Below are 72,089 nucleotides of genomic sequence, written 5' to 3' on the forward strand. Positions count from 1 at the left end.
TCAAAACGGCCCCCTATGAGCAAACACTTGGCGACAGTGGGAAGGAAAAACTCACTTTTACAGGAAGAAACCTCCGAACCAGGCTCAGGGAGGGGCAGTCATCTGCCCGCAGTCGGTTGGGGCTGAGGGAGAGAGACAGGACAAAAGACACACTCTGGAAGAGAGCCAGAGATTAATAATAACAAATGATTAAGTGCAGAGTGGTGTATAAGCAAAGGAAAAAGAGGTGAATGAAAAGAAACAGTGCATCATGGAACCCCCTGAGCAGCCTAGGCCTATAGGCACTAAGAGATGGTTCAGGGTCACCTGATCCAGCCATAACTATAAGCTTGATCAAAAAGGAAATTTTTATGCCTAATCTTAAAAACAGAGAGGGTGTCTGTCTCTCCCAAATACAAACTGGGAGCTGGTTCCACAGAAGAGGGGCCTGAAAGCTGAAGGCTCTGCCTCCCATTCTACTCTTAAGTATCCTAGGAACCACAAGTAAGCCAGCAGTCTGATGAGCGAAGTGCTCTGGTATGGTACTATAATGTCTTTAAGATGGGTCTGATCATTCAAGACCTTCTATGTGAGATGAAGAATTTTGAATTCTATTCTAGGTTTGACAGGGGAGCCAATGAAGAGAAGCCAATATGGGAGAAATCTGGCTCTCTCTTTCTAGTCCCCGTCAGTACTCTAGCTGCAGCATTTTGGATCAGCTGAAGACTTTTCATAATAAGAATTACAATAGTCCAGCCTAGAAGTAATGACTACGTTAATTAGTTTTTCAGCATCACTCTGACACAGGATATTTCTAATTTTAGAAATATTGCACAAAAAAAAGCAGTGCTACAAATTGGTTTAATATGTGCATTGAAGGACATATCCTGCTCAAAAATGACTCCAAGATTTCCACAGTGTTACTGGAGGCCAAGGTAATGCCATCCAGAGTAAGTATCTGGGTAGACACCATGTTTCTAAGATTTGGGGGCTGAGCACAAAATCTTCAGTTTTATCTGAATTTAGAAGCAAGAAATTAGAGGTCATCCAGGTCTTTAGGACATTCCTGAAGTTTACCTAACTGATGTGTGTCATCTGGCTTCATGAATAAACAAAGCTGGCTATCATCTACATAACAATGAAAATTGATGCAATGCTTTCTAATAATACTACCTAATGGAAACATGTATAATGTAAATAAAATAGCACAGGACCCTGAGGAACTCTTACTGTGTGAAGACTCCCTATTTACAAGATCAAATTGGAGTCTATTAGATAAATATGTTTCAAATCACTGCAGCCCAGTACCTTCAATACCTATGGCATGCTTTAATCTCTGTAATAAAATGTTATGGTCAGCATTATCAAAAGCTGCACTGAGGTCCAACAGGACAAGCACAGAGATGAATCTGCTGTCAGAGGCCCTGAGAAGATTAATTGCAACCTTCATCTAATGCTTTTTCTGAACTGTGATGAATTCTGAAACCCTGACTGAAAACTGTTCAAATACAAGGCTGACATTGCTCAAGAGAGTAGTGCAAATTGCATTGATAATTACATAATATGTAATATATACACGATGAATCAGAATAGTACACACCAAATCTGGAAGACAGCAGCAAGATATGATACAAAAAATTTTTTGTGTGTTTTATGTCCTGCTGACAGGTGTGTTCACCTATCGTAGAAGAAGAGTTATTATTTTATTACAGTTTATGGAGAACTGTAGGAATGATTTCTGAAATGTTCATTATGGCAACGAGTTGAATCAGTCTGAGGGAGAAGGAGCTCTGCTGCCTCATTAGTGTGGAGTGGAGTGGGTGAAATGGGTTGTCCATAATGGAGGGCAGTTTGTTCAGTGACCTCCTGTCTCTCACTGACTCAACCGTCTCCAAATTCTGATGCCCCACCCCCAGCAGACAGATGGCACTTGCTATCACAGACTGGTAGAAGATCTCCAACATCTTGCTGCACACATTAAAGGATTGAGCTTCCTTAGAAAGTAGAGTCTGCTCATCCCCTCCTGGAGGACCAACAGTGATGCTATGTATACTTTATCCAAGATGGCGCCGCGAATGGATGCCCTGGTACTTCGGTGCGCTCTGTTTTGTTTGTTTTTGTGCGTTATTTCTGTGTCTGGACACTCTTCTGGGTATTCTTACACCAGAGAGAGCTTTTCAACATTAGGTCCACAACACCTTCGGATTTATTTCCTGTTTTTGTCGCATCTGCAGCGGATTTATTACACACTCTGGCCCAGAAAGTGAGACGCCGAAAGAGAGGGAAGCGCGCTGGCGTCCTTGTGAGGCTAAGGAGACGTGGATTACGCACAGCCTTACCTGGGATTTTCCTCTCCAACGTGCGTTCACTTAGGAACAAAATGGACGAACTGACACTGATGAGGAGCATGAATAGAGACTTTTCCATATCCTGTGTGTATGCTTCACGGAGTCATGGCTGTGTGAGGAGATACCGGACTGCGCGCTCCAGTTGGAGGGATTTCATCTCCTCCGCGCAGACCGGCAAGCTGCGCTTTCCGGCAAGGCTACAGGTGGAGGAGTCTGCTTCTACATAAACAGTGGCTGGTGTACGGATGTGACAGAGATTGCTAAGCACTGCTCTCCCTCACTGGAATATCTTTTCATTCACTGTAAACCGTTCTACTCTCCGCGGGAGTTCGCTTCATTCATACTGGCTGCTGTTTACACCCGCCGGACGCGGACGTGCACGAGGCCCAGTGCGCGCTCACAGAGCAGATTCTGTGCATGGAGCGGACATACCCGGACTCTCTTATCATCGTACTTGGGGACTTTAATAAAGCCAGCCTGAGACAGGAACTTCCCAAATATAAACAATATCACATGTCCGACCAGAGAGGAGAAGACACTAGACCACTGCTACAGCACGATAAGCGGAGCTTATCACGCAGTGCCCCGCGTCTGCACTCGGCCTCTCTGACCACGACATGATCCACCTGATCCCCGCGTACAGACAGAGGCTGAAGCTCTCCAAACCTGTGGTGAGGACAACAAAGCAGTGGACCCGTGAGGCTGTGGAGGAGCTCCGCACATGCTTCGAAACTACAGACTGGGACTCAATGAGGGCTGCCTGTGACAGTCTGGATGACTACACGGACACTGTAACCTCGTATATCCACTTCTGCGAGGACAGCATTGTGCCATCACGCACCAGGGTGAGTTATAACAGTGACAAACCCTGGTTTACTCCCAAACTGAAGCAGCGGTAGATAGAGAAGAGGAGGCTTTAAAGTGGGGACAAAGACTGCTACAAGAGGCCAAGTACAGGTTTAGCAAGGAAGTGGCCACTGCTAGATCACATCACTCTGAGAATATACAGCAGCAGATCTCAGAGAACGACGCGGCCTCTGTATGGAAAGGTTTTAGGCAGATTACCAACTACAAGCCTAAAACCCCCACTCCACAGACGACCTACAAACTGCAAATAGACTGAACAAGTTCTATTGTCGTTTTGATGGTCAGTTCAGCAGCCCTTCACACCTCCACCAGTCCCAACTACAATACAGCCAACACAAATATTCACCCCCCAACCTCCCCCACTCCCCACACCTCAGAGAAGCCCACATCATCAAGGACTCCCACCCAGAGTCCCCCTCCTCCCCCCACCCCCACAGTCTTTTGTATTCAGGAGGACCAGGTGCTAAAGCAGTTCAGGAGTGTCAAAGCTCGCAAAGCTCCAGGTCCAGATGGTGTCTCACCTGCCACACTGAGACACTGTGCTAACGAGCTTGCCCCATTGTTCACGAACATCTTCAACTCCTCACTGGAGGCTTGCCACGTGCCTGTCTGCTTTTAAAACCGCTACCATTGTTCCTGTCCCCAAGAAGCCAAGGATCACTGGACTAAATGACTACAGACCTGTGGCACTGACTTCTGTGGTCATGAAGTCATTTGAGCATCTGGTGCTGTCCCACCTCAAGTCCCTCACAGCCCCCCTTCTGGACCCCCTGCAGTTTGCCTACAGAGCCAACAGGTCTGTGGACGACGCCATCAACCTGACTCTGCACTTCATCCTACAGCATCTGGACTCCCAGGGAACCTACGCCAGGATCCTGTTTGTGGACTTCAGCTCTGCCTTCAACACCATCATCCCTGATCTCCTCCAAGACAAGCTGTCCCAGATGAACGTGCCAGATCCCATCTGCAGGTGGATCATTGACTTCCTGATGAACAGGAAGCAGCACGTGAGGCTGGGGAAGAATGTCTCGGACTCCCGGACCATCAGCACTGGCACTCCTCAGGGCTGTGTCCTTCTCTCCTCTGCTCTTCTCCCTGTATACCAACTGCTGCACCTCTGACCACCAGTCTGTCAGCTTATTAAGTTGCAGACGACATGACTCTCATGGACTCATCTCAGACGGGGACGAGTCGGCCTACAGGATGGAGGTCAAAACGTCTGGTGTCCTGGTGCAGCCACAATAACCTGTACTGAACGCCCAGAAGACAGTGGAGATTATAGTGGACTTTAGGGAAGCACACAGCCCCTCTACCCCTCCATCATCTGACTGACACCCCCATCACCACAGTGGACTCTTTTCGCTTCCTGGGAACTACCATCACCCAGGACCTCAAGTGGGAGCCCACCATCACCTCTGTTGTCAAAAGGCCCAGCAGAGGATGTACTTCTGCGGCAGTTGAAGAAATTCAACTTGCCAGCAAGGACCATGGTGCAGTTCTATACTGCCATCATTGAGTCCATCCTCACCTCCTCCATCACTGTGTGGTACGCTGGAGCCACCACTAGGGACAAACAGAGACTACAGCGCGTTGTGCACTCTGCTGAGAAGGTGATTGGCTGTAACCTCCCATCTCTCCAGGACCTGTACTCCTCCAGGACACTGGGGCGTGCAGGTCGGATCACAGCCGACCACTCTCACCCCTGGGCACAGACTTTTTGCCCCTCTCCCCTCAGGCAGGAGGCTACGGTCCATACGGACCAGAACCTCCCGCCATAAGAACAGTTTCTTCCCCTCTTGCTGTTGGACTCATGAACAATTACCCTAAGACTGTTACCACCACCCCCTCCACAACGCTGATGACCCTATGTCTATGCACCTGTCTGATTGCCACTGATGTACATTTTAGTAGAATATAGTTTACATTCTTTTATCTTTAATTAGTCTCTGCACTGTATATTTTGTAATTTTGTAATATTGTGCTATAGTTATAGCTCTAATATCTCTGTATATTTGCAATTGTATACTTGTATATTGTCTTATAGTTTTTATACTTATTTGTTTTTTTCTGTAAGCACGAAGTACCGCAGCAATTTCCTAATGCTGTGAACCTGTTCACCCATATGGCAATAAAAACCTTCTGATTCTGATTCTGATTCTGATTCTGATCACTGCTGGTCCTCCAGTCCAATCATTCAGGTGAATGCCCAGGTACCTGTAGCTGTCCACCATTTCCACGTCGTCTCCCATGATGTTAATGGGCTTAGTCGTGGTTTTATTCCGTCGGAAGTCAACCACCATCTCTTTTATCTTGCTGACATTGAGAAGCAGGTGATTTCTGCTGGACCACTCTATAAAGCTCCTCAACAGCTCCATGTACTTTGACTCCTGCCCACACTTAATACACCCAACCACTGTAGTGTCATCAGATGAAACAAGCAACTTCTGCAGGTGGCATGTTTCACTGTTGTACTAGAAATCTGAGGTGTACAAGGTAAACAGGAATGGAGATAAAACTGTCCCCTGTGGTGCCCCAGTATTGCTAACCACCACATCAGACAGGGTTTTTAATGGCTTTTTAAGTAATGGTTTAATTACTGCCACCTTAAAAGCCTTTGATACATAGTCAACTAATGAAGACAGACTGTTCATATTTAAGATTGAAGCATCAATTAATGGAAGGACTTCTTTGAGCAGTCTAGTAGGAATGGGATCTAATAAATACACTGATGTTTAGAGGAAGTAACTATTGACGTTAACTCTGACGGATCAGTTGGAGAGAGAGAGTCTAAACAAAACCATAGGTGAGGGTGGGGATGTTCACCTGTAGGCGCATTAGTTCAACCAAAGGACATCACTAAATTTTCTTGATGTCCATAAGGAGTATTAAGGGTAGTTTTTTCATTTTTCCCCCTTGTTGGATTTGATAAGCCTTATGTTCGGTAAGTTTGGTAAATAAAGTGGTGTCGTGGAGATGTTCAAAAGCAGACAAGATTAGTGAGAGTGGATACTTGTTGCTCCCTGTGATTTAATCCCCTGAAGCCAATGCAGGGTTTCAGAGTCTTGTTTCTTTTTTATTTTTTTTTTTGTTACAAAGAAAAATCGAGCCCCAGAGTGAAAGAGAATGGCCTGATAATTCCAGCTTCCAATGATTCCTTAATACATGTTTTGATAGCCACTCACTCTGGTTATATAAATGACTGGAGGGAAGTGGAGTTCCAGGGAGCAACTCTATTGTGCAATTTTATGGGCAATGGGTAGGTAGTGGGAGTGCCTTCTATTTACTGAAAATGGTTCCAAGTTTGTGATACTCAAAGAATCAGAGATGACCTGGGGGATCCGGTACAGGGGCATGAGTGGAATTAGCCGTGGAACGAATGGCAGACTGTAAACAGAAGTGAACACTGGAGGAGAAATCTGCTACAGCCCAGCTCTCCTTTGAATGAATTGAAAGGGGGAGGATCAGGGAGGAGGGTTGTGTACAAGAGCAGAGTGGTGGGGTGAAGCCTTGGAAGGTGAAACCGCAGGAGTGGGTGGCTGAGGTGCACTAACTGGGGACTTTGTGACTGGTGTGGTTAGTAAGGTTAGGTTATCCTGGAAAGACTGTATTAGAAGAAGAACTTTGTTTGTCATATACATATACATGCAGTGAAATTCAGTTTCTGCATTTAACCCATCACACATGCAGTATGTGGCACACACAGCATAACATGTGAAGCAGGGAGCAGCTAGAAAGCACCCAGGGAGCAATGGGCCATTGATGGGAGTTTGAAAAATGCTGAACTAAGGTTGCAAGAATTTTTTCATGTTGATAAAGTATGATCTTCTGACATTTAATGGCAGATTATACAGTTGTGGGGTCTTCTGGGTCCATATGTCAAGCTCAGCACAGCTGTATGAAAAGGTTTATTTATTTAATAGGGAAAAAGATGATAAGGAAACTTGTTATCATCTTTTCATCATCATTTTACATAGCAAGCAAATGAGATTTGCAAAGAAAAGCAAGATCCAAAGTTAGAAATTACCTGGGAGGAGTTATTCAAAATGAGTGGCACTTACTCGTCACACTTTTACAAGGTCAGCAGGGAAACATATTGCATGCAAGCAGACTGGAACTGAAGAGTGGTGGCAGAGACGGTGGAGAGTGGACAGGCAGGTGGTACAGCAGAGTCCAGGTGAATTAAATCTCAAAAAGGAGCGGAGATCTGGAAAAAAATGTTTTTATAGTGGCACAGTTCCTCCTGAGCAATGAACAGAGTATTCAGTGGTCCACCAGAAGCACAGGAACAACTCAGAGATGACAGGAAAACAAAGAATCACTACAAGTAAAATAACACATCAATAAGAGTCACACAGAACCAGGCACATGGTGGCACAGATACCAAAGTAGCAGTGATAATGATCTGGTGAAGAACGGCTGCCACTGCTGCTCCTTAAATACTCCAACTTGATGCAGCAACCACAGCCAGCTGTGCAGGGAAACCACGGCCACTGCCGCTCCGACCAACGATCCACCTGCTTCTGGAGAAAGGAAAAAAGAAAACCACAGCCTGCCCAGAACACCTGGTTACACTCTCAGGAATAGGAGTACAACAAGTCAGTTTCTCTCTCTACAAGTACAATCTACAGAAATGGGTTCACATATCTTAGTAGTTGGTTTTCTTATGTTGCTTGAAACTTTTACCTTCTGTCTAACTGCTTTCACCTATGTTTCTTTCCAATCCTGTTTCGAATTCCCATTAGCCCTCGATGTGTTTATAATCCTGTCTTTCCATAGACTTTTTCAAATTGTCTGTCGTTGGCCCCTTGACATGCTTCTCTAACTTGCTTGTTTTCCTTGGCTCCTAGTGCTTGTTCTTGGATCTCTGCTTGTTCCTCTTTGGAAAGGGTTTTTTAAATTCTTGTTCACAACCTATTAAACAGTCCTGCCTTTTGTTATTAAGTCTACCTGCATCCTGCATTTGGATCCTCTCCACACCAACTCATGACATTGAGATTTTATTCTTTTCTATATTGACGGATGCTAATACGGATGCTTGTTTTAGCCAGGAGGATGAACTGGACCTTCATCAAGGCCTGGTATAAGATAAACATGGATTGTTTTGAACAGGGACTCATGCAAAGTTAGTCTAGTAGAGTCCAATAATAAAAATATGATGCATAGTACTTCCATTTCATCCAACTATCCACTTTAATATTAGCAAAATTATTTTCTATGTTCCTGGTAAACGGGCATGAACAGTGGCTGTCAAAACTATAACAGCATATTATCTGATCTGAAAAGGAAAGGAAAGAGCATTTCTAATAGATCACTTACACAACAAGATAGAAAGGAGAAGAGATGGTGAATGCCTCTTTCAGACCTACCATGACTCCTCTCTCTCGCTTCCTCCCACACAGGAAAGGAGAGTAGTATCTTTCAGCTTCCTGTGCATATTTTCTTCTCTCTTCTACCTCAAGTGTTTGAATCTTAAGGAAAACAGGATGTGAACTTTTAAGACCACACTAAAAAGTTTATGATGTAGGGATACATTGTTCAGTCAGGTTCTTGGCCTTGAATACAAGGGGAACATTGGAACACCCAGGTGGTTAATGTGTGAGGGTAAAATTTATTGGAGTCACATGAGTGACATTTTCAGAAAAACCCAATTGTAATTTGCCCTGCATATGGGGAAACTATTTCAGGGAAGGATGATCATTACAAGCAATTTAAATATAGCTAAGATAATAAGTGGCACTAATTGTAAAGCCAATTATTAATTGTTTGGCTGCCCCCCTTTAGGTGTCGCTACAGCAGATCATTTGCTTCCATGTCATCCAAACCCTAGCATTGTCTTCTGTCACACCAACCCTCTGCATGTCCTCCTTTACCTGAGGTCTTCAATTCAATTCAATTCAATTCAATTCAATTCAATTCAATTCAATTCAATTCAATATTTTATTTATGTAGCACCAAGTCACAACAAAACAGTTGCCACAAGCTGCTTTATTTTGCAAAGTAAAGACCATACTATATTTACACAAAAAACTCATCAAAACAATCCACTATGAGCTAGCACTTGGCGATGGCGGGAAGGAAAATCCCCTTTTAACAGAAAGAAACCTCCAGTAGAACCAGTCTCAACCGCACCAGCATATGGTCTCACAAGGGGTCTGAGGATCTCATCTCAGTACCGAATGGCAGTCATGCTACCTCTGGCGAGCACATGGAGGGCTGTGCGGCCCTCCAAAGAAATGCCACCCCACACCATTACTGACCCACTGCCAAACCGGTCATGCTGAAGGATGTTGCAGGCAGCAGATCGCTCTCCACGGCGTCTCCAGACTCCAGACTCCAGTCACATCTGTCACATGTGCTCAGTGTGAACCTGCTTTCATCTGTGAAGAGCACAGGGCGCCAGTGGTGAATTTGCCAGTCCTGGTGTTCTCTGGCAAATGCCAAGTGTCCTGCACAGGCTGTGAGAACAACCCCCATCTGTGGATGTCGGGCCCTCATACCATCCTCATGGAGTCGGTTTCTAACCGTTTGTGCAGACACATGCACATTTGTGGCCTGCTGGAGGTCATTCTGCAGGGCTCTGGCAGTGCTCCTCCTGTTCCTCCTTGCACAAAGGCAGAGGTAGCGGTCCTGCCGCTGGGTTGTTGCCCTCCTACGGCCTCCTCCACGTCTCCTGATGCACTGGCCTGTCTCCTGGTAGCGCCTCCAGCGTCTGGACACTGCGCTGACAGACACAGCAAACCTTGCCACAGCTCGCATTGATGTGCCATCCTGGATGAGCTGCACTTGTGTGGGTTGTAGAGTCTGTCTCACGCTACCATGAGTGTGAAAGCACCACTAACATTCAAAAGTGACCAAAACATCAGCCAGAAAGCATAGATACTGAGAAGTGGTCTGTGGTCCCCACCTGCAGAACCACTCCTTTATTGAGTGTGTCTTGCTAATTTCCAATAATTTCCACCTGTTGTCTATTCCATTTGCACAACAGCATGTGAAATTGATTGTCAGTCAGTGTTGCTTCCTAAGTGGAAAGTTTAATTTCACAGAAGTTTGATTTACTTGGAGTTAAATGCCAGAAATTTCCAGTTTCTTATAGTGACTGCTTTGATCTGTCATTAGATAAAAACAAAGTTCTAGTGCTACATGAAGTGATGGAATAGTTTTTCTGAGGTAGTCCAAAGTGATGCCAAGCTTAAAGTTGGGATCTTTGATGGACCCCAAACCGTGAGCTTATTAGAGACAAAGGCTTTCCATGTAAACTCAGACCCCTTGAACTGGGAATCATTTGTTCAGGTGGTACAAAATTTCTTTGGCAACCATAAAGCCACAAACTATGAAGAACTAGTTGACAATATGGTCATATCATTCAAATGCATGGGTTGCAGAATGCCACTTAAGATTCACTTCCTTCACTCTCAGCTTGACGTCTTTCCACCCAATTTGGGTGATGTGAGCGATGAGCATGATGAAAAAATTCCATCAAGATATCTCTGAAATGGAGACCAGGTACCAGGGGCGCTATAACGCAAACATGATGGGTGACTACTGTGTGAAACTTCCGTGAAGCACAAGCGCAAGTGCCACACTTTTGAACTGGCAGACTAATTGTAGACTGTATTAGTTTGAGATTCCTCCCTGGCAAGAGGCTGGAACTCGAACCGGCACCAGCCACACAACCAAGCGGCATACATGGATGCCTGCTCACGCCCTGAGCTATCCTGGCCCCCAATCTGTGTCTTTTTTCACCAGTTGTATGTTCATGGTGCACTTTTCTAATAAAATCATTCACGTCAAGTTTGGTGATTGGCATTTATTGGAACAGTTACATAACTCAAGATCCTGATGTGCTAGAGAAATTCTGTTTGCATATTCGGAGTCAGCATGCCCAAATTAGTAAAAATCAGTTGTTTTTCCTCAGGTAGTAGACAAAAAGTTTTTTTTGTTGACCAGTGTTATTTTCTGTTCCATGCAATAGGCTTAGACACCAAAACTGGGACAAATGATTGTTTGGGTTAAAATGATAATTCCAGATTATTATATTATATTGTATTATTTTATTATATTATATTATTATTGTATTATATTGTGTAAGATGATGTTTGTATTATATTGTGTCCAAAACTGCAAGTGCACAGGTCTGTATTGAGAATTAAGGCAGATAATCACAGTTTGTTAATCAGTCAGTGGTTCAGAAACCTGATGGCCTACGGATAGAAAGTGTTTTTCAGTCTGGTTATCCTTGCTTTTACACTCCTGTAACATTTGGAAAAAGTTGGTTAGGAGCTTGGAGGGTAATCCAAATTTCATCAGTTTCCTTACAAAGAAGACTCTCTGTTGAGCCTTAACAATCTGCATTTTGTCATTGTTCAGGTGAGCTCTTTGCTGATGTAAATGCTGAGGAGGCTGAAGGTCTTCACCTTCTCCACAAAAATCCTGTTGATGTATAATGGGGCATGCTGGTCTCACCTCTTCCTCAGGCCAGTAACCATAAGAAACAAATTTCTGCTTTTGTCTTGTCTTTGGGTTTAAACTATGTTTTTCTAGTTCTGTACATGTATTAAACTAAAAATATTGATAAAATTTTGATCCCAAAACTTTTTTTCTGGTTCAGACAATGATTTTACAAATTTGCCATTTTCCCATTATATGGGAAAATGGCATTTAGGTTTTAACTTTTTTTTTCAAGCTGTTTTATTTCCAGTCCACTTGCTTTTACTTATCTATAAAAATTGCAAAAATGTTCAATTAAAAGAAAAATAACAATAAATTGATGTAACAAAAATACAATTTCATCAAATCTTTCTTTAACTTACAACAAATACAAAATTTCAAAGAGTTTAGAAGAATTTGCTGAGGTTTCAAGAATCAAGAAGAAAACATATTGCACAATTTTCAACCAAAAAAATTAAATTGGAAATTTAGCCAATCACTCTAAAATCCACAAAAGCAAAGTTTGATGTGAATGATGCACATTTTCTATTGTTTTACAATTAAAAGAGTTAGAAAATAACACTTGCGTGCCAAAGACAAACATTGTGTACATAATGTAATCATCTTAGTCTTCTCGGTATTTAAGGAGAGACTGTTTTTCTGACACCAGCTGGGTCACCTCTTCCCTGTAAGCTGCTTCCTCTCTCCCAATAATCAGACTAGTGATGGTGCTGTCGTCAGCAAATTTAGAACGTGTTTCTCTGGGAGGGGATGCAGTCGTACATGAAGAGAGTGTCCAGGAGTGGACTGAGCATTGCTCACTGCCATTATGTGGGCATCTTAATGTTACAGGACAAACTTCTCTCATCTGCAAAAAATATTTTTCTTCATTTTCTTAGTTAGAGTGATGAATACCGCTCCTTTCCTAGAAGGTCTGACCCAGAGACAAGACATTACGGGAGACTGAGCAACTTGCATTTTCAATGTGTCCTCAGCAAATCATGTGACTTCCAAAGCCACCATTTGTATTTATTTGTTGTATGGTGTTAGGCTCACTGTGTTTTGTATCAATTGCCTGAGAGTTTTCTGAAAGTCTGTGAGAATGCCGAACCACTGGGCCTGACAAGAATTGAGTCTCTGGCTGCAAATAAGTTAAATTTTTATGGTTGGTCCAAATGATCAAAGGTTGCCCCCCACATATAATGTAATTCAGTTCAATTCAATTTTATTTGTATAGTGCAAAATCACAACAAACAATCACCTCAAGGTGCTTTGTATTGTAGGTGAAGATGCTACAATAATACAGAGAAAACCCAACAGTCAAAACGACCCCCTATGAGCAAGCACTTGGTGACAGTGCTTGCTCATGGGGGGGGGGTCACAGTGGGCAGATGTTTGAGCTCCTAGTGCTGCTCAAGCACCTGCCTTTTTGCCCTGGATGAGAAAATTGCCCTTTCTGCTCTAGCCCATTTCTTTTCATCATTGATCAATATTTACAAATAAAAATGACCCTCTCTGTCATTGATTCTCCAAGTGGTTTGACATCCGATGGGCATTTATTTAAGTTCTTGTGAGAATTCTGTCCCAATCTGATCCATGGCATCCACAAGCTTCTGTCTTGCCCCTCCCTTAGCACTCACGCAATTGAGTGCTGAACTGGTGCTACACACTTCTCCTCTGATCTGTACCATCAGGCAGACAGGTAATGACAGTTTTACAAATTAGACAAGTTCACTAGTTTTGTTTAATTTAAAATCTTACTTATTTTGATGTGAAAGCCTGAGGAAAAAGAAGAGATGCAGTACGTGATTACACTTTCAATGAAGTGTAATTTCTGCTGAGCCTTTGCCATCACTCCATTGGTGTTGATGGACCAGGTCAGTTCCTCTGATATGTGGACTCCCAGCAATCTGAAGGAGGTCACTGTCTCCACCACATCCCCATTGATATAGAGAGGGTTGTGAGCCACTCTGGTCTTTCGGAAGTCTGCAGTGACCTCCTTGGTTTTTGAGGTGTTCAGCAGTAAGTTGCTGGCTAAACACCATGTGGACAGATGCTTCACCTTATCTCTGTATGCATCTTTGTCCCCTCCTGTAATGAGTCCAACTAACCGGTATCAACTGGTATCATCCACAAACTATAATAATAATAACAATAATAATAATACATTTTATTTACATTTTATTTTATTTTTATTTAGTGCCTTTCATGACACCCAAGGACACTTTACAGGGAAAAAACAAGACAAACCACAAAAAGCACAAACAAGAAACAAAAATGACCAAAAGAACTAAAGTGAGTATGCAGGTTGGAACAGGTGAGTTTTGAGTCATGATTTGAAGATATGAAGAGAGTCAATATTGGGAATTTCTCGGGCGGGAGAGTGTTCCATAGCTGGGGAGCAGAGTGGGAGAATGCTCTCCTCCCCATAGTACTGAGGCAGATAGAGGAGGAAGAGTGGAGGGTGTGAGATGAGGAGGTGATGTGAAGAAGATCGACTAGATAAGGAGGGGCAAGGTTGTGGATCACCTTGAATGCAAACAGGAGGATTTTGAACTGAATTCTGAACTTAACTGGAAGCAAGTGGAGCTGCTTTCTTCTTCTCAGGACCATCCTGGCTCCCCCTTTGCAAAAGCACACCACACTGACCTTAATGACTGGCTCTGTGAGTCCGTAAGCCCTGTTAGAGAATTACTGTTCAGCCCCCTTTTGAGTTTTTGTGAGTAGTGTGAATAAAAATCTATCTTGAAGAGTTACTTGACTGTTCATTTTGGGTACCACACTTGAGTGCTTTTCAGAATACGGCTCATGCCATGTAACAGTATGAGGTAGACATGATTTGAGAAAAAAAAATCTGTCAAGGGAGGTAATAGAAAAGAAAGAAAGAAAGAAAGAAAGAAAGAAGAAAGAAAGAAAGAAAGAAAGAAAGAAAGAAAGAAAGAAAGAAAGAAAGAAAGAAAGAGAAAGAAAGAAAGAAATGCTATTGAGTTACCGAACCTTTAGACAGACATATATACACAGACATCTTCATACACACATATGCGATTCCCTTCAAACACATTTGACACACACACTTGACTCCCTGAAGATACCAAACACGCTCCAAACTTCTGCCTCGCCTGGCTCTCTGCTCTGACTCACATAGGAAAAAAAGACTTAATCATGGGAGTAAATTGGCTTGGTGGAAAAATGATTCGTTGGGGCATAATGTGCATATGTGAGCCATTTTGAGTCATTATGCTGTGATCTGAAAGGTTATAGAATTGAAACCAGCATGAAGGCTGGAGCTTCCAAGGGCACCTAGAGCACTAGGCCCTGAGAGTAGCTCCACATGTTGCCAGCACAATACCACAGCAACATGGAGGAGGGGGACAGCTGCATGTATTGTGGGAAAATCTAATTGGGTGATTCTCCTCTGAAACCTCACTCAGAGCAATAAATTGAGGTGATGGTTGTACCACATCACTCTGAATTAATGTATGCACTTGCACTTAATTTACAAATACAAGCAGTCATGTTTCCATCACTTAAGAGGACTGTACTTTGGCTTACTTTAGGTTTCTCAGCTTACCCTAAATCAAGACACTCCTTGCCTAACCCAAACCTAACTACTAGTTTATTTGGATACACCTCCACATATTAGAATAGATCTTTTTTTTTTTGTTTATTTTTCACTGTGAGTAGAGATCATTGAACATGCTCAGGGAGACATGACTCTGTTGACATTTGTTCACTTGCTTGGTGTACTTTGAGAAATGTACATCTGGGACTGAGTCAGCCACAACCAGGTGTTTTAGTAATATATGTTGAAAAAAGTGAAAGACTTGAAACACTGCAAATATTTCTGACATAATCCTTGTGTATTCACATCCCCAAAAGTAAAATACCACACTGTAAATATTACTTAACCCAGAAACATATCCCTAGTGACAGTTATATTATTAAATCATGGAGACAGATTTAAATCAGGTGTATTTGCTGCTTTTCAGGAAAGAATTTGATCCATCTGCAACTAATGAATATTTTGATCATGGATTAATGTGCTGATTAGTTCCTCCATTTTTTGTTTGTTTGATTGTTTGTTTGGAGAAATCATATTTGTTTACATGAGAACCTATATCATGTGCACAAAAGCACACGGATTCCAAAATATTCCACTCGTATGTAAGTTGTACCACCAGCTCTAGTATGCTGCTTCCACTTTTTTGGTTGCTGCCTTTGGTACATTCAGGATAATATCATTTGTCTGTGGCTTCCAAAATCATTACAAATAACTGCTGAGGAATACAGGTGTTTAATGAAAATAGTTAAGCCTGAGATTTAGGAAGGGTTCTAATTATTACTAGGGTTATTCAATTATAAACAAGGAACAGACAGACTGCTAAAAATGTTCACTTGACCCATCCTGTCACACCAATCTCCTCCAGATGCACACTTTGCTGGTCTATAGCAACATCAACTGATTTACACATTTTAAACTTAGGCTATTATGTTGTTTGGGGCCATTTCCCAGCAAACTGAAGCCACTAGCTTTTATTTGAGTCTCTTTTGGTCATCACTCAGAGTGCTTTACACAAGCCACATTCACCTATTCCTGTAGGACTTTATTCTTTCTGCTTAAGCACTTCAGTCTCGCAGCTACATAGGCAAGTGATTTATAATCATCAATAAACCTAACATGGATGTCTTTGGCTTTGTTGGAGCACCCACACAGGCAGAACATTGTTTCTGTGAGGTGACAGGTTTCACTGAAAAACCTTTTGGATTAGCTTTCCTTAGATGCATAAAACATTTATAAATTCAATTTTTAAAAAAGTAAAAAAAAAAAATCATGGATGGCTCACAGTCAGCCTTCTAGTTCATCCCAGGGTTGATACCCAGGCTAATTCCAGGCTATTTGATGACACACCTCATCACTGCAGGAAACAACAATGAAGGAAGTAGTGTATGTATTGAAGCCCAAAGCACAGGTCAGCAACCCCCACCAAACCATGCTATCTGTAAATCATCCAAAAAGATCATTCCTATGTGGTTGTGGCATACTTGCCACCTATTTGCCAGAAATTACCCCATGTTATCATATTGAAATGAGTGTCAGTTCTCAAAAGGCACAGAGACAGAGCTCTTTTAGCACCAGCATGCATACTTACTTTTAGCTCAAATTGGATCAGGTACAAAACCACTTCTGTCTTGTTGCCCTAATAATCAGCCGACATTTTAAGAGGAATGAGAGGGGTGGCTGTAGCTCAGGAGGTAGAGCAGGTCACCTACTGCTCAGAAGGTCAGCGGTTTGATTCCTGGCTGCTCCAGGCTGCATGCCAAAGTATTCTTGGGCAAGATATTGAACCCCAAGTTGTTCTCTGAAGCAAGGGTTGGAGTGTGAATGTGTGTGAATGTTAGATAATAAAAGCACTTAGCTTAGTTAATCATGGAAGTGCTTGTGTGAATGGGGTAAATGTAAACATGTTGTATAAGAGCTTTGAGTGCTCAGACAGAGTAGAAAAGCACTATATAAGAACTAGTCCATTTACCATGAGAACTGAACATGAAGCACCAGAAGCTGGCAAAGAGAATCTGCAAATCAGTCATGAATTTCTTGCTAAGGGTAGGTTGGCCCATCCTGTAGCCTCTGACATCAATGGTTTCAACGCTGAGACAGTTTTTTTGTGCTGTGCCAGTGCTAGCTTTTTGGCACCTGTCTTGGGAAGCAAGACTCTGCCTGCCCTACCATGTCCCATTAATGAAGACTGGACCTTGTCAAGCTGAGAGGCATGCAGTTTTTTCTGGCTGTTTGTATTTACTAACTATTGAAACAGTCTAGTCAGGACAGCCTTCAACTGTTCTGAACACACTTTCAAAATGTGTCCATGCAAAGAATTTGGCCCAAGTGCTTCATATGGTTTAATTTTGACAGACAATTAGCAACCACCGTCCTGTTGTCTAACCTGATATTGAGGCTGGATGCCATTGCCTTGGCCTCCAGTAACACTGTGAGGAATCTTGGAGTCATTTTTGACAGGGATATGCCCTTCAATGCACATATTAAACAAATATGTACTGTAGGACTGGTTTTTTGCATTTGCACAATATTTCTAAAATTAGAAATATCCTATCTCAGAGTGATGCTGAAAAGGTAATTCATGCATTTATTACTTCTAGGCTGGGCTATTGTAATTCATTACTATAAGGCTGTCCTAAAAGCTCCCTGAAAAGCCTTCAGCTGAAAAAAGTGCTGCAGCTAGAGTACTGACAGGGACCAGAAAGAAAAAGCTTGTTTCTCCCATATTGGCTTCTCTTCCTTGGCTCCCTGTTAAATCCAGAACTCAGATGAACAGCCACAAGGAGCAGTACCCTTGGCAGTCTCTAAGGCCTCAGGGGGACAGCCTGTTGTACTTCTTAGCAAGGCCTTTCTTATTGAGCCTTTCTCCAACTCTGATCATTTGCTATCTTCCATCTGTGCTGCTTTGATCTTAGCCTCTAGCTGTCTTATCCATAGAGGGTGCTCCTCCTTATTGCTGTTCATCTTGTAGCCAAGCATCTTGACGATCACTGCTGCCGTGGTATACATCAACTGATTGGTTTCAGTCATGGTTGAAGTAGGGATTGTTCATAGTTTTGCATTCACATCTTCTAGTAGACTTTCGGAGGGTACTTCATATAGTCTTGGTAGTCAGCTTCGAGGGGTCCAGGTTTCCAGCGTTGCCATGATCTTATCTTTCAGGTCAGCTGCTCTGGTATTCAGAGTACTAGTTATTATTGGGGCTTGGTACCCAATCTCGGAGTATGGAGATGATGAAATCTCCCCCGTGACCTGTCGTCCTGACTCCCCCTTGCTGTAGCATTTGTATTGTACCTCGTTGAGTTGTTTTGGTGTCAGTTTGGATGATATATATATATATATATATATATATATATATATATATACATATATATGCTTATAAGGCTTTATAAGCCCTTCCACACTCCTATAATCCTTTCCCATGAGCTTACTACAACTTAAATAAGGAAGATGATGAATTATGTAGCTGTGCAGTACTGATGGCGATGAAGGTGGTGGAGTATCCTCACCCAGGGCCATAATTTCTATTTCTGCTAAAGGCACAGGCGAAACTTTTGACATCTGGGATACACTCCAGCATCCTGTGACCCTGAAAAGAATAAGCAAACAAATTGGATGGATGGACTTATAAGTAAGTGTTAGATGTTTTTGTTTGTTTGTTTGTGTTTGTTTGTTTTTAAGTGTTAGGTGGTTTAGTAAACAAACAAACAAACAAAAAATCCCCCAAAAATGGTCAGGTGCAAGGACTGGACTGAAAATGAGAAAAAAAGCACCCAATGGCAAAATAAAAACTTTAAAAGTGCTGAAAGTCTGGAAAACTATTGCTCAAGACCACTTAAAAAAAAATCCAAGAAAGACTGGCACCCTGGAAGCAAATTATATACTGTTATACTAAAACACATTTGAAAATAGTCTATACATACACACTGTTTGTGTTGTAGAAATCTAGGTTTAATTGTTTGGCTCTTCACTTATAGCCAAGTTGACAAAGGCCCTGCATTGCTCCATTATAATCACACTGAATCAAGCACACATATTCCATGCCTTTCATGCCAGCTCCAGATGGGAAGAAATTCCTCATTATTTTGTTGTTATGAGTAATGTTTTCCGTCAAGCATGGCTCAGCAAGAAGGTCATTTGTGGGAAGCACAGTTTGGGTGTATTAGACAGAAGTTAGAACATTCTGTATGTGCTTCAAGGCGGGCAGGATAGTGTCATTTGTCATTATTTGCTCAGTTTGGAGAATTATCCACTACAATCACCAGCACCTGATCTAGACTCCAAACTCACATTGAGCATGAAATATTACATGCTTAGGGCTGGGCCTATAAAAAGTCTGTGTAACTAATCCCTGTCCTCTGAAGTAGGAAGAACCAAGTGGGGCAAAAAAGAAAGGAGAAAAAAAACCCACCCCAAACCCAATTAAAAAAAAAAAAAAAAAAAAAAAGCAGCCAAAGAGAAAGCATCCCAAAAAGTGACATGATTTACTATGAGAACTACAGATGAGGAGAAAGGACATTCCTGTAGTCTGAATTCTCCCAGGGGATGGAGGATAAGCTTACTCTTCTCTCAGTCTTGCTGAAACCATTCCAACTCCAAAGGGACTGGCTGAGGTTTCTCTTTATTTAGTATTCCACAAATGCTCATTTTCTTCAGGAAAGTTCAACTTATCTAAGTTGATACATCTGCTCTGAAAAAAGACCCCCTTACTGCTTCTTTGGGCTGTTTACTATCTTTACAGGAGGGAGAAAGCGATAGTGTAACCTCTGCACTCTGTGCTCCCTCTTTACAACCTTTAAAATTAAAGACTAGCAGCCCCTTGAGACCCTAGGTGGTATTGCACATTACTGTATATACTGTGCTACAACACAATAGAACCTTAAGTTACCAGCATAATACTATTTTGCAGAAGCAGAACAAAAGTGGCATCATTGTGTCGGTATGTTATCGGTTCTTTTGCATTGGCCCCTCCCTCAGAGTGAGAAGTCATAGTGAATAAAGAACTTTGTAGTGGTAAAATGAAAGTATTAAAGATAATGCAGCAATGTTAGAGAGGATTGTTATTATTAGGCCTCTTATTTGCTTTGAAATTACAGTGTGGTACAAAAAGTGTTTTTGGTCTCTATTGCTAATTTCCCTCTTAAGAAGAACTGTGCAGGGGTTAATTTTTTTTTAAATTAGGGGTGTGACCACTTTGATTGACAAGTATACGAACACAGGGCCCTGTCATTGGCATCTGTCAGCTAGGCTGGCTAGTTTTATTAAACCTGCTTTTTCGTTATTCTTTTTGTGTCCCTAAGACAGCATTATGCATTTGCATTGCCTTAAATAACAACATAGGTGTGGTCATTTTAAATGAACATGAAGGGATAATAATGTGTCCGTGCATCATTGGGCAGTCAAGAGAGCCAAGACTTATTGTTATTTACAAGAATTTATGTTTTGTTTGAATGGATACTACTTCAGCTTTGAGTTGATATGTTACCATCAGGTTAGCTTGTTTTGCCCTGAATGCAGTCATTACATCCAACTGTGCTCTCTGTCTTCCTAACGTACTCTCAGCCTGCACTCAAGCCCAACACTCTGCATTGCTGATGTGACTGGACAAATTAGTGTTACTCCAGCTAATGTATTCAAACTGCTGCCGAGTAGCTGTAGAGGACATTGAGCAGTATTAGAAATGATCGCTTAGACTGTGAGCGATGCTAACCACTCTTGAAAAGGTGACAGCACATTTGGCTGCTATTTGCTGAGGGAAAGAAAAAATACCTTCAAGTTTAACATTGGGGCATTTAGATATTTAATTCATACAGGATGTGGAAAATGTGTTTGGTCTATTCACATCTTAAAAGAGTCATTCTGTCGAGAAAAATATGCCACAGAGTTCATCTCATGCCATTGCCTTGTCTTCAACACTTTAATGATTTTGTACTTTCTCAGTGCCAGCCCACTCACTGACAAACTATTCTTTCATTTAAAGCTCTGGGAGGAACAGCTCCACACCACTCCTGTTGAGCGCTTGCACACGCAAATGTAAAATATTTGTGGCGACCCCTGGATGTGTTTTATGCAGACAACATCTGACAGGCCTGAAATAAAGCCAGAGCAGATATGAAAACAGGCACAGCCTGTCAAAATGAGGAAATAATCAACCCCCACATCCACCTCAAGGGCCCAGCTGAAAATCATTAGTTCAAAACAATGTGCTGTTTCTACTGTTAGTCTGAAAAAATAATAACATTGATAATACCTAGGAGAATTACCATAATGATTTCAGAGGATCTCTATTGCTCAGTCACTGTCAAGGGTGTGGACAGGCAATTCTATAGGAATATCTGGGAAAATTGTTCAGCATTTATGTTTCAGCCTTGATTTTAATAGCCAGCAGCATGAACAAACTTTGCTATATGACAGAATTTATAGTCATGTTGCATCCTAATTCTTTTTAGAAGATTCTGGATCCAGGTTGTAATCCGGATCACCACCAAAATTTAAACAATTGTTCCTTGCACCACCCCAAAAGCTCCAGAAATTTTCATCAAAATTTGTTCATAATTTTCCAAGTTCCAAGTTTCCTGCTAACAGACTTACAGACCAACATGGCCAAAAACAGAACCTCCCTCCACTTATCATGGTGGTGTAATTATGTGCACTACTGAAAGGTTACATTCAGACTCCATCTCCACCTAGTATTAATATGTAATGTGTATCTGGATATCTTCTCTTGCTCAGGAAAAAAACAAAACAAAACAAAAACTATGTGACAATATTCATATCTCAAAAAATTTTGAATTAAAATTGATTAAATTTTTTGCAAATATTCCTCAGGAGCCCAAGAACATAGAATGTCGTTTTCAAGGTCAAAGGTCTGAGATACGAATTTTCAAAAATTCGTATCTCAGTGAATTTTTCCTCTATCACGATGAAACTTGGTACTCAGGTGTAAACTATTACTATTGTTAATCCATTGTCTTTTTCTATTTTAAACTTAATACTCACAATAATGCAAAGTGAATTACAAACCCTACACAACCCTTCACATTCACATGTACAATTCATATCTCAGCACATATTTGTTTTTCTTTTTTCCATTTAGTTGTTTTAGAGGATGCCATTAGGGTACATAAACATAAAATATTTCTGAACTATATATGTCATTATCTGTTCATGTGGATTTCATATTTTAAATAAATATATAAAATTATATTTGACAGTTTATAAAAGCTAATAAAATACATTTATAGTCTTTTTGATCTAGTGATTTTTGATGAGTGTGACAACATTGCATGGTACAGTATCTATTGCAGCATAGTATTGGCGCATAGAGAATTCTTAGAAAACTTCTGGTTTTTAAGGATGTAGGTTGCTAACCAAGCTTCCAAAAGTTAGCTGAAACCTTAGTATGCCAGCCTCTCATCGAGATAAAGTTACTTATGGCTCCAAAAATAAAACAACATGGTGGCAGGCAAAAAGCTAATGTTAAGGCTTCAGAATGCACAGATCATCCAAGAAGTTTGTGCGGACACACTGTTTGTGTATGTGTAAAATTGTAGTAATTGGCATCTGTGCATAGCACCCTTACAGTTTTGGGGTGTAACATGGTAAACAAACTTGCAAAAGTTTGCTGATACCTTAGCATGCCAGCCTCACATCTAAATATATCATTTGTAGCTCCCAAAATAAAACATGTTGGCAGTCAAAAAGCTAATGTTAACACTTCAAAATACTGAGTCTAAAACCAATTTGTGATGGCATAGTGTCTGTGTCCATCTTTATATGCATTCTGTGCTTATTGACATCTACTCTCAATGGGTCTAAAATCATTAAAACAATAACACTTAAGAACCCCATGCTGGATATAACTTATTTGTGCAATGTTGTTTTAAATCTAACATGATCCATATTTGGTATTGAAATGTTGCAGTCATAAGTCACAGTGTTTGATTTAGATAAAAAAATGAAATCAAATACAGTAGATGACTCAGACGTACAACCCAGTAGTAAATAAGGATACACATTTTTCTATTGTTTTAGTCTGAACCACAAGGTTCAAACGAAAACAAACTTTTCCCATAGAGAACTGATGCTCTGATCTTTGATGTCATGTAGATGCAAAACTTGGAGGTGGCTGGCTGGCAGTAATTTAAAGTATGAATCTCCTGAAATCCAGGAAGCTTTTTTTCTTGGTGAAAGCCTTAAGTCATTTGTGCAGTGCAGAAAAAAAATGCCCCTATCTCTTTAAAATCACCTTGGCTGCCATCATGTTGTTGGATTTAAAGATGGATAAAATAGCAAGGATTTCATGGTATGTTGTTCTGTTTTTCAGCAACATGATTATAAACCAAGAAAGAAATCCTGAAAAATCAAGTGAATTCAGCAACATGTTGAATTTTCCTCTTAGTAATTTTTAAAGCACATAAGATGAAACTGCACAAAAAATGTTTCTTCTACTTCATAGCAATCATCCAAATGGGCATGACGATCTCAGGGAAGCCTCCCTGCCTCTCAACAGCCAAGACCTCCAATCCAGCCTTGGCAATGATGATCTTCATGATGTCCAGGTGGCGGCTAATGCTGCTATCAATGGGATCCAGCTTGCAGCCTTGCCTAGCCATATTGTCCTTCATTATAATAACACCATTTGGACGCAGACTCTTTTTGCAGCGAAACAAGAAGTTCATTAGGTCCTTGTCTGTTAGGTGGCCTAAAGGGAAAGACAGGAAAGATATCCACTCCACATTAGACATTCTACTACTATGTGTGAAATTGTCTTAAGTAGATAGGTCAGCAGCACTTAATATATAAACAGGGTACAGTGCATCTTGCATTGACTGACCTACTTCAGGACTGTCATTTAATACCTAATCTCATTTATATAACATTTTCTGGTCTTGCTGACCACTCAAACTCCTTTAAACTACAGTAAGCAGGAAAGATGGATATGTAAAATAGACTCCCTCCCTTAATGTCTTGCTATCTTTCTGTATATCAATTTTGGACCATTTATTCAAGTCCAGTTCATTAGGGCAGCACTCTTAAACAGAGATGACCAGAGATTCCTCTCCCCAGCCATATTCCCAAGCTGGTTGGTGACTGACATTTTCCTAAGCCAGCAAGAGCCATAATCTCTCCAGTGTGCCCTGGGTCCACTTCAGGGCCTTATCCCTGTTGGGCATGCCTGAAACACCTCAACTTGGCATCCTAGTCAGATTCCCAGACCACTTTACCTGCCTCCTTTTGATGTGGAAGAGCTCTACTCAGAGCTGGTCTTGAAAGACTGAGCTCCTGACATTATTTCTAAGGGACTGCAAATACCATTGAAATGAGTTAATTTCCTCTGTTTTGATTGACAATCTAATTTTTTCAGTTCCTACCCCCAGCTTGAAGCCATAGATGAGGGTAGAAACATAGACTGACCAATAAATCAACAGCTTTGCTTTCACAATAAGCTCTCACTTTACCACAAAAGACCAGTGCAGCAAATGAAAGCTTTCTCCAAGTTCACAAAAGATATGCTGACTGGTTAGGGAAGCTCCCATGTACCCTTGAATATCTTCAAGATGGTAAAGAGCTGGTCCAGTGTTCCACAACCAGAATGAAAACTACATTACTCCTCTTGAATCCAGTATCTTTTATCCAGTCTCCTACACCTTACCCCAAACTGGTCACGGCTGATGACTGCCCCTCCCTGAGCCTGGTTCTACGAGAGGTTTCTTCCTGTTAAATGTGAGTTTTTCCTTCCCACTGTCAACAATTGCTTGCTCATAGGGGGTCATTTTGATTATTGGGTTTCTCTGTAATTGCGATATAAAATGCCTTGAGGCGACTGTTTGTTATGATTTGATGCTACATAACCAAGATAGAATAGAATAGAATACTAATGGATAGGATTAATGGATTAATTCTTCTCTCCAGTACCCTGGCATAGACTTTCCCAAGGAGACTGAGACATGTGATCCCTTGAAGCTGGAACACACCATCTAGTATCCCTTCTTAAAAAGGGGGACCACCACCTTATTTTGCCAATCCAAGGGCACTGTCCCCTACTTAAAAACAGTGTTGCAGAAATGTGTCAGCATTGCATATAGAGTTGACTGTCCCAATATGCCCCTTAAGGCTTCACTGTTGTTGCCCATGCAAGTGTTGAAGTCCTTTAGCAGAACAATGTAAGGTCAGGGACTCTGATCTGTCATTGTGTGCATAAGCATGAACCAAAAAACTTGTTCCTCAACCCAAAGTCACAGGTAAACAACCCTCTTGCCTACCAGAGAAAACACAAAGAATACAAATACCCACCCCTGCTTGTTACCTCTCACCTAGGGCAATTCCAGAATGGAATCAAGTATAGCCCCTCTTCAGGAGACTGATTCTAGAACCAAAGCAGTGCGTTGAGGTACTTCCAAGTATATTGAGTCAGTACTGCTTAACCTCTCACAATAGTTCAGTCCTTTTCAGCCTTCAGCTTTCAGGTCACGCTTCTGTGGAACCAGCTCGTAGTTTGAATTTGGGAGAAAGACACCCCTTCCCCTTTTAACATTAGACTTGAGACTTTCCTTTTTTATAAAGCTTATACTTAGGGCTGGATCAGACCCTGAAACCTCTCTTAGTTATGTTGCAATAGGCCCCTGTTGGGGGCTTCCAATGCTGCACTGAGCATTTCATCTTCACGCACCTCTTTTCACTCTATGTGTTTATCTGTCATGTTGAATTTAATCATTAGTTGTTATTGATCTATGGCTCTTTTCTGCAGGGTGTCCTTTGTCCTGTCTCCCTCTCCTCACTCCCAACGAGTCACAACAGATGGCTGCCCCTCCCTGAGCCTGGTTCTGCTGGTGGTTTCTTCCTGTTAAAACAACATTTTTCCTTTCCACTGTCACCAAGTGCTTGCTCATCATTTTACAATATAAAGCATCTTGAGGCAACAGATGATTTGGTGCTATATAAATTAAGTTGAACTGAATTTCAATACAGCCAATCTTCAATGAGCAGAGTGTAGAGAAAACCATCGTACTTACATGCCACCCATTGCATCCATATGACATCATACTTGTTTTTTGGAGGCGTAAAATCTTGCAGATTGTAACAGTAGTAGGTCTCAATGCGGTCAGCATCATCACCCAAATACTCCTCGTGTGCATGGAGCAGGAAGTGCTCCATCATATCTGCCATCTCCAATTTCTCAAAGATGGGAAGGAGGACGCCTTTGGCTACTCGCCCAATCCCAGATCCACAATCCAGAGCACAGTGTGTGTCTGCTTTACCAGGGCCCTGTTGTTAAAAAAGGATAGACTTCTATAACTTTAATAAAAATTAGGAAAATATCTCAATTACAGATGGCTGTTTGTAATTAAACAGAGGTAGTCATTGAATAAGACTTTAAATTTTACAGGAAACAAATAGATCTTTTATTTTTTCCAGTAGTGTGTTATTATCATATTTATAAATCACAGTAGGTCTATACCTTGTGTTTTATGCTACCAGATGTCAGGCTTCATGGCTCAAAAATACCAACAGCTCAAACAAGTCAACAGTTCCTCAGGGCAACAAAGCAATGAACTTTACCACAAGGGAACGAAAGGTCACCTCACTTGAATATGCTGGTTTTATTCCTTTTCATTTGGTATTCTGACCTCACTCCAACCCCTCCACATCAGGGATCCCAGTGTGTGATTGTAGGAAATAAAGGGGGCCCTCATGAGCTCTGTTACAGGAAGCTTCCTGGTTCAGTGAATTACTGCCATATTGCTTTGTGTGTATGTAGCTCTTTTTAATCTGGATGTATTCTAAATCTTTTCCTGCTGCTCTCATTTTTTTAATGGAGATGTCATGTGTAAACAGGAGCTTTTCACAGCCAGGAATGAGGTTTTAGAAGAGAATGATACATTATATTGCCAAAAGTAATCATTCACTCATCCAAATCATTGAATTCAGGTGTTCCAATCACTTCCATGGCCACACGTGTATAAAAAAACAAAGCAACTTGGCATGCAGACTGCTTCTACAAACATTTGTGAAAGAACAGGTGCAGCAACTTGTGCAAGAAGTCTAACTGTCAAATTTCCTCGCTACAAAATATTCCAAGTGGAAGCGGCTGGGAATGACAGCAACTCAGCCACAATGTGATAGGCCATGTAAAATGACAGAGCATTGTTAGCAGATGTTGAGGCACATAGTGTGGCCCAAACGTTGCCAACTTTCTGCATGGTCAGTCACTACAGACCTCTAAATATCATGTGGCCTACAGAGTAGCTCAAGGACCGTTCATAGAGAGCTTCATGGAATAGGTTTCCATTTTTGAACAGCTGCATCTAAGCATTACATCACCAAGCACAATGCAAAGCATTGGATGCAGTGATATAAACTATGCCACCACTGGATTCTAGAGTAGTGAAGATCTGTTCTCTGGAATGACAGGTCACACTTTTCCATCTGGCAATCCAATGGAGGAGTCTTGGTTTGGCTGTTGCCAGAAGAAGAGCATGTGTCTGACTGCATTGTGCCAAGTGTAAAGTTGGTATGCTTCAGCATACCAACATGTTTTGGACAATTTCATGCTTCCAACTTTGTGGGAAGAGTTTGAGGATGGCCCCTTCCTGTCCCAACATGACTGCACACCAGTGCACAGAGCAACCTCATATTAAATCCTACAGATTAAGAGTGGGATGTCACTCAAGTTCATACATGTGTGAAGGCAGACAAATGAAAACTTTTGGCATTATAGTGTATGTAGCAAGGCACACACATGTAGTCAAAAACATGATGAAATATTTTGATTATTTTGGGTTATCATTCAAATCAAATCAAAGTTTATTTATCACATACATGGTCATACAAGGTACATCTAGCAGTGAAATGCTTTGACGACTACCCATACATACAGTAGCACAAAGATAAAAGATATAAATAGAATAATTTGCAGAATATAGTTCAAATATACTCAGAATATACACTAAGATAAAAAATGAAAGTAGAATAATAAACAACATATATTCAAAAATATAATATAAAATACAACAAAATATATCCACTAAAGTTTTTTTTACTATATCTAAAAATATATACACATATACACACACACTCAGACTAACGTATGTTGTGGGAGATAGACAGCCATCCAAGGCTGTCTATCTAAATTCCAAATACTGCAATTGCTTTGGTTCAGGCCATCATAACTATTTGCTGACAAACCTTACAGTTTTCTGGTTACCCCTCAGAAGTCCAATCATCTGAATTTTTGGTTCTACTCTGCCACACAGATAATAGCAGACAATAAATGCACAAGGGCTAATGAGAGGAGTGACAAAAGGTGGGTAGCACAGCTGAACATAATTACAAGGACAAGACAAAGGGAAGCAAAACTAAATACAAAGTATATTAACACAAGGAAACAACGGGAAGAGAAACTAAACATGAAAAAGGGTCAAGACACGGGGATGAAACAGACACAGTGAGAAAAACAGACATAGGAACACAGAGACACGGGAAGACAAGGACAAACGGAAAACAGAATGAAAAGCAATAACTAAAACCAAAGACAGAATACAAAACTACAACAAACTGATAATCTAAGCAGTGAGAAAAACTAAGAAACACAACCCGAAAAATACAACAAAAACAGAACTGCACAAAAGGAACTCAAAACACTGGCTGGTGCTGGTGCTGGGGGATATGAATATGATGGTGAAACTGTGTGTGTGTGTGTGTGTGTGTGTGTGTGTGTGTGTGTGTGTGTGTGTGTGTGTGTGTGTGTGTGTGTGTGTGCGTGCGTGTGCGTGCGTGTGCGTGCTTGGGGGTGGGGACAGCATATTACAATCTAATGTCCTGAGTAGCAGGGGGAAGAGAGGGCAGACAGTTCACCTTCCTGCCAGCTTGGTGGAAGAAGCTGTTGCTCAGTCTCGTGGAGGAGGCCCAGAGGCTCCTGAACCTCCTCCCTGATGTAAGGTGACTGAAGAGGCTGTGTGAGGGGTGAGTGGGGTCACCTACAATGCTGGCTGCTCTGTGGGTGAGGCAGGTGTTGTATATGTCTTGGAGGGAGGGGAGTGGTATAAACTTAATTTATATAGCACCTTTCACAGATAAAATCACAAAATGCTTTACAATCTGCAAGAAAAATGGTAATGATCTTTCTAGTAGCCTTCACTATGCACTACAGGGTCTTCTGTCTTCTGGAGGCTGTGCAGCTTCTGAACTGCACAGTGATGCAGTTGGTTAAGACGCTCTCATCAGTGCCCCTGTAAAAACTGACCATGGTGACCATGGGTGCTGGAGCGCTCACTCTCCTCAGTTTGTGGAGGAAGTAGAGGTGCTGTTGGTATTTCTTGGCCAGTGGAGCAGAGTTGGTTGTCCAGGAGTGATCATCTGAGATGTGCACACCAAAAAATTTGGTGCTACTCATCTTCGCTACCATAGAGCCATTGATAATTAGAGGGGGGTGGTGGGTGGGTGATCCTCATAAAATCGATGACCATCTCCTTTGTTTTCCCAACATTTGGGGAGAGGTTGTTGTCTCTGCACCATATAGCCAGTCTGCTCACTTCACTCTGGGTCTTGTCATTGTTTGATGATGAGGCCGACAACTGTGGTATTGTCTTCAAACTTGACGAAGAGGATGGTATTGTGGATGGGAGTGCAGTCATGAGTCAGCAAAGTGAAAAGCAGGGGGCTGAGCACACTTCCTTGAAGGGCTCCAGTGCTAAGCACGATGGTGCTTGAGGTGTTACTGCCAACTCTGACTGCCTGTGGTCTCCCAGTGAGAAAGTCCAGCAGCCAGTTGAATATTCAAGTACTGAGGCCCAGACAGTCTGGTTTGTGAATAACAAATTTACCTTAACAGAGAGAAGACTCCATAGTTGAGATGGCTGGGGTCTTTCACCAACTTTGCATTCAAGTGATGAGTTAAGAGAATTTTGTGGATCTTAGATTCTAACAAACTTAAAGCACTCCAAATCTGCAAGTTTATCTCAAAAAAGTAATTCTGGAACATTACATCAGTTTTTCAGGTGTTGAGATTCATGCATCTTTTTGCTGCACAAGTAAAGGGTTTAGTTAACTAGTGAGTCTTTGAATTTAATGATGTAACATGCTTATCATTTACTGCTTCGGGAAAGCCTGGGAACCAACTGTGGCCTCTTTGACACCAACAGGGTTCCGTAGCCGGTGCTTTTATTTGAACCATTAGGCGGGTTTTCGACCGCAGAAGCACTCGGTGCTCGGCCGAAAAACTGGTTCAACTCTGGCCCCACAAACTAGCTGGTCTCGAACCAAGAACGCGTGATGAAAGCAGCAGAAGGGCATGACTTAGCCATCTCTAGAAAGTTTTACCACCGGCATTGTTCGCCATTATACCCACACAACTTTCGCGCAAGATGAATCAGCATTGGTCGGAAGCCAAAACAAGCGCATTACTTGCAATTCGGTCCTCCCAGGAGATACAGGACAAATTGGAAAGCTCACAGAGAAAAGGTTTACGAGATTCAAGCAGAGCTTTTGTCAGCGGGTTTCAGCCGAACACCAGAGCAAATAGTAAACAAATTAAAAAACACTTAAGAAGGACTACAGGGACCTCGGGCTATGAACAGTGGACTTCGGCTTCCGTTTCCAGGCAAGGACCCACCAACACATACATCATTGATCAGTTTGCAAAGTGTGGTGGGAATGTGGGCCCGTACTTAAGCATTTCGCTGGCTCCTTGGGATCAGCACGAGCACTGGCTCCGGCTCCGGAACCTTGGCAGTGGGAAAGTAGCATGTGTTGTGCTATCTATTAATTGAAGGAAAGGTTTGCTATGCTAATCCATAGCTTACAGTAGTACAAGTTCCAGTCATGGCAGTGGTGGAAGTACTCAGGGTAAATAGTACACGGACTGATTCTTTTATTCCCCTTTTCTACTCAAAGTGTTTTATACAGTGTATCTCATTCATAACAAATCTTTCTAAATGAAAAAGGCTTTCTGTCTAACATTCACACACACACAGTCCCCCTCAAATAAACACAAGAGCAACTTGGGATACAGTTTATTGCCCAAGGACACTTTGGAATGCAGACTAGAGCAGCCAGGGATCAAACGACCAATGTTCCAATTTGTAGATGACCTGCTCACATCCTTTGCGGCCATCTTCCTGATATATTCATGGATCTTTGTTGTTTCATCTAGGATAGTGGTTCTGACACTCACTAGTCCTCAGCCTCCTTCCTTCCACTTAGTGTACAGTTTCAGGGATCTGGATTTGGGATGAAACCCTCCATGCATGGTAAGGAGCTTTCTCGTCTTGATATCAGTGGCTTCTATTGCCTCCTTTGGCCAGTTTATTATACCAGCAGGGTATCAACAACTGGCAGGGCATAGTTGTTGATTGTTCTTTCCATTGAGCTGACTCTTCAGGACTTGTCTATCTATCTATCTATCTATCTATCTATCTATCTATCTATCTATCTATCTATCTATCTATCTATCTATCTATCTATCTAGTATAAAGTGATTAACAGCTGTTGACTCAGCTCGCTCTGTGTGAGTGTTTATGAGGACAGCATCAAGACTACTATTAGAAACTGCACGGAGGCACCACCCTAATGAAACAAGATAGCATTTGTATTGTACAGTGAGGATGACAAATTCCTCACCCAAAATAGATTCTGACATGTACATTCACAGATAGCTACATTGTAAGTTGATATAGTAATGGACAGTATGCAGAAACTACAGCAAAATTTGCATATGATGGACAAACCATAAAGTTTCTCAGATGTTAATGTGGAAATTTCCCAGATTTGTTTTAGCCTTTATTCTGTTAGTTTAATGTGAGGTACTATCTTGTGACTTACCACAAACTGCTTCAAAAACTGACGAGAACCTTCCAGATCAACATTGGATATCTCTACAAAATCTCCCATCATGCCCTCCTCTGAGGCAGGGACATCCTCATAGAACTTCTGAGCTCTGTAGTAGAACTGTTTTTCTCCTTTGATGTACTCACAGGTGACTGGAAACAGCTTCACTGTTAGAACATATGGAAAGACATAAAGGATACCATGTGACCTATCAAAAACCCAGAAAGTCATTTGAACTCACTTATCTGGTGCTTGAATGACATTTGTAGCCAGCAAGACAAAACTTGAAGTGAGCAACAGTGTTTGAGTATTGCTATTCAATGAGAAATACAAGACTCAACCTTTTGTGCGTCTTGTCTGAAGATTCTGTACAAGACACAGAATCCCAATACCAATGAAAGCTCTGTTTCATCTAAATATGATGAATATTACTGAGGGCCAGAAATATGTGAGACTAAACTCTAAACATTAGGGATGAGGACTCAGTGAAAAAAAGTTCTGGAAACACACAGCTTTGAGCCAGCCACCAGTGCCAATTATGTCTTTATTCTGATTACATAAGAACAAGCATGTAATTGGCAAATTTAGTAGTAGCTATAACAGCTGCATCAGACATAAAATGAGGCATGCTATTTTGCTCGAAATATAACACAGTGGTGTTGTGGTTAACACTATCACTTCACAGCAAGAGTTAATGTCAGAAGTGCTGCCACTGGCTGCCAGGATTTGTTCCTGGTATCTGTTTCTAATGCTTATTCACTAATATTAAATTATTTTTACCTCAAGGCAATCAGACAGCACGGGATTCTGACCAACCATCAGTATGTGATAAGAAATTGTTTAGGAATTTTACCAAATTTATTTTATTTTATTTTTTAAATAATGATCAACTAGTCTGACAATATTTCTAAAGCATTTTTCAAGAAAGGATTTCAGTCTAATGGGAAATGTAGAATGATAATTTGATCACCATGGGCCTATAAATAGCGATGCGGTGTGCTATCTTACACTCAGCTCAGCTGTTATGTGGTACATGATAGCCCTGTAGTTGATTCAAGTTTAGTGTTGTGAATTTACAAATGTTTAAAAATAATTTTAAAAAACATTTTTGCTGGGATGCTACTAATCTTAAACTATTCCAAAACCACAACAGTGCTCAGTCATGGAGGATATAATGTTGAAATAGCTCAAGAAATTTACAACTGGCCTTCTAAACTAGCCCAACCTTTCACTGCCTCAGTTTTGTGGGTTCAAATGAATTGTGCACAATGAATACAACATTTCTGAAGGCTTAGTAACAAGCTGTTTGGGGGCGTGTGGGTTGGGGAAATGTGTGTCAGCTTGTCAAAGATTACCAGTGGCAGAATTCAAGGCACCACAGTGAAAGATTAAGAGGGGGACTCTATGTATCTCCAACGGGACTCCCTCTTCTTATCTAGAAATATCAGGATAATGCAGCTGAGAAATCTCACTAATATAACTTGTAGATTTTCACTTTAGTGATCTCATGGTTATGACCTAACATTTTTCTGACAGTAGCAGGTTTGATTAAAGCACCTACAATTCGTGTTTACTTGTCATGTTATCCCTCAGGAAGCCTTTAGAGGAAATGTAAGGATAGAAACATTAAGCAATACCAAAAGGGACAGAAGACAGGATGATAGTGCTTGCCTGCCAAGAAGTATCAAATATTACCCTCTCTCTATCTCATGACTTTAAAGTGTACCCGCTCATTAGAAGCTGATCTTTGACTTTCTATGCAACACTATACAACACTTGTTTATATGATACAGAGTATGAAGATTAATCTGTTTTGCTCTTAGTAAATAACCTGACTGCAGCCCTCTGATAGTCATGTATAGCACTGACTGACATGAGTAAATGCTCTCATGATTGACATGCCATTCCAGTAAAGGTCCTTGTATCAAATGAGTGGTGAGGGAAAAGGCACCTTTGATTCAAAATGACCAACAGATCAAGATCTCCTGTTTCTGCAGCCCATAATCTCATGATAGACACAAGTGCATGAGATTATTAGCTATGACTTAAACTGTTGTAATGAAGTGCTGTGCAGGACACTATTTCCCCTCAAATATTTTAGGAATACCAGCTAGTTAGTGTCAATTCACTCACTAGCACCAACTATATCTATAACATCCAAAGTAGTCTTTAACTTGAGATGTGACAAAAAGTGTGGTGTGCTTCCTTCATTAACACCATTCATGTCATCTTCTTGGTGTGATATTCCCAAGACATTCACTCCAAGGGAGAATGCCAACAGTTCAGAATAAATTTCTGAGTTTTTTTTAAGACTGTGTTTGTCTATTATTGTGAAAAAAACAAAACAAAACACAGACCACATTTTAATTCTGTGCAGAATTCTAAAAGTCCCCAAGATACATAAACTCCTTCACTTGGGGGAGCAACTTGTCCCTGATGCAGAGTGGATACTCCACCCTTTTCCAGTTAAATGCCATGGCCTCAGACTTGGAGGTGCTAATTCTTCGTTTAAAGACAAGCTGTGCAAGCTGGAGGCCACCACCTGATGAAGCCAAAAGGACCACATTATCCACAAAAAACGGAGATGAGATTCTCAGGCCACCAAGGTGGAAATGTCCCTTCACTTGGCTACACCTAGAAATTATTTCCATAAAAAATATGAAATGAATCTGTGACAAAGGCTATTCCTGGCAGAGTCTAACACCCACTGGAAACAAGTCCAACTTATTGCCGCCAAATGCAGACCAAGTTCTCGCTGCAGCTGTACAGGGACTGACTGGCCAATAACAACAGGCATCACACGCCATACTCCCCCAGCCACCCCCACAGGAGACCCTGAGGGACGCAGTTGAATGCCTTTTCCAGGTCCACAAAACACACATAAACTAGACGGGCAAAGTCCCACACACACACACATAAATATCCCTGAGAGGATAAAGAGCTGGTCCAGTATTCCAAGACCAGGACAACAACCGTCTTGTTCTACCTGAATCTGAGGTTCAACTAATAGGTGAACTTTTCATTCCAGCACCCTGGCATAGACCTTCCCAGGGATGCTGAGGAGTGTAATCCCCTCATAGTTTGAGCACACCCTCTGGTCCCTGTTCTTGAAGATGGGAACCACCACCCAAGTCTGCCAGTTAAGAGACACCACCCCAGATCTCCACGTGACATTGCAGAAGCATGTATACCAAGACATCCAAAGCCTTCAGGAACTCAGGGCGAATCACATCCACCCTAGGGGCCCTGCCACCGAGGAGTTATTAACTACTATGGTGACCTCATCCCTGATGATGGGTGGCTGTCCTCCTTGTCCCTCAACTCTGAAGGCATGTCAGTGGGATTAAGGAGGTCCTTTCACCACCTGACTATATTCTCAGTCAGCAGCACCCAGCCTACACTATAAACTGGCAATAGGAGGTGTTAGTTTGTGATATTACGGTTTTTTGACCTCTCTCGTTTTACACTTTGGATATGATGGACGATTAACGAACAATTTGCGAATGTTCTGTACCACCATTTTTGTGTTTTTAGTTTAAGTAAACGTTTTTAAATGTTTACTTAAACACTGGACCAGCTGGACTGTGAAAGGGTCTTTCCTGGAGATGCTATATTGTTGAGAATGTGACAAGAGGATGTGACTACAACACGGTGACAGATGCCAGAAGCAGGGAAAGCAGTCTGGCATCAGAAAGGCAACCACAACTCCTCACAAAATGCATTGGTTCCAAGCATTTTTTTTATCAACGTTTGTTCCCCTGGTCAATAAGATGGACGAGATTAAATTAAAAGACTAGAACAGCCGGTTGGACAGTGGCATCACAGTGCTAACGGAGACCTGGCTGTATGAAAACATCCCAGACCTAGCTGTGGAGCTAGCAAAGCATAGAATCTTCCAGGCAGACCATACATAAGACTCTAATAAGACAAGAGCAGGGGGTGTGTGCATCTATACAAACAACCACTGATGCACACACAATGCCACTGTTGAGAGACACTGCTATCCAGACCTAGAATTTTCACTGCTAAAGTGTAGACTTTTTATCTGCCCAGGGAAATCACTGAAGTGTTTGTAGCTGCTATGCATTATCATCAATGAGGTAATGCCAAGTCAGCTATGAAGAACCTGCATGACAGAAACAGCAGGCACCAGAACAAACACCCAACCATTTCTGGAGCCTACAATGCCTGCCCCACCCCTCACCTTGAACAATGAGACCATCATTCCCTGTTCCTGACAACAGCTTACAGTGGTATGCAAAAGTTTGGGCACCCCTGATACTTTTCATGATTTTCCTTTATAAATCATTGGTTGTTTGGATCAGCAATTTCAGTTAAATATAACATACAGCAGACAAACACAGTGATATTTGAAAAGTGAAATGAAGTTATAGGATTTATAGAAATTGTGCAATAATTACTTAAACAAAATTAGGCAGGTGCATAACTTTGGGTACCCCAACAGAAAAATTACATCAATATTTAGTAGATCCTCCTTTTGCAGAAATAACAGCCTCTTAACACTTCCTATAGCTTCCAATGAGACTCTGGATTCTGGTTGAAGGTATTTTGGACCATTTCTCTTCGCAAAACATCTCCAGTTCAGTCAGGTTTGATGTTTCTGAGCATGGACAACCTGCTTTAAATCACACCACAGATTTTCAATAATCCTCGGGTCTGGGGACTGAGATGGCCATTCTAGAACGATGTACTTGTTCCTCTGCATGAATGCCTTAGTAGATTTTGAGCAGTGTTTAGGGTCCTTGTCTTGTTGAAGTATCCAGCCCCGGCGCAACTTCGACTTTGTCACTGATTCTTGAACATTGTTCTCAAGAATCTGCTGATATTGACTGGAATCCATGTGACCCTCCACTAACAAGATTCCCAGTACCTGCACTGGCCACGAAGCCCCACAGCATGATGGCACCACCACCAACTTTTACTGTGAGTAAAAAGTGTTTGTCTTGGAATGCTGTGTTCTTTTTCCACCATGCATACCACCCTTTGTTATGTCCAAATAACTCAATTTTAGTTTCATCAGTCCAAGGCACCTTATTCCAAAATGAAGCTGGCTTGTCCAAATGTGCTTTAGCATACCACAAGCGACTGTTTGTGGCGTGTGCGCAATTCAATTCAATTTTATTTATGTAGCACCAAATCACAACAAACAGTTTCCTCAAAGCGCTTTGTACTGTGGCTAAAGACCCTACAATAATACAGAGAAAACCCAACAGTCAGAAAAGGCAGAAAAGGCTTCTTCTGCATTACTCTCCCATACAGCCTCTCCTTGTGCAAAGTGCACTGAATAGTTGAACGATGCACAGTGACACCATCTGCAGCAAGATGATAATGATGATGAAAATTAGGCAGGTGCATAAGTTTGGGCACCCTTGTCGTTTTATTAATTTGAATAGCTTTAGCACTAATTAAATTTGTTTACAAAACAAAATTTGTTTTGTAAGCTTATTGACCCTTGACCTACATACACAGGTGAATCCAATTATGAGAAATGGTTAAGGTGGCCAATTGCAAGTGTTTCTCCTCTTTGCATCTTCTCTGAAGAGTGGCAACATGGGAGCCTCAAACTCTCAAATGACCTGAAAACAAAGATTGTTCAACATCATGGTTTAGGGGAAGGATACAAAAAGCTCTCTCAGAGATTTCAGCTGTCAGTTTCCATTGTGAAGAACATAGTGAGGAAATGGAAGACCACAGGCACAGTTCTAGTTAAGGCCCGAAGTGGCAGGCCAAAAAAAATCTCAGATGGGCAGAGGCAAAGGATGGTAAGAACAGTCATAGCCAACCCACAGAGCAGCTCCAAAAACCTACAACATCATCTTGCTGCAGATGGTGTCACTGTGCATTGTTCAACTATTCAGCGCACTTTGCACAAGGAGAGGCTGTATGGGAGAGTAATGCAGAAGAAGACTCTTCTGCCCACAAACCACAAACAGAGTTGCTTGAGGTATGCTAAAGCACATTTGGACAAGCCAGCTTCATTTTGGAATAAGGTTCTGTGGACTGATGAAACTAAAATTGAGTTATTTGGACATAACATGGTGGAAAAGAACACAGCATTCCAAGACAAACACTTGTTACTCACAGTAAAATTTGGCGGTGGTTCCATCATGCTGTGGGGCTGTGTGGCTAGTGCAGGTACTGGGAATCTTGTTAAAGTGGAGGGTCGCATGGATTCCAGTCAATGTCAGCAGATTCTTGAGAACAATGTTCAAGAATCAGTGACAAAGTTGAAGTTGCGCCGGGGCTGGATACTTCAACAAGACAAGGACCCTAAACACTGCTCAAAATCTACTAAGACAGGGATCCTCAAATCCGGGCCTTGAGGTCCGTGTCCTGCAGGTTTTAGATGTGTCTCTGCTTCAACACACCTGAGTCAAATATAGAAGTCATTAGCAGGACTCTGGAGAACTTGGCTGCATACTGAGGAGATAATTCAGCCATTTGAATCAGGTGTGTTGCATCAGGGAAAACCTGCAGGACACCGGCCCTCGAGGCCTGGATTTGAGGATCCCTGTACTAAGGCATTCATGCAGAGGAACAAGTACAACGTTCAGTCCCCAGACCTGAATATTATTGAAAATCGGCGGTGTGATTTAAAGCGGGCTGTCCATGCTCATGAAAAGTACCAGGGGTGCCCAAACTTTTGTATACCACTGTATGTATACAAGAAAAAAAAAAAACAACAACACAAAAAAAACAATTCACACATTCTTGAAGAAATAAGATCAGCCTTATCACATCACAAACTCACTGAGCCTGGACACCTAAACAAATCATTTCTTGCAGTGAGGTCCAGTAAGAAAAAAAAACTTTGTGATTTTAACTCAGAAGCACCCTGACTGAGCCCAATCGGAAGAATAGAACACACTGCTTCTGTAGAGTGATGAGGCTGGTTCTAACTTTTTAAAATTTTTGCTTTGTTTTTTCATCAATTTCATCAATATTTTTTTATTAGTAGTATTTCCAAAATGCCCTTAATACTTTGTTGTATTTTATATATATATATATATATATATATATATATATATATATATATATATATATATATATATATATAAGCAAATTTGCTTGTATTGCTGTCCATCAGGAGATGCTGTAGCTTTTACTGAGCAATTCTACTTGCATGCTTCTCCAACTTTGCCCAATCTCTAATGGAATTAAAATTCAAGAAAATATTTTAAAACTTTTCTGTGACCTTTCTTACCCAGAGGAGTCTTCTCTAGCAAGTACAGGTAACTGGCAAAGAACTCACTCCTCAGTGTGTGGTGGAGGTGAAAGGACATGCTGTGGCGACACATAGTGTCATCTGTCTCTTTCCAGCGATCCCTGAACGCCTGGTGAGCACCCTTGTACTCAAAGTTTAGTGAGGAGCTGCTATTGTCATCTTCAAGTGTAATCTCCATTGTGTCCTGTTTTTCTTTTTATCCACAACGATTCTGAAGAGCAGTGGTATAAAAAAGAAGTTTAACAGACTGAATGCTATGGACACTGTTTCTCCAGCTGCTGCTATATCTGTCTAGCTGAGTGTTCAACATGTCTCTGCCAGTGTTCAAATAGTCAGCAGAGATCTTTTTCACAGGGCAGCACCCAGGCTGTCCTGCCAGATTTACTGATCACCTGCTAGGGACACTGACTGTAGAGAAGTGAGAAGGGGGCAGGGCGTGAAGGAAAGGACTTCTGTCTACAGAATCTCGTGACCAACAAATCTGCAGAAGGTGACTGAACTTTAACGTTTAAATTCCAGCACCAAATACTGTAGGAGACCATACATCTTTCTCCCATAGTTATAACTTGGTCCTAAACATAGCTTTGCCTTCTCAAGTTTGTATAAATTGTATTTGGAATACCATTGTTCAGACACCAGGCAACAAAATTACTGTAAGCTCTAAGATATCATATTCCATAAGTTAATATCACCAAACTTGCCAACCATCTCTGGTCCTAGTTCTATTAAGACTGAACAGAATTTAAATTATTATATTAATGCCAATTTTATTTAAGGTAATTTATCTAATTAAATTGAATAAATTTACAGTTTTTCATTTGATTAAACATTATTGGAAACATTTATAGGTCCAGCCAAGTTAACTAAATATATATTAGTATATTTATTGGAAGTGTGTGTTTTTTTAAAACATTGAGCCTAAACTTCAATTCCCTTTTCTCTCAGAAATCACTGCTAAACAAGGAGTGTTGAAAACACACTGAGCAAGGAATGAGCCACACTGACTGATATTAATTAAAAACAGCGAACAAAATCTTTAGTTTATTTTGACTCAGTACTATCATAAATGTAGATTAGCCCACTTTTAAAAATAGCCCGCAAAATGACTGTTTTCTATTTATTTCTCCGTGTGGAATTTGATACAAAAAATAATAACCTGACAGGACATTTCTGACCAAAGAACCACATACAAGACAGACTGAAATTGTTCAGCATATTGGTATTGGTATTATTATGCCTTTGCACATGGGGGGCATTTTATAATATATTTTATAATATCTATTGATCAATCTATAGATATATGTGATATAGATATAGATATATATATAGTTATACGTACACACACACAGTGGGTATGGAAAGTATTCAGACTCCTTTAAATTTTTCACTCTTTGTTTCATTGCAGCCATTTGCTAAAATCAAAAAAGTTCATTTTATTTCTCATTAATGTACACTCAGCACCCCATCTTGACAGAAAAAAACAGAAATGTAGAAATTTTTGCAAATGTATTTAAAAGGAAAAACTAAAATATCACATGGTTATAAGTATTCAGACCCTTTGCTCAGTATTGAGTAGAAGCACCCTTTTAGGCTAGTACAGCCATGAGTCTTCTTGGGAATGATGCAACAAGTTTTTCACACCTGGATTTGGGGATCCTCTGCCATTCTTCCATGCAGATCCTCTACAGTTCCGTCAGGTTGGATGGTGAGCGTTGGTGGACAGCCATTTTCAGGTCTCTCCAGAGATGCTCAATTGGGTTTAAGTCAGGGCTCTGGCTGGGCCATTCAAGAATGGTCACAGAGTTGTTCCAAAGCCACTCCTTTGTTATTTTAGCTGTGTGCTTAGGGTCATTGTCTTGTTGGAAGGTGAACCTTCGGCCCAGTCTGATGTCCTGAGCACTCTGGAAGAGGTTTTCTTCCAGGATATCACTGTACTTTGCCACATTCATCTTTCCTTCAATTGCAACCAGTTGTCCTCTCCCTGCAGCTGAAAAACACCCCCATAGCATGATGCTGCCACCACCATGTTTCATTGTTGGGCTGGTTGAGCAATGCCTGGTTTTCTTCACACATACCGCTTAGAATTAATGCCAAAAAGTTCAATCTTCATCTCATCAGACCAGAGAATCTTATTTCTCATAGTCTGGGAGTCCTTCATGTGTTTTTTGGCAAACTCTATCCGGGCTTTCATATGTCTTGCACTGAGGAGAGGCTTCCGTCGAGCCACTCTGCCATAAAGCCCCGACTGGTGGAGGGCTGCAGTGATAGCTGACTTTGCGGAACTTTCTCCCATCTGCCTACTGCATCTCTGGAGCTCAGCCACAGTGATCTTTGGGTTCTTCTTTACCTCTCTCACCAAGGCTCTTCTCACACGATTGCTCAGTTTGCCTGGACGGACAGGTCTAGAAAGAGTTCTGGTCGTCCCAAACGTCTTTCATTTAAGGATTATGAAGGCCACTGTGCTCTTAGGAACCTTGAGTGCTGCAAAAATTCTTTTGTAACCTTGGCCAGATCTGTGCCTTGCCACAATTCTGTCTCTGAGCTCCTTGGGCAGTTCCTTCGACCTCATGATTCTCATTTGCTCTGACATGCACTGTGAGCTGTGAGGTCTTATATAGACAAGTGTGTGCCTTTCCTAATCAAGTCCAATCAGTTTAATTAAACACAGCTGGACTCCAATGAAGGAGTAGAACCATCTCAAGGAGGATAAAAAGAAATGGACAGCATGTGAGTTAAATATGAGTGTCACAGCAAAGGGTCTGAATACTTATGACCATGTATTTCAGTTTTTCTTTTTTAATAAATTTGCAAAAATTTCTACATTTCTGTTTTTTTTTCTGTCAAGATTCAATTCAATTCAATTCAATTTTATTTATATAGCGCCAAATCACAACAAACAGTCGCCTCAAGGCTCTTTGTATTGTGGGTAAAGACCCTACAATAATACAGAGAAAACCCAACAGTCAAAACGACCCCCTATGAGCAAGCACTTGGCGACAGTGGAAAGGAAAAACTCCCTTTTAACAGGAAGAAACCTCCAGCAGAACCAGGCTCAGGGAGGGGCAGTCATCTGCCGCGACCGGTTGGGCTGAGGGGAGAGAAAGACATGCTGTGGAAGAGAGCCAGAGATTAATATCAATTAATGATTAAATGCAGAGTGGAGTATAAACAAAGTAAATAAGGTGAATGAAAAACAGTGCATTATGTGAACCCCCCAGCAGACTAGGCCTATAGCAGCATAACTAAGGGATGGTTCAGGGTCACCTGATCCAGCCCTAACTATAAGCTTTATCATAAAGGAAAGTTTTAAGCCTAATCTTAAAAATAGAGAGGGTGTCTGTCTCCCGAATCCAAGCTGGAAGCTGGTTCCACAGAAGAGGCACCTGAAAGCTGAAGGCTCTGCCTCCCATTCTACTCTTAAGTATCCTAGGAACCACAAGTAAACCAACAGTCTGAGAGCGAAGTGCTCTATTGGGGTGATATGGTACTATGAGGTCTTTGAGATAAGATGGTGCCTGATTATTCAAGACCTTGTATGTGAGGAGAAGAATTTTAAATTCTATTCTAGATTTAACAGGGAGCCAATGAAGAGAAGCCAATATGGGAGAAATATGCTCTCTCTTTCTAGTCCCTGTCAGTACTCTAGCTGCAGCATTTTGGATCAGCTGAAGGCTTTTCAGGGAGCTTTTAGGACAGCCTGATAATAATGAATTACAATAGTCCACCCTAGAAGTAATAAATGCATGAATTAGCTTTTCAGCATCACTCTGAGAAAGGATGTTTCTAATTTTAGAAATATTGCGCAAATGCAAAAAAGCGGTCCTGCATATTTGTTTAATATGTGCATTGAAGGACATATCCTGGTCAAAAATGACTCCAAGATTTCTCACAGTGTTACTGGAGGCCAAAGTAATGCCATCCAGAGTAAGTATCTGGTTAGACACCATGTTTCTAAGATTTGTGGGGCCGAGAACAAGAATTTCAGTTTTATCTGAATTTAGAAGCAGGAAATTAGAGGTCATCCAGGCCCTAATATCTTTAAGACATTCCTGCAGTTTAACTAATTGATGTGTGTCATCTGGCTTCATTGATAGGTAAAGCTGAGTATCATCTGCATAACAATGAAAATTGATGCAATGCTTTCTAATAATATTGCCTAAGGGAAACATGTATAATGTAAATAGAATTGGTCCTAGCACAGAACCCCGTGGAACTCCATGATTAACCTTAGTGTGTGAAGAAGACTCCCCATTTACATGAACAAATTGGAGTCTATGAGATAAATATGATTCAAACCACTGCAGTGCAGTACCTTTAATACCTATAGCAAGCTCTAATCTCTGTAATAAAATGTTGTGGTCAACAGTATCAAAAGCTGCACTGAGGTCCAACAGGACAAGAACAGAGATGAGTCCACTGTCAGAGGCTCTAAGAAGATCATTTGTAACCTTCACTAATGCTGTTTCTGTACTGTGATGAATTCTGAAACCTGACTGAAACTCTTCAAATAAACCGTTCCTCTGCAGATGATCAGTTAGCTGTTTTACAACTACTCTTTCAAGAGTCTTTGAGAGAAAAGGAAGGTTGGAGATTGGCCTATAATTAGCTAAGACAGCTGGGTCAAGTGATGGCTTTTTAAGTTTAATTACAGCCACCTTGAAGGTCTGTGGTACATAGCCAACTAATAAAGACTGATTGATCATTTTTAAGATTGAAGCATTAATAATTGGAAAGACTTCTTTGAACAGTCTAGTAGGAATGGGAACTAATAAACATGTTGCTGGTTTGGAGGAAGTAACTATTGAAGTTAACTCTGAAAGTTCAACTGGAGCAAAAGAGTCTAAACAAATACCAGCAGTGCTGAAAGCAGCTGAACATGAAGAATAATCTTTGAGATGGTTATGAATAATTTTTTCTCTAATGTCTAAAATTTTATTTGTAAAGAAATCCATGAAGTCACTACTAGTTAACGTGAAAGGAATACTCGGCTCTACAGAGCTCTGACTCTTTGTCAGCCTGGCTACAGTGCTGAAAAGAAACCTGGGGTTGTTCTTATTTTCTTCAATTAATGATGAATAGTAAGATGTCCTAGCTTTACGGAGGGCTTTTTTATAGAGCAACAAACTCTTTTTCCAGGCTAAATGAGCATCTTCAAATTTAGTGAGACGCCATTCCCTCTCCAGCTTTCGGGTTATCTGCTTTAAGCTGTGCGTTTGTGAATTATACCGTGGAGTCAGGCACTTCTGATTTGAAGCTTTCCTTTTCAGAGGAGCCACAGTATCCAAAGTTATACGCAGTGAGGATGTAAAACTATTGACGAGATAATCAACCTCGCTGGGAGCAGAGTTTAGGTAGCTGCTCTGCACTGTGTTGGCACATGGCACTGAGGAGCATAACAATGAAGGAATTAGATCCTTAAAATTAGTTACAGCACTTTCAGAAAGACTTCTACTGTAATAAAACTTATTCCCCACTGCTGTGTAATCCATTAAAGTAAATGTAAATGTTACTAAGAAATGATCAGACAGGAGGGGGCTTTCAGGGAATACTGTTAAGTCTTCAGTTTCTATGCCATATGTTAGGACAAGATCCAGAGTATGATTAAAGTGGTGGGTGGGCTCCTTTACATTTTGAAAGAAGCCAATTGAATCTAACAATAGATTAAATGCAGTGTTCAGGCTGTCATTCTCAGCATCTACATGGATGTTAAAATCACCCACTATAATTATTTTATCTGAACTGAGCACTAAATCAGATAAAAAGTCTGAGAAATCAGACAGAAACTCTGAGTAAGGACCAGGGGGACGATAGATAATAACAAATAAAACAGGTTTTTGATTTTCCCAATTAGGATGGACAAGACTAAGAGTCAGGCTTTCAAAAGAATGAAAACTTTGTCTGGGTCTTTGATTAATTAATAAGCTGGAATTGAAGATTGCAGCTAATCCTCCTCCTCGACCTGTGCTTTGAGCATTCTGACAGTTACTGTGACTCGGGGGTGTTGATTCATTTAAACTAACATATTCATCCTGCTGTAACCAGGTTTCTGTAAGGCAGAATAAATCAATACGTTGATCAATTATTAAATCATTTACTAATAGGGACTTGGAAGAGAGAGACCTAATGTTTAACAATCCACATTTAATTGTTTTATTTTTTTGTGCAGTTGATAAAGCTGTATTATTTATTGTTTTTGAATTTTTATGCTTAAATAGCTTTTTGCTGATTTTAGCTTTGGTTTTTGGTGGTCTGGGAGCAGGCACCGACTCTATGGGGATGGGGTTTTGGGGGGATGGCAGGAGGAGAGAAGCTGCAGAGAGGCGTGTAAGACTGCAACTCTGCTTCCTGGTCTCAACCCTGGGTAGTCAGTTTTTAGGAGGGTTAATAAATTTGGCCATATTTCTAGAAATGAGAGCTGCTCCATCCAAAGTGGGATGGATGCTGTCTCTCCTAACAAGACCAGGTTTTCCCCAGAAACTTTGCCAATTATCTATGAAGCCCACGTCATTTTTTGGACACCACTCAGACAGCCAGCGATTCAAGGAGAACATGTGGCTAAACATGTCGCTCCTGGTCTGATTGGGGAGGGGCCCAGAGAAAACTACAGAGTCCGACATTGTTTTTGCAAAGTTACACACCGAGTCAATATTAATTTTAGTGACCTCCGATTGGCATAACCGGGTGTCATTACTGCCGACGTGAATAACGATCTTACCAAATCTACGATTAGCCTTAGCCAGCAGTTTCAAATTTCCATGAATGTCGCCTGCTCTGGCCCCTGGAAGACATTTGACTATGGTCGGTGCTGGGGTGCTGAGTGCTGGGGTGCTGAGTGTACATTAATGAGAAATAAAATGAACTTTTTTGATTTTAGCAAATGGCTGCAATGAAACGAGTGAAAATGTTAAAGGGGTCTGAATACTTTCCATACCCTCTGTATACTACATCCACCTATCTATACATACACTGGGGAAAATAAGTATTTGATACCCTGCCGATTTTGCACATACATTTTCCCACATACAAAGAATGGAGAGGTCTGTAATATTTATTGTAGGTACACTTCAACTGTGAGAGACACTCTAAAAAAAATTTTTTTTAAATCCAGAAAAATCACATTGTATAATTTTTAAAAAATTAATTTTCATTTTATTGCATGAAATTAGTATTTGATACAATTCAGTTAAATTTTATGTATATAGCACCAAATCACAACAGTCACTTCAAGGCGCTTTGTATTGTAAGGTAAAGACACAACAATAGAAAAACAGAACTTAATATTTGGTACAGAAACCTTTGCTTGCAAATCCAGAGGTCAAACTTTCCTGTAGTTCTTGACCAAGTTTGCAAACACTGCAGCAGGGATTTTGGCCCACTCCTCCATATAGATCGTTCAGGTTTTGGGGCTGTCACTCTTACTGAGGGAAGGAGGTTGTTGGCCAAAATCTTGCGATTCACAACCCCATCCATCCGCCCTTCAATACAGTGCAGTTGCCCTGTCCCCTCTGCAGAAAAGCAGCCCCAAAGTATGATGTTTCCACCCCATGCTTCACAGTTGTGACAGTGTTCTTGGGGTTGTACTCATCCTTCTTTCTCCAAACATGGCGAGTGGAGTTGATACCAAAAAGCTCTATTTTGGTCTCATTAGAATTAGCATTAGATGAATTTATTGTCATTATACATCAAGACATACAATGAAATTGCGTGCCTCCTCTGGATCACCCAGATGGTCACTGGTGAACTTCAAATGGGTTTATAATAATAATAATAATACCTTTAATTTATAACACACTTTACATTTTAAAAACCTCAAAGTGCTACAAAACAAAAAACATAACAAACAGTAAAAGTATAAAACACACTAAATAACAAATCATGGTGTAAATTAAAATACACCAGGGTGTAGATAAAATAGCTAAAAATTACGGACGAAGATTAAAAGCTCTTATGAAAAGAAAAGTCTTTAAGCCCTTTCTAAAACTGTCCAAAGTTTGAGGCGCTCTCAGTTCAGATGGAAGCGAGTTCCATAGACGAGGGGCAACCACACAGAAAGCCCGGTCACCCATAGTCCGTAAATTTGTCCTTGGTACGATGAGGGAGTTTGTGTGAGCCGATCTGGAGGAGCGTGTCGTACATTTTAAAGAAAGAAGTTCTTTAAGGTAGGAAGGGGCATTGCCATAAACACATTGATAGGTAAGAAGAGCGACCTTATAGTCAATCCTGTAAGAAACAGGAAGCCAGTGGAGGGACTGAAGAGTTGGTGTAATATGATCATATTTGCGAACTCCCTTCAGTATACGGGCCGCAGCGTTTTGAACGTACTGGAGTTTCTGAAGACTCTTGTTGGGGATGCTGACAAAGAGTGCATTACAGTAATCCAGTCTGGAAGAGACAAATGCATGGATCTTGGAAAGTTAAGACAGGGCGGAGTTTTGCAATATTGCGAAGGTGGTAAAATGAGATTTTACTAAGGTGGTTTATATGGAGTTCCATGTTGAGTTGGGGATCCATCCTAACACCAAGATTGGTAACTGATGAGGAGAGAGGAATACTGTGTCCAAGAAAAGATAAACTAACGATGGGTGATGATTTGATCTGGTGGGGAGTACCAATCATGATTGCTTCTGTTTTAGAAGCTGTTAAGCTGGAGAAAATTATCTTCCATCCATCCCTTGACCTCCTCCAGACATTTAACAAGCCTTGGAAACGATGGAGACGGCGATGACAAAGGTGCAGGTGGAAGAGGCTTGTCAGCAGTGGCTTCAATATATAACTGCGTGTCGTCAGCATAGCAGTGAAACGAAACACCATGTTTGTTTATGATCTGACCCAGAGGAAGCAGATAAAGGTTAAACAAAGCTGGTCCAAGCACAGATCCCTGGGGCACCCCACAGGCGACAATGTGGGGTTCCGATTTGGCATCGCCCAATGCAACACATTCAGATCGATTTGTGAGGTAGGAACTGAACCAATCAAGGGCTGGGCCAGAAAACCCAGCGGTGTATTGAAGCCTGTGTAATAGGATGTCATGATCAACCGTGTCAAATGCCACTGATAAGTCCAGGAGGATGAGAACGGAGGGGGAACCATTATCAGCTGCCATCAACAGGTCATTCTTGATTCTCACGAGTGCTGTTTCTGTGCTGTGGGCAGTGCGAAATCCAGATTGAAATTTTTCGTAGAGATTATTGCAGCTAAGATGATTTTGGAGATGCATTGCAACAACTTTTTCCAGAACTTTAGAAATAAATGAGAGGTTTGAGATTGGCCTGTAGTTTACTAGGTTATCCGGATCAAGAGTAGGTTTTTTTAGTATGGGTCTGATGATGGCTTTTTTCAAAGAAGAGGGAGCATGGCCACTTCGCATGGAGAGGTTGACAATAGAACAGATGATGGGGGTAAGAAGAGGTAGATATGTTTTCACCAAGGTGGTAGGAAGAGGATCTAGGGGACATGTAGTGGTCCTCATCTTCCTGATGGTGTCCTGGATCTCTTCTGATGTAACAGTTGGGAAGCAGGTGAAGGGGTGAGAAGTAGCACTCAGCCTATAATCTGAAATTACAGTTTTTGAACCTGATAGAGCTGTACGTATTGAGGAGATCTTGGATGTAAAGAAGGCCATAAACCTGTTGCATTGCTCCACTGCGGCATCAGAGGTAATGGTAGAAGGAGATTTCATAGTAAGAAGACAGTTTACTGTTTTGAAGAGCTGTTTGGAACAACCAGGGTTTCTACCAATGATGTCAGAGAAGAACTGCGAACGGGCAAATTTCAAGGAATGAGCATAGGCCCTTTGATGTGCTCTGTACATTCGTTTATGCACAGTGAGCCCCGTAGATATATATCGGTGCTCCAGGGCCCGTTCTGCAGTCTTCATTTTCCGAAGTTCATTTGAATACCAAGGAGCTGACCGAGAGAATGTAACAGTTCTTGTTTTAATTTGCGCATGGGAGTCCAAGAGGTTACTAAGATGAGCGTCATAGTAACCGAGTGCTTCATCAGCTGATGTAAAGTCTCTACAGAGGCACTGAAGCTCAGCTACAAAGCCAGATGTGTCAATGTTTTTAATATTTCTAAAACATATCTGGCGTTTAGGCTTGGTAGTGAGTGCAGTGGAGCGTAGTTTCAAAGATATTGCCTTGTGATCAGATACACCCAGGTCATAGGCCTGCAGATGAATAGGAAGTGTGGCGCTTGTGATAACAAGGTCCAGGGTGTGACCCCCTTTATGAGTAGGGATATGGACATGCTGCCTTAAGTTAAAGCAATCTAGTAGTTGGAGAAATTCGGCAGCAAGATGATCAGTAGGGGCGTCGACATGAATGCTGAAGTCTCCCAGTATGATAATATTTGCTGAAGACACAAAAATGGTGGATAAAAGATGAGACATCTCGGAGATAAAGGATGCGTTTGGTTTTGGTGGTAGGTAGATGAGGAGAACTAACACTGAGGTAGGTAAGTTTGATTTAAATGCCAAGCATTCAAAAGATGACCATTCAGGTAGGTTTACTGAAGAAAGATCCAGGTTATTACGGTAAATTACTGCAAGTCCACCACCACGCCCCTTACTACGGGCTTTCTGGAAGTAACTGTATTCTGTAGGACAGCACTCATTTAGAGCAATAAAGGTATCAGGTTTATGCCAAGTCTCAGTAACGCAAAACAAGTCAGAGTCCTTCTTGAGAATGTGATCGTGTATGAGGCAAGACTTGTTTGTAAGTGACTGGGCATTAAACAGTTCAACTTTGATATCCGATGAAGCTGTGTGGCGCATTACTGATCGCAGCACATTTTGATCCACTCCGCGGTTTCCAGTTTGCTCGCTGGAGTAAATGGTAAATGGACTAGCTCTTATATAGCGCTTTTCTACTCAGTATGAGCACTCAAAGCCCTATTACAACATGTTTACATTCACCCATGCACTCCCATTCATACAAGCACTTCCATGTTTGCTAAGCTAAGTGCTTTTTAATTAACTACCATTCACACACATTCATACTCCGACGGGACGGTCGGAAAGCAACTTGCGTTTAAGTATCTTGCCCGAGAATACATTGGCATGTAGCCTGGAGTAGCCAGGAATCGAACCGCTGACCTTCTGATCAGTAGGTGACCTGCTCTACCTACTGAGCTACAGCCACCCCATTGCCATGGAAGCACCCAAGCTATCAGACCAGCAGACGGCAGCGCTCTGATGACGTGTGCAAGCTGCAGAAGACCGCACAGCTGACCAAAGGGCCGGGATGACCCGGGCAGGCTGTGTTGAATAGAAAAACTTTCTACACGCGCTCCTATGCACGTATCTCGGCCGGCGAAGAAGTCCGAGTTGTTTGATGGTTGAGAAACATGATGGTATATTCCAATTATTAAGGTTCAGAAGCTGTTTAGCTAAATAGCTAAACATAGTAGAGCTTGTATAATAAGTCTGCTACGTGTTAGCTAGGAGGCTAACCCAGGGCAGAGCAGGAGATCTTTATAGTGGAGGGGACCGTCCAGCGTCAATCCAAGGAACGTGAGCTGATCAAATCCACAGCAGGAGCCGAAACAGGTCAATCCAGCGAGAAAGCAAGCCGAGTTGACAACACAACGGCGGGTTACCCAAGGACACGCCTCCACTTTGGAAACAGCAACAGGTAAGCCCCGCTGAAACAGCTGAGAGCAGCACTGTTAATGTCCTATAGGCATTATAGATAAAAAGTTTAGAGAGACAGAGATGGAGAAGCGGCGAACAATTTCACGCCAGCGTCCTCTCCAGCCGTCATCATCATCACTGTCAAGAAAACGGGTTTGGACATGAGCAGGGGGACCTCGTGTGCCCTGCAGGATTTTAATCCATGATCCAGCATAGTGTGTTATTAACGGTCATCTCTGAGACTGTGGTCCCAGCTCTCTTAGGGTCATTGACCAGGTCCCTCTATGTACTGTAGTTCTGGGCTGATTACTGACCTTTCTCAGAATCATCCTTACCCCAGGAGATGAGATCTTGCATGGAGCCCCCAAATCCACACCAGCAAAGCAGAAGCTTGGCATTCAGCAAAAAGGGAGACAAGGCAAAAGGAGGTTAAACAAATTGCCTCAGAGGGAATATCCCGCTTATAATACCACACTCCTGCTTTCAGTTGCTTGCCCCCATTTTAAGGTCCCACCTTGACAGGTATGAGAAGAGTCAGCGGGGTTCACCACAAGCATTAGTCTGAAGGGAAACAAAACATTCTCCTACAAATTGAATATAACCTTTAGGACTAAGCTCCACATTAACTTGAAAAAAGAAGCAGTCTCCCCATGGCCTTAGTCAAAAAGGAAAGCTAGGCCATCCATCCACTGTCTACAGGAAGATCAGTGCCACACACATGCACCACTACTCCAGGTTCAAACAAACAGCTGACATAATGACCTGCACCTGTCCTTATAAAGGGGAAAACCCTGTCCACAAGAGGCAGGATATGGACCCAGGTTCCATCCCTCACAATTGTATTCCCTATTTCTATGGGGAAGTAGATATCAGCTAATGCTAGTATGCTTAGCAATCAAGCTGCATCCATAAACTTCCAGTGTACAGACAAAGCTAATGCTAATTAGTGCTAGTTACTTTTTTCTACCATGCTTTTGATGTTGTAAAGGTGGGGGTTTACACATGGGAGTGTTTAGGGATTCACAAAGGCCAATCACATTTTTTTGTAACAGGCTGTGAACTTACTTTTTAATGTTCCTAAGCTGGGCATTTTAACATGGGAGTCTGTGCAGAATGACTTATTAGGAGTCAGTGTAAGACATGCAGTTTTTGGCATTTCATTTTAGAACCCTACTTCAGTGGCACATTTGTATCAGACTTAGTAGCATACTGTACTCCGAGACTCCAGGTGGCAGCAGATTGTTCATGGGTTGAGACCCACGTTGCTCCCGGCAACAGGGTGAAGAGATAATAAACATCTGTATCATCATCAGCTGATCACAGAAAACAAATCCCGGTGTGACCTTTTGTTATTATTCAAAATGGAGAATTCCTGAGCAAGTGAGCCACACTATCTGAAAAGGTAACAACAGATGGTTTGATGTGTACTATCAATACTTAGGGCATAATGCATCGACTTAGGGGCAAAAACATACAGGCACCTGTAACAGTCGTAATTGTGGTGTCTCTTTACGACAGTCTAAGCTTTTCGTTAATGATGTCACCAGTGTGCGCCCACCGCTCCTCTGTAGAGAGCGCGGGAGAAACGTTTTGGGGAGACGGACATATGGCTCGAGGCGGACCTCTAATTTTCTTTACTTACTCTTTGTATTGTCATGGGTTGTATGAACACTGCTCGTTTATATGTATAATAATGCAGCAGCCGTTCAACCGGGCTTTATAAGGTTGGTGAAGAATACGTCTATTAAAGGATAACATTGTGGAATTCCCAGTACCAGTGTGGTTGTGCGTTTTTGGCTGCCTGATAAGTACGCCCACCGCCTCCTCTTCACCACCAAACACAACCCAGACGTTACACACCGTGGATTTGAGGATTTACAGCAATTTAAATGACATCTTACTGGCACCCTTTATCTGCAGCCACACTTCTTTTGGGGAGCAAAGTGCCGCGAAACTGTGAAAATATTTTCATGGTGAAGAAAAACGTATCTGATTCATTACCTCACCTAGGTTAAAGGCTTTAATGTGTCCATTTATTTATTGCTGGCTTGATAGATTTACATAAAAACAGCAGTTAGACATTTTGAAAGTATAGCATATTCATCCTAGACAGGTTGCCAGTCTGTCGCAGGGCTAACACAGAGCTAGACAACAACTCACACATATGGACAATTTAGAATCACCAATTAACTCAACCCCACTAACTTTGGCCCACTGCATGCAGTGGTGCCCACTTGAAATTATGATGAAATAATAATAATATTAATGTCAGGCAGATGCCACGGAGAATAAATAATGTGATCAAATCAGATCAAAGTTTATTTGTCACATGCATGATCATACAGGGTACAACTAGCAATGAAATGCTTGATGACTACTCTTACACTATAGCACAAGATAAAGATATAAATAGAATGGTCAATCAAAAAGTAATCAAAATGTGCATTGAGGTAAAATGATTCACAAGATACAGTCAAAATACAATATATAAAAAATAACAAAATATATACACTAGAATATACATACTGTACACTTGCAGCAGTGGAGCTGAATCAGTCTGTTTGAGAAGGTGCTCCAGTGCCTATTGTAGGAATATTCATGATATATGCCACATATATATCTTATATACATTTACTTCCCTGAGAAATTTGTCTGGAAAATAACATAACTGATTAAAATACAGAAGCTTATAATGTTCCATGTCACCATGAACTTTGTGTTCGGACTGTACAATGAATCACACTGATGAAGACTGCACAATGATAGAAATGGAGACTTCCAGGTCACCCTGTTGTTGAAATTCAGTTTTCCACATTCTGTTCTTTAAATGATGTAATCAAGACTGATATGCTGTGACTATATGAAACTGTAAGTTGAATTAGAATGTGCCAGTACTTCATGCCATCTCACACGAGCATGGCATGCAGTCTGACCCAGATATCTGAACTGTTTGAAATGGCTTTATTAAATTTAATAATTGGACTCCTTATTCCTGTTTGTTTGGTGTCAATTCCTGTTCGATGAAATGAACACGCAGAAACCTAAAGGCTTAAACAGCAGACACACACACACTTATTATTTAAATTCCTTCACTATCCAGTAAGTGATGCAGAGGATGGGCAGGATTATCCATCATGAATAATAGTTTGTTCAGTGAACTGCTCAGCACAGCTTCAAGTGTCACATTTGCAGCCAACCAGAGAACCAGCCTTCATAATTTAATCTCCTGGTGTCATCAGCTCCAAATTTGCTCCTACAGCTTGCCACAGCTGATTGATAGAAATTCTATAATTTTGCTGAACCTGTCGACGGATCTCAGTTTTCTCATGAAATTGAGCCTGTTCATTCCCTTTTTGCATGCAGCCGCTGTGTTGGACTGTTGTCGATATGGATGCCCAGGTACTCCTCCACCACATCAACATCCAGCTGTCCTGTTCCTTCTGAAGTTGATCACCATCTCTCTGGTCCTCTTCACATTCAGAAGCAGACCATTCGTTCCAGATCACACCAAAAAATCATCCACTAGTGCTCTGTACTCCACCTCCTGCCCATCACTAATACTGTAGGTGGCATGACCCAGAGCACTAGTCTGAGGTACCCCAGGTGAACAGGAATGGAGGCAGCACAGGCCCTTGTGGAGCTCCTGTACTGCACATCACCAAATCAGACAGAGCAATGACAATAAAGCTTATTCTGTTCTGTTCTATTTTATTGTATTCTATGAGATGGTGGATGCGTTTACTGACATTTTCAATAGTGTCTTTCTTAGTAAGAACAGCTGTTTTAAATGCATTTGAGATATCAAAGAAGGTAATCCACACTGTGCAGCTGTTACTATCTAGATGGGAGTAAGCTCTTTGTAGATGATTGAAACACCGTGGTTTGGTGTAACCAAACCATGGTTACATGTTTATTAAATGCAATAATAATTATCTATGGTATACTTCCAACCAGCTTTAAGTCTGGCTTATGACCCAAGTCTGCTGTGATTGATGAGGGGTAAGCAAGCTGGCCTACTAGTCAGGCTTAAAACTGACAACAAACCCTCTTTGCCAACACTCTTTCCGGCTAATGTTTGTTCACTGGCTAACAAAATGGACTTCAAAAGAGCCACAAGGAGCTGTGGAACTGCTGTGCACTTCTGCTAATGGAGACATGGCTAACACCAACTAGTGACGTGTCATTCGCAAAAGAGGCGGCTCTAAGAGCCAATGCTTGTTAGTGAATCAGAAGAGCCAACTCCAATTTCTCATTAACTCTGCTCACAAACCAGAGGACAGGGGCAGAACTCATGGGCACACTATGCAGCCAGTCACACAGGGGGACATGGGATTATACCTTTATGTTAAAGTAGAGAAGGAGATAAATGTTCCACTGTGCGTGGGTGTAGTCCACGTGCAGACAGCAAGACAGTGGGAGACAGTGGTGCAGAAACACATTAATATAAGTGATACCTATAAAAGAAGCATTTGGCTGCAATTTAAGTAAATTGGAAATAGCTGAACAGAGTGCCGCCATTGCAAATTGCAAATTACAGTGAGAGCAGGTTCCACCACAAACCTGCACTGTCATATAAGAACTGTCCAAACCTTGGTGCAGTTGGAGGAGAGAGGGCAAGCTAGGTCTTCGTCTACTGACGCTGGTGAGTCTGGTCCCAAACAAACAACAACTGAACAAACCATTCATTTTTGCTTATTTAGGCTAAAATATGAGGCTACCATTTGGTAGCCGAAAGAGCGGGCTCTTCTTTGGGAGCCGAGCCTAAAGAGCCAGCTCTCTGAAAAGAGCCAAACTTCCAGTCACTAACAGCAACATGCCGATGCAGCGAACCAGATCAAAGGGCTACTGTTCTTCTGAGCAGATCCCAATCAGCAGTGGAGCGTGTGACGCTGAAGTGCCAGCCATACTACCTGCCTTGGGAGTTTAGAGTCATCTTCATTGTGACTGTGTATTTTTACGCAACTGCTGTCAAGGCTCTTAAATAGTTACACGACCATATCTGTGTGCTACAGAACAAGCACCCAGAGGTGTTTTTTGTGGTAGCGTTGGGCTTTAATCATACTAAGCTGCTAGGCAATTGCCCCAGCATCTCTCAATAGCAACAAAGAAAAGCAACATGCTAGGGCAGGTGTACACCAGCCGACGGGAGGCATACATACTGGTGCCACGCCCCCACATGGGCTTCTGACCATATCGACATCATGCATCATTTGCACTCACTGTCCTGTGCTTAAATACAAGCCCACACAGACAATCACTATGTGGCCTAGCACAGCAGTTTCCATGTTTCAGGACTGCGTTTAGTGAACCAATTGGAAAACCCTGGAAAGCATCAAGTCCAGACAATATTCTAGAAAGGATTGCTGTTTATTTTTACCTCATGATAAGTCAGATTGATCTCAAAAACTTCAAAGTGTGGTTTTATTGTCATTTCTGAGATTTCAAAGACCTTCATAGTCCTCCTTGGTGGATGAGGTTTGCTGAAATGTAAAGCTGCAATGTTAAGTCAGTCAAATAGCTTCCTAACAGAAAATGAATCGGCAACTAATTCAGCATGGTGTTTGTTCACGCAGGCTGCAAAATCAAGCTCAGCCACAATCCTGGCAGATCAGATGATCTTACTGCCAGTCCACATTGGCTGATGGCTTATCCAATACCACACTACAAATCCTATTAATAAATCTCATATAGAGCTACTTTAGCTTCTCTATCCTGCCCACAATTGTTGTATGTCTGCAAGCTGTTTAGCAACCCACCTTCATCACAATTCTTTATTTTCATGCTGTATTTGAGTTAATCATTGTTATATCTGTTACATGGAAAGACAGGGAGGCCCCCAAACAGAGCCATGTCACCATATACAAATAAATGCATAATCTCCTAACTATAATGGCACTGACTGAATTTGGATAGTGATTAGTTCACACAAGTAAACGTGCCAAATGCCTGTTGTAATGTGTTTTTTGTCCTTTTGTGACATTAAACTGAATTTGATATTTTGTGTTCACATTTGTCCATCTGATTAAATGTTATCCAGAAGATTTATTAAATATCAAAGAAAAAATGGTTACATTATTCAGTAATATCAATAATAATTAGCTGCAGTCCAAATTAGGTAGTCATATACTCAAGTAGATTGTAACCCATTTGTCTGATCAAAGATGGTCTTCCTTGATCTTCCTGTGGCTTGGTCTTTCCCAGCTCTATAAAAAAGTACTTTTGCCTAAAACTGAACTGAATTCCCATGTTTTTTTGGAAGACAATCCATGAATTAGTGGAAAGCTTCACATAATGGCTTGCTAGAACTTAAAATATTGTTCCAGTGTTATCAGCTCCTCCACTCTCCTTTTCTTTGACTTGGGAAGAAAACACAGCTCAGCTCCTGCTTTTCCCCCTTTCGTAACAACCAGTCTGTTTTCTTCTAAAACAGCCTGGATCCATCATTGTCTGCATCCTTTGTGAGATGGCATGCCTTCATTTGTTTCTGTCATAAAGCATTGTCCACTCACTCTATCTGTCACGCCACATCAGCCGGTCCAGTGCTGACTGAGCATTTTTGTAAACTGAGAAGTCTGGGGTCAGGCTGGAAAGAGGAGATGGACCATGGGACATATGCTGCAAAGCTCCCAAAGGTCACAATCCCTATTAGCTGTCAACATGATCACATTCCCCAGCACTCCTTTAAATTAACCTTCACCTGCACTCTTCCACAGACTTTGATTTTTGTTCATTTTCCTTTTTCATCTCTAGCTCTTTATTTTCTGTCCTGCATATGCATTACACATTCCTTTACTGACTCCTGTTTACGATAACCCTAAGAGAAGACTGGAAGCAGAGTGTGGACTTGGCAGCAACCATTATTTATCTTTTCTTCTGCATCTCCATGTAAATAATCAAGCATATTGTTTCAAGAGTTGTCATATAACAAGGTGACATGCAAGCACAATTGGCCTATCTGCAATACAGGCACTGAGTTTGACTTATGGAAACAAGCATTTTCCTATTTTGTCCATTTAATGAGCAAAAATGCTTATTATGGTTGGGTAAAATAAACCCCAATAACAAAACTATTTGAAAATATGATTTTATTATAATGCTTTTCTCCCCCCTCCACAGAGTTAGGTTGGGGTTTTGTTCATTAGTTTACCAATTCCATTGGTTGCAAATGGTTGAAACTAAACTTGATGAGGGCCAATACTCAATTTGATAAAAGTTTTTCAAAAACCTATTTTCAAGGTGATATTTTTAGAAGTGTTTTAAGATTTATTGTACACATGGGCCCCAAACTTTATGGATACATGGACTCACAAATGTGAAAGCATTTGTTAGTGTAGAACAAGGCACAGTCACTCATGGGTCCCTTCAGCACAGAATGCCAACACAACTTGTCTAGTTTTCACTAACACTTAATATTTTTAAGCACACACATGCAGTACATTAACCAAGCTGTCCTACTGTTGAGCCTGGCTTAGGGCGTGCTCTCCTTTATAGCCTTTTTATTCCAGTCTCTCCCAGCTGGCCTTTGCTTTGCTGCTTCACTGCACGCTGCCCCAAGCCCCGGAATGCTGCTGAAATAGAGAGATAGTAATTAGCTCATGCACAACAGATATGCCAATCACCTCATCTGTTGCTGGCCCTGAGTGATCCAGCTCCACCCCTCCTGCCTGCAGCTGACCAAAGACCACACCCACAGTTAGTTACATGTTTTTATATAATCATTTTGTTTGGCTACCCCCAGCAGTGTATAAACTGATTACATACATGGCCAAAAGTATCTGGGCAGCCAAACATTATATGACAATTATATATGACTTATATTGATCCACCTTTAAACTGTCTTGTTCCAGTCCATGTTCAGGTGTTTGGAGGCATCGAGGCTGAAGCAGTTCACTCCACTTGCTAGGAAGACAATTATATTATTAGGTTGAAAGAACCACTCTGTCTAAATTGTCACTGGACCAAAACTAAGGAGCCCAAAATAGGAGAACCACACGCAGATCAAAAGTTCATGTAGTATTGTGTATATTTATTTGGATTTAAAGCAGAAACCCACTTTTACAGTAATAACACTCAAAAGCTTTTGTTACCCATGACATTACCTCTCGTGTTCATATTTCTGAATTTCAGTTTTAGCAGCACTGGCACTTTGGCATTTGTTTTTGCTCTTGTTTTTATCCTCTACTCTCCCTCACTCTCTAACAGTAATCATCCACCTTTGGCAGCATAGCCAGTACTGAAATTTTATTCTTTAGCTGAGTGATCGGAAACACTAAAATTAGCCCTCACTAAAATAATACATAAACCTCTGTCAGGGATGATTTAGGCTTCAAGAGAATGTGTATGTCTGAAAACTGATTGTCATTCTTGGCTTGTCTCCTTGCTCTATGTTATACTATTTGGATTGTGAAACGGTTCAGGTTGGGCTGATTATACGTCAGACCAGGACATAGTATTTGACTGGATGTGTTTTGACTTTGAGAGTTTACTCTGTAAACTACTTCAGGGGTAACAGATTGGGTCATTTTAATGACAGCTCCCAGCTGGAATCCCAAATCTGATTTTTCAGTTTTGAAAACTAACTTTTGGATAAATGAAAGTCTTTCTCCTTCAGTTTCTCCCAGTTCCATGGCCTAGTCACAAATTTCAAGATTGGGGCCCTGTATATGAATATCATTGAGCATGAGCTGAAGAGGTATGACCTCTGGCAAGATGAGCTGGAGCTGAAGGCTTATATCCATTTCTAAAACCTCAAAAACATTCAAAGGTTTTTATAAAAAGTTGCTAATTAACAAATTAGCTGATAGCTTATTGAAAGTATGTTATACAGTCTGGCATATGTTCAGTATAAGATGACTGTTGTTTCTGGAGCTTGAAAAAGGCGACTGGACTTCTTTTTGTTTCTTGAAGACGTTTCACCTCTCATCCGAAAGGCTTCTTCAGTTCTCAACCAAATGGTGGAGAGACCCAGGTATTTAAACCCCTGGGTCTCTCCACCATTTGGTTGAGAACTGAAGAAGCCTTTCGGATGAGAGGTGAAACGTCTTCAAGAAACAAAAAGAAGTCCAGTCGCCTTTTTCAAGCTCCAGAGACTACTATGACCTGGATGACTGAGAATCTACACAGACATGACTGTTGTTTGGTTTTTTGGTTGTTGGTTTTTTTTGTTGTTCTTTATATTTATTTGAGTTACTTATGTCCATGACTGTCGTCACATGAAGAACTCTCTTCCAAAATCTAAAGAAAGAAAAGAAAGAACACAAAAAGTCTTTCAGAAAGTACCAGAGCCTCCGGATCAAGCAGGACCAGCTTCTTAGTAGTACTTAGTGGTACTTACTGGTACTGTGGTACTGGTCTTAAAACTTTTTTAATCCATGTATATTTCATTCTTATTCATGATGATCTGTTCAGCTAACCTGTGGCTTATTCTCCATATGTACAGTGGTATGCAAAAGTTTGGGCACCCCTGATACTTTTCACCTGTGGCCATGGAAGTGATTGGAACACCTGAATTCAAGGATTTGGATGGGTGAGTGAATACTTTTGGCAATGTAATACATATACATGCACTCAAGCCTGCCATGAATTAGAAACTGCTGTTACACCAGCCAGTCCACAGTGAAGCGTGTTTTACATCACCCTGGACTGAGAAGGTGCCAACCAAGAAAGAAACCCTTTCAACACAAGATCAACACTTTCAAGCTCAACTGAAATTTATAGCTGCCCGTATGGATATCAGCTAACTGAATTCTTTAGAAGAGGTATGCTTGGAGGAGTAAAGGTCCAAACCTAAGAACTGTCAAGCGTAGTGGAATAATGAAGACAGAGGACTACTTTCAAATTCTTCACCTCAAATCAACAGCTAGATGCTAGAAACACTATTGGGAGTTCCAGGAAAAAAAATAACCATAGGATTTGTCAAAATTACCATAATATTCATGCCCATGATGAGCAAATGTAGACTTTTGGCCACAACTATATGTAACTTAATTAGCAAGACATGTTAGGAGAAAATCTGGGTGTTCCCTACCAAAACCTATAAAAAAATTCTAATGAAATGAAGGTTATTAATATATTAATTACTCCCAACACTGTAAGATTTCTTTTTAAAAAACAGAACATTAATCACTTTGTCACCTATTATCAGAAAAACCCAACATTTGAAAAATGTTTGACAAATGTTTCTGTATATACCTTTTATGTTCGTATTTCCTTAGTTTGCTGATACTTGTTTTGAAGGAATAAATTACTTGAGCATATAAATTACAAGGCCAATTACTGTTTCTTTTTTTTTTTCTTGGGGGGGAGTCTCATTTTCACATCCTTCACTTTTTCTCTATGCAATAGAGTTTTGGTTCTACTTCTGGTTTTTAATTATGCTTAGTGTACTGTGTTCTGTGATTTCACCTTTAGTATGAATCATCACTGTAAATTACTTATTAATTTAATTCGTCATTTTTCAAAATAAATAAAACGTCACTCTTTTCAGTTTCTCACGTGCAAAGATGTGCTCTTTTTCTTTGTCATACACAGTGAGTTGAATCTTTCGGGTGTTCTACTGGTAATCACACAAAAAATACCTAGGGCTGTGGGAAAGTATCTTCAATGTTTTAAAGTTTTTCATAAAAGTTAATACAACATTAATCAATAATAAGCTTAATCGGTGGTTGCACTTCTGAGTTACATGCATCTACTTGAGGACTGCTGCAATAAGAATGTCAGTAGCAGTCGTAGAGCCAGTAACCTGCATAGAGCAGTTGTTTGCTCACATAGTGCAGAATGAATGCGTTTTGTCTGTTTCTGTAAAAAACACAAGTCCATGAATTCTTTAAGTCGTGGTGGTCACTGTATTCATACTAGCAAAGACTAGTAATATCATAGGGATTCCAGTCCATTTGTTTAACCTCTGCAGTGTCATACAAACCAGATTCAAAATTTTAGTGGAGATGCCAGAATTTCCAGAGATACCAGACTTTGGCTGAATTCAGCATAAGGAACACGTGTGAGCATGTGTATATGTGTGTTCACTCTTCATCTGTGATGACAAATTAAGCTATACCAGTGCTTTCCAAAAAAAATATGAATATCGTGAAAAAGATTTATTTTTTTCCAATTTAATTCAAAAAAGTAAACTTGTTTTCACATATTCTGTATTAATTGCTCTTTCATTTTGATGATTATGGTTTATAGCTCATGAAAATCAGAAATCTAATATTTCAGATTATTAGAATATTTCTTGAGATCAATCTAAGAAGGACTTTCAAGATAGACGTGTTTAACTTCTGAAAAGTATATTCATTTATGCACTTAGTGCATGATTGGACACCTTTACCACAAATTTTAATGACTGCTCATTAAAATTTCACAGTTTAACCATACAGTCATACAGTGCTTTATTCTATGCACTCAAAGCACTTCATCTAGCTCACATCCATGGCCAATTTAAAATTGCCAGTCAACCTTACATTATAGTACCAGGTATTCCCATGCTGTCTCCCATCCAAGTACTAACCAGTCAAAGTCAGTATTGGACTTGATAAAACACAGTGGACTAACATCACCTCTTTCCCAGTTAGGACTGTGTGACAGTTGTAGCAGTTGTCACAAGTTCTTGAATTGATTTTTCTTGAGAGTCCTCTCAAGTCTATGGCCATCCTTGTTGCTGATGCACCTTTTCTTATCACACTTTTCTGACCCTGCCGTTGCTATGTGTCTGCTGCTCAACCTGGCTGAAGACACACACACTCAGAGATGAGGAACAAAACCATTGTCCACATGCTAGTAAAGATCTTAGACCGCGAGGATAAGGAGCTATTGCTCGTTGTCATCTCCTTCCTCAAGAAGCTCTCTATCTTTCTGGAGAACAAGAATGACATGGTGAGCAAGTGGTCTTTGATTAGAAGTGAGAGGTGTTATTAAACATTATAGAACTTCATACAAGATATTTGTATCGTATTTCAAATTCATAAGGAAAATCTTAGTGCATCTGTGCATGGCCTAAATCTCATGAGAACATCGGTCATGCAGCAAAATAAACTACCTTCAGCACAAGGCAAGATAATGTTTTACACCAGCAAAGTCAAAGCCATGAACTTAATCCAGCAAAAATGTTGTGGAAGGACCTGAAGCAAGCAGTTCATATGAGAAAATTGGGTTTCTCTGGGTTTAAAAGTTTTGGAAAGCATGTGTGAGAATGCCCCAAGTCACCAAAACATAACCAGCCTAATTAATACAGAGTTCTTTGTTACATTCTTCTAATTCTGTTTAAAAATATTACATCACAGTTTAACTAAAATAGGCAAAAAGCTACCAAAGTGACATTGTTGGAGCAGCTTAAACTAACTGTTTAAAATTAGGTTTTTAAATGATGTTTTCTACTTATAGAACCACCTAATTAATAGGTTCTTTTAAATGTATTGTTTTGTTATGTTACTTAAATTACTCATAAAGGACTGATCATTTAATTAGTGTATACAAAAACACTAATTTTGACAAGTAACCTTCTGCAGTGTCAATTAAAACCATACTTATTACATTTTCATTTTTAAAAAATTGCTCAGTCTTGGTCACAGTGCTCAAATAAGAACCTCACGTTCTCAACTTTTCCTAATCCAGCACCACCTGGTTCCAGTCTTCCTCAGTTTGTGGATCTTTATCAAACCCAGATCCTGTTAGGAACTGGTTTCATCTCCTTGTCTCTCATTCAGTGTATCTTTGATTCACATTAGAGAACTCTTCAGGGAGTTTCAGACTGACTCAAGCATGTGTCCAGCATGAAAATGGTGGTTTCAACACTTTGACTCAGTGAAGTATATAAGGTTACACAAATCAAAAGGGTTTTCATTTAAGGGCATGAATGTTTAATGAAGAAAAAAAGAGTGATCACATGACTATCTTTGAATCAGACACATTTTCAGTACCTAATATGTTTTTTCTTCCTGATGCTGTCATCAATGGAAAGTGAATGTCAGTGGTAACTGACATAGTCTGCAGTTAATAATGCAGCTCAGGGTCTGGTTTGGGATGGTGTGGCTGGAGCTGGTTTTGCACACAGAAGCAGTGAGTGCTTTTTAACTGGGAGCAGGTTGCATCACCCTGGTGTTTGGCTATAGGGAGATCACAGGAAACAGACACTTTGACAGGAAGAACTGGACTGAGTGGCACTGGTGTGTCAATATGACAGTCACAATAACAGAATGTAGATGGAGTCAAATCCTATCAGTGTTGTAACAAATGAGGGAAATAAAAAAATCTATTTAATTTTATTTATACCACACCAGTTCACAACAACAATCATTTCAAGCTGCGTTTTACTCTAAGCTTAGGAAGTTGATTCAGTTCATCTGGTCACATGTTCAGTAGGAGAAATGTTTTATCACTCATCCAAGTGACTTCTTTAGTTTCAGCTGACTGCAGATTTCAACAACCATATAAACAGTGCAGTTGTACCATGATCAAAACTAGCACCATTGCCCAACAATGAGGTAGTTTCATAATTCATAATCAGTTTCATAATCATTAATATGCAGATTGTCATGACCACCAATAGCCATGTGTACCATTCACAGAGATGTGGGGAATAGCCACAATTACAGCAATCTCTCTCTCTCTCTCTCTCACTCTCACTTCACTTGTGTTTCAGTTACTGAAGCACCACAGTTAGTTTCAAAGACATTACAGGATGACACTATCTTCAGCAACAGAACCACTCTTAACACTGACCTCTGCTGTTGGAACTTTATCTTTGATTGACATATTTCAAGGGCAGTACTACAGGTAGAAATATATCCTGGAACACATCCGAGCCATTGGTGTGGGTATGGTGTTGTGAAAAAGTATTTACTCCCTTCATGAATTCTAAGTTTTTTGCATATTTTGTCATTCTTAAATTTTTCAGATCATCAAACACATTTTAATTTTAGACAAAGATAACCCAAGTAAACACGAAATGCAGATTTTAAGATTGTGAAATTATTATAGATGATGGGAACATTTGAAAGCCAGAACTGGACTGAGTCTCAAGTTGCATATACCATAAATCAACACATATAGATCAGTAAGGCAGGTTTGACTTTCATCATCCACTGGAGGACAAATGAGATGTTATCAGGACACAGCACCACAGAGCAAACACTGTCCTCACAGACACAGGAGCTAAATGTCAACAGGACACTAGAACACCATCCCCACAGACACACGAGCCAAGGAAGCAGAAGAACTCATTGTATACTGCAAAAAAAATTAAGAAAACACTTTAAACAAATTAAAATTTTTGGTGTGATCTTGAATCCAGGTCTCAAGAGGCTGATGATTTTGGCTTCCACTGATCATTGTTATACAATTTTTTTTTCAACAAGTAACAATTTTCAGTTGGTGTTTGCTTTTCTAGTGTGTAATCATCTAAAGTTTTTGTCACCTCAAATATTTACCTTTGTGGTGGTTTTACATGTTTGCCACTCCCCAGTCTGTCACACTTCCAGTACATTTGAGCTCCTTGTCATCCTTAGGCTGAAGTGTTTGCAGTGGAGAAGCTGGCCTATTTGGTTCCCTGTGAACACAAAGAGCTCCTGATCACCACCTTTAGTCTCCTGTTCAATTTATCCTTTGACGCATCCCTCTGAAAAGCGAGATGGTCCAGGCTGGGCTCATTCCCAATCTCTCCTCTCTGTCATAACCCAGGGAGGTTTTTGTGTGTGTTTGTGTGTCTTTTTACGTCTATGTTTTTCCTCTGGATCGCGGCGATGGGTTCCGGTGTCTCCGCCCCTCCGGGGCAGTTATGCTGGGCATGCTTCACCACACCTGTGGCAGATTGGCTCATCAGGAAGGCCTACTTAAGCCTTCCATCAGTCTTCGCTGGATCATTGACTACTTCTCAGTTAGTGTCGGCCTCAATTCTGTGACTTGCTTTCATGTATGATTCCGTGACTTACCTGCTCTGCGTTGTCTCTCCCAGATCCTCATGTCCGTTCCTGCCCGCTCGCTCGGAAGCCTTGTGGTCCTGTCACTGCCTCCCACGCCGTGCCTGGTGCTGCTGATGGAACTCACCTGTTCACTCACTCACCTGCCCTTCCTCCCCTCCTCTCTCTGGATTCCCTCCAGCACCTCAGACCTCACCACCCGCTCTCAGCTGCCGCTCCCCCCTCATCCCCTGGACATTCCTGCGCTCACATTTCTCACAATTCACTGTAAATAAACTTACACCTTTTCTCATCAGCAACTGCCTGTGTGTCCTCTCCTTCCTCGGGACGTGACACTCTCTGCTTGGTAATCAGTGTCACTAGAGCTTGTGTGTTTATTTTTGCACTGTGCTTGTTCCAGCAGATTTGTTTAATACTAGGTTTATACTCTTTGTATTAAAACCATCACTTAAGATTTATGCTAAAACAGAAATAGATGGAAGATGAGTAACACGCATCAGTCCTTGCCTTTAATTTGCTATTACTGAGGTGTGTGTGCAGGGCAAGGTTATTATTGTTAATGAAAAGAAACAAAATAACGAAAACTGAAATTGAAATTGAAAAAAAAAACATTTCCATTAACTGTAATTAGATTAGATTAGATTAGATTCCACTTTATTATCATTGTACACAAGTATACAATGAAAAGTATGTTCCAGAACACCCATCCAAGAAGAATACAAACAACAGAACAACAGGGAAAGACAGAACAGGGGAGACAGGTGTCTGCGGTCATACAGCCGTTATCAGGCGCTACTGTTAGCAGGAAACAAGAAATACAGTAGGGTAGGTAGGTTCAAATGTATTGTGTTCATTATGAGAACCTTACAAGGTTCCAAAAAAACACCTCATCAAAGCAAATAGCATGTTCAAAACATGGCAAGAATAGCCTGGGATAGCAACATGGTGGGGAGGAGCAGGGGTGGGGTACTGGGAGCCAACAGAGACGAGAGGGTCAGGGGCATTATGGAGCCAGGACTCCCCGCCTAAACATTTGGTGATAGTGATGTGCATTCGTCAGCAGTCATGGTTCGCTCGATCCCAGTTCACACAAATGACAGAAGAGAGCGGGAGGGGGGGAAGAGCATCTATTGACATATTGTCCAGGAGATATATGATTACTGGCCCAAAGGCAGGCTAAGGGAGCCGAATTCCATATAATGCAGATGTTTTGGAACAGACTGCCATTTTCTCGACAGCCATTAGTTCACTGGGACACTCTCAGTAATTCCAATTGTCCAAATTGCTTGGTTACCGTTCCTCACTGTGCAGACACCTACTTTTCTCGAAGATCTAATCCCTTTCAACTGCAAGCACCTTCCCAGCTGGACTGCAAGCATCCAGCTTGCGGCTCAGGTCCAGCAGGTACTGAGTCTGAGTCTGTATGGTTCTGCATAGCTCATCCGTCTGGCTAAGCTGTCTTGCTAGGGGCTGGACTGCTGCCCAGATTCTCTTAATTTCCCAGTAAATCAGGCATCCTCCAAGCCCAAACAGAAGAGATCGTGTTACCAAGAAGCTGAATATATATATACATCTTCCATGTCCTCAACTCACAGGGTGGAAAGACACATGCATCTCCACACACTCCATGAGTCAATGAATTATCTGACTGGGTCTGTTCCACTAGTGGGCTCCCCTTTCCCCGGTCTCATAGTGGAGAAAATTTGAGAGCCCAGTTTGCCAGATCCATGGTACATGGGACAATGAGTGAAGAGAGGTGCTTATAGCAAGCAGCAAAGCAGGGAAGTTAAGGGGAGGGCAGGAGAGAGAGAAAGATGCGACTGTCTCTGTCGACTATGGTTTCCTGTGGTTTTTATGCAGTAACCATGGTTTTACCATGGTACCTCATGGTGATTACAAGTACTATGGTCCTACCCATAGTACTAAAATGGTTTATTTGTAGTGCTTCATGGTAGCTGTGGTATTACTATGATTTAAATATAGCACTTCATTATAACTATGGGACTTCTATGTTTTTTTTTTTAAAAAGATGCACTACCATATCCATGTTATTACCATGCTTTCATCCAACACAGTAAATGCTGCCACCGTTTTTGTATTCAGCCTACTATGGAATGATGATGGTTTGCTGTGGATACAGAGGTGCTGGTTCGGTGGGGGAAAGAACCCAGATAGCAAAGCACATCGGGGCGGACCCGCCTTCAAGTCAGCCGATCCGCCCCACACAGTTCCTCAGTTCTGGCCCTCCAGACAGTACCCGGCCCATAGACAGCGGCTCGCCAAACAGCGGCTCCGCTCCGGGCCTACAGTGGAGCCCCTTCAGCAAACGCACCTTTTTTTTTTTTATTTTCAAAAGTTACCAGCTGCTCTCACACAGAAAGCAGGGAGTGGACGGCAGTGCTAAATACAATCTGAACTTTGCTTCAGTGACTCCTTGTTCAGCTGTTGTGTGAACAGGGTCTGTGTAACATCTGGAATCTTAACACCTAATGCACCTCTAAAATATGAATTATGAGTTAACTATACACACTCCGTTGTCATCTGTCTCTTCTGATGTCATGTACTCATGCAAGTAGATGTGACCATGGAGGAACCAGAAAGGAGGAGGAGCTTTGATAACAGGTCAGTTGTGAGCCACAGGGGTCATCATCTTTGTCATTGTTTAAGTTTAAAGGTGTTGTTGCTCGTGTTTTAACTAATCTTAAGGAGGAGCTGCCTGTAGTGAGGGCAGTTAGTCTGTGTTACGCTTGTGTCTTTCTGACCATTTGACAAACAGAAATGTATTTCATGCACGATTAAATTAAGCTTTTAAATTGCATTAACATTGCCCATTTTACTGTGTGATTGGCTGGAATATGGGTTGTTATATTTGTTTGTTTGCTTGTTATAACATTAAATAACTCTTTTTTTCCAACGCTCAAACTTTTGACTGGTACTGTACAGGTGCTGGTCATAAAATTAGAATATCATCAAAAAGTTGATTTATTTCAGTAATTCCATTCAAAAAGTCAATCTTGTATATTATATTCATTCTTTACACACAGACTGATATATTTCCAATGTTTGTTCCTTTTAATTTTGATGATTATAACTGACAACTAATGAAAACCCCAAATTCAGTATCTCAGAAAATTAGAATATTACTTAGGACCAATACAAAAAAAAGGATTTTTAGAAATGTTGGCCAACTGAAAAGTATGAACATGAAAAGTATGAGCATGTACAGCACTCAATACTTAGTTGGGGCTCCTTTTGCCTGGATTACTGCAGCAATGCGGTGTGGCATCAGTCTGTGGCACTGCTCAGGTGTTATGAGAGCCCAGGTTGCTCTGATAGTGGCCTTCAGCTCTTCTGAATTGTTGGGTCTGGCGTATCGCATCTTCCTCTTCACAACCTTAACCCCATAGATTTTCTATGGGGTTAAGGTCAGGTGAGTTTGCTGGCCAGTTAAGAACAGGGATAACATGGTCCTTAAAGCAGGTACTGGTAGCTTTGGCACTGTGTGCAGGTGCCAAGTCCTGTTGGAAAATGAAATCTGCATCTCCATAAAGTTGTCAGCACCAGGAAGCATGAAGTGCTCTAAAGCTTCCTGGTAGACGGCTGTGTTGACCTTGGACCTCAGAAAACACAGTGGACCAACACCAGCAGAACACATGGCACCCCAAACCATCACTGACTGGAAACTTTACACTGGACCTCAAACAACATCGATTCTGTGCCTCTCCTCTCTTCCTCCAGACTCTGGGAACTTGAGTTCTAAAGGAAATGCAAAATTGACTTTGATCAGAGAACATAACTTTGGAGCACTCAGCAGCAGTCCAGTCCTTTTTGTCTTTATCCCAGGCGAGACACTTCTGATGCTGTCTCTTGTTCAAGAGTGGCTTGACACAAAGAATGCAACAGCTGAAACCCATGTCTGCATATGTCTGTGCGTGGTGGTTCTTGAAGCACTGACTCCAGCTGCAGTCCACTCTTTGTGAATCTCCCCCACATTTTTGAATGGGTTTTGTTCCATAATCCTCTTCAGGGTGCGGTTGTCCCTATTGCTTGTACACCTTTTCTACCACATATTTTCCTTCCCTTTGCCTCTCTATTAATGTGCTTGGACACAGATGTGTAAAAGATGATCATTGACACCTTGCACAAGGTGTCAATGGTCATCTTTTGGACAACTGTCAAGTCAGCAGTCTTCCGCATGATTGTGTAGCCTAGACTGAGAGACCATTTAAAGGCCTTTGTAAGTGTTTTGAGTTAATTAGCTGATTAGAGTGTGGCACCGGGTGTCTTCAATATTGAACCTTTTCACAATATTCTAATTTTCTGAGATACTGAATTTGAGGTTTTCATGAGTTGTCAGTTATAATCATCAAAATTAAAAGAAATAATCATTTGAAATATATCAGTCTGTGTGTAATGAATGAATATAATAAATTAGTTTGACTTTTTGAATGGAATTACTAAAATAAATAAACTTTTTCATGATATTCTATTTTATGACCAGCACCCATATGTGTTTAGAATGTTGCCATGTCTTTCACAGTTTGTAAAAACTTGGGATTTATTTGTCACATTACTTTTGCAGATTACACTTTGCAGAAATTTCCCAACACCAACATAAAACTGCTGAGGGGAGCCATCAGCTTAATAATGAAAGCAAGAATTTCGAAAATATCCAGTAAGTTTAAGCATATTTAACATTTCTTTCAACAGTGAACACGCATGCACACATTCACTTTGCATGCAATATCGTTGTTGTTGGGGGTTTTTTGCAATTAATCGTGAATATCTGTCACTCTTCCTGTTTCTCTTTCTTACACACATAGAGTTGGAGGTGCACCTGCAATCCCAGCTGCACCTGCAATCCCAGGAAATGAAGACTGAATTACATTTATTAATAAAAATATAAATTATATAAAGTTTTAATGATTCTCTTGTTTTTGATTATTCTTTTTGATAGCTTTTTTGATAGCTAGATAGAAGTATGAAGTAGGACTTTTAATTAGATTGGTTATTGCATTAGAATTAGCCTATTCATTGTTTGGTGTATGCATTATTGCACTACATTTTTGTCAAACAGATTAATGGAGCTATAGATTTAATTAAGAAAACCATAGTTTGTAATAACCATGGTAAAGTCATGGTTTGGAAAAAACCATGGTAAAATAAAACCATGGTAAAAATCATAGTAAAATAAAAACCATGGTAAGGATCCACTTCCTGGAGAGGTGGATGGGTCTTCAGAGATTTAGGAACTTTTCTTTTCTTTTCTTTTCTTTTCTTTTCTTTTCTTTTCTTTTCTTTTCTTTTCTTTTCACATATGGGGCGTTGTTATTTATTCAGGAAGTGAGGTGTGCAAAAATGATATTACAGTGAAAGAGCATGCCTTGCTCACAGTTTTGAGACTGTTGAGTTTGCTTGTATTTGCATTTGTGAATTGTGGCCTGTTTTTTAATCAAGATGCCAGTAACCATCTGCTCCCTCTGCCAACTGACACACTGCATGAAGACTCCAATAATTTCCAAGGAGAGAAAAAACAGCAAGGTAGCAGATCCTTCAGTTTCCTCTCCCTACATACAGGCTGGAGCCTATCCCGGCTGTCATAGACTGAAAAGAGGGGTACATTCTGTTTGGGTTGTCAGTCAGTCGCAGGGCCTGTTCTACCATATTTAACCCATTTTAGTCTTGATGGCTATGTACCGTTTGGATTTCTAATAACAGCAAATTGCTCAGTGAGATACTGTTGATTGACTGAAATTCAGGTCTTACACCCTGAAAAGAAAACCCTAAGGATTTAGCCCAGAAAACATCATCCATATTTGTACGGCGGTTATTTTTTTTGTTGTGGGTTTTTTGTTTGTTTGTTTGTTTGTTTGTTTGAATCAGTAGGTCAAAATGGTTAAATTAGTATTTTATAAAAAAGGGTACTATGTTTGATGACTAATCAACAGAAAATTGATTGGTCACAGGTCTGATGAATAAGGGAAGTAATTTATCCTCTTTAGAAATAATTATAATATAAAACCTTTTATCAGTGTTACATCATTGATTCATCATTGATCAGTTGGCCACACAAAGCAAGTAATTTCAGGATGTCCCTTTGAGAAATACAAACTTGAATGTTTCATTGTTTTCTAATAATATGTGAATTAACCAGTAATCTTAATTTGAGTAAATTAACCGATTTCTTAATTGATAATGGAAAGAATTGTTGTTTATTATCTTACTTTCAGCCCTTTCTCGGTCTTGCCACTTCAAAACAACTTTATACTCTACAATGCAGCATGTTGTC

At 41.0% G+C, this 72,089-nt stretch overlaps 1 protein-coding gene across 1 annotated transcript; it reads right to left on the reverse strand.

Annotated features, from left to right (window-relative positions):
• Positions 1–23,577: 23,577 nt before the first annotated feature.
• Positions 23,578–39,616, reverse strand: ntmt2 (N-terminal Xaa-Pro-Lys N-methyltransferase). The gene is made up of 4 exons (XM_030728206.1): positions 39,233–39,616; positions 32,002–32,174; positions 26,196–26,448; positions 23,578–23,884 (listed from the first exon to the last, which is right to left on the reverse strand). Exons 1-4 carry the CDS (start codon positions 39,429–39,431, stop codon positions 23,628–23,630), a joined length of 882 nt encoding a protein of 293 aa, XP_030584066.1. The 5' UTR covers positions 39,432–39,616; the 3' UTR covers positions 23,578–23,627.
• Positions 39,617–72,089: the final 32,473 nt, after the last annotated feature.

This window comes from Archocentrus centrarchus, chromosome 4 (genome assembly GCF_007364275.1).
Source record: "Archocentrus centrarchus isolate MPI-CPG fArcCen1 chromosome 4, fArcCen1, whole genome shotgun sequence".
Taxonomy (NCBI): Eukaryota; Metazoa; Chordata; class Actinopteri; order Cichliformes; family Cichlidae; genus Archocentrus; species Archocentrus centrarchus.

Excerpts from the sequence above, each read along its gene's own strand:
- ntmt2 (XM_030728206.1), bottom strand. The coding sequence starts at position 39,431 with ATGGAGATTACACTTGAAGATGACAATAGCAGCTCCTCACTAAACTTT. Across the intron at positions 32,175-39,232 it reads GCTAGAGAAGACTCCTCTGG|TGAAGCTGTTTCCAGTCACC; the intron begins GTAAGAAAGGTC and ends ATGTTCTAACAG. Across the intron at positions 23,885-26,195 it reads ATGGATGCAATGGGTGGCAT|GCCACCTAACAGACAAGGAC; the intron begins GTAAGTACGATG and ends CTTTCCCTTTAG.